The 72,089-nt window shown below is 44.9% G+C and overlaps 1 long non-coding RNA gene across 1 annotated transcript; it reads right to left on the bottom strand.

Annotated features, from left to right (window-relative positions):
- Positions 1-31,368: 31,368 nt before the first annotated feature.
- On the bottom strand, positions 31,369-61,007 carry LOC120402957. Its single transcript, XR_005597383.1, has 5 exons — positions 60,848-61,007; positions 60,622-60,743; positions 41,405-41,539; positions 32,272-32,408; positions 31,369-31,554 (listed from the first exon to the last, which is right to left on the bottom strand). It is a non-coding gene; the product is annotated as an uncharacterized LOC120402957 (long non-coding RNA).
- Between the last annotated feature and the right edge of the window lie 11,082 nt (positions 61,008-72,089).

Genomic DNA, 72,089 nt, shown 5'->3' with positions numbered 1-72,089 from the left:
CCAGGATATAACTTTGACTTTGACTTTAGCAATTGCTAAAAAGGGGGAAATTCCAATTAACAACAATTTCAGCTAATGCTGAAATTCATTTCAAGGATTGTATTGAACATAAAAAGCCACCGATAAGAAAAGGATTGGACATGTGTTAAACGCCAGCACCGGCTACTGGATACCAGCTGAAGCAGCAGAGAAACTGAGAGCTGAAATCTGACACACAAGCTTTTGAGTTTACACAGAAGAGAAAAACTGTGTACGCTCAAAAGCTTGTCTCTCTCACCAACAGAAGTTGGTCCAATAAAAGATATTGCCTCACCCACCTCGTCTGTCTAATATCCTGGCACCAACACAGCTACAACTGCTGCAATCTGAGGCACTCAGCTGGCAAATGGTTCATAGAAATCAGATGGTGGTCCCTCCAATGAGTCAGGATAGATAAAACTGAGGTCACCATGTGGGTACCTAGAATTGACTAAACCAGGGATCGGCAACTTTTCAGAAGTGATGTGCCGAGTCTTCATTTATTCACTCTAATTTAAGGTTCCGCGTGCCGGTCATACATTTTAACGTTTTTAGAAGGTCTCTTTCTATAAGTCTATAACATATAACTAAACTTTTGTTGTATGTAAAGTAAATAAGGTTTTTAAAATGTTTAAGCAGCTTCATTTAAAATTAAATTAAAATGCAGAGCCCCCTGGACCGGTGGCCAGGACCCACCAGTGTGAGTGCCACTGAAAATCAGCTCGCGTGCTGCCTTTGGCACACGTGCCATAGTTTGCCTACCCCTGGACTAAACCCACATAGAAGCTGCAGAATCCCCTGTGCACCCAGGCCAGCTGTATGTACAAAGTACCCACAACCCACCATTAAGATAAGTGGTGAGATCTCATTTCAAAAAAATTATATTTCTCCTTCTATTCTTTATTATGGAATCATGGGGTTATATGGGACCTCCGGGGTCTTCTAGTCTAACCCTCTGCAAAGATGCAGGATTTGTTGTGCCTAAACCATTGAAGACAGATGGCTACCCAGCCTCTTTTTCAAAATCTCCAGTGAAGGAGCTTCCACAACCTCGCTAGGCGTCTGTTCCATTGTTCTACCATTCCTACAGTTAGGAAGTTTTTCCTGAGATTTAATCTAAATCTGCCTTGCTGTAGTTTGACACCATCGCCTCTTGTTCTGCCCTCTGTGGCAAGAAAGAACAACTTTTCTCCATCTTTTTAATGGCACGTTCTTGTGGTGCCCAATTGGCAAGGGGAGTGCTCAAACGTATAGTGACTGAACAGCACATCTATGAATGAAGTGGGCTGGTCAGCTACCAAGATTACCCTGGAAAATACACCGTTCCCCAAAATGTGACTCCCTATCTGGAGTTCCTGCTTCAGGAAAAGTTGGCAGCTGTCATACCCAGGACTGGGTCAGAATTCATGAGGGAATCAATAGGGTGTTGAGTTAGCTTCCATATGGCTTATCCCCTGTTACGGCTGCATGTAAACACTCAGAACTCCATAGCCTTCCTCCTTCTCCTCCCCTACACATTTTTGGACAAAAATTCAAATCCCAGTCATACTTGGTGTGACAGAGTGTACCTCGCTTGGGCACCCTGCTGCAGGCATCACAGTCCCACCATACCCCACCCCAGGAAAGAGCCAACGAGGTGAGTCCTCCAGCCTGCCTAGAGAGGCTGCGGGAAAGCAGCCAATCAGAGAGAGGCTGCAGGGAGCAGCCAATCAGTGCATAGCGGGTCCAGCTAAAAAAAGCTGCAGGGCCTGAGCAGATTCAGTTTGCTGGCTGGAGCCAGAGGAACAAAAATGGTGCCCCAACAGGCTGCAGGAGCTGCAGGACTAGACAGATCAGTGCTGGGCAGAGCCAGGCTGCAAGGAAGGGAAGGGCTCAGAAGCAAATTGTTAAAGGGAAGCAACAGGCAGCTGCTAATTTTGGGTCACTGGGTTAGTACCCAGAATAGCGGGCAGGCCGAGGACCCCACACACACCAGCCCCAGATGGAGTGGTTAAAGCCCTGAGCAAGGGAGTAGCCCAGGGAAGGGGCTGGAGACCCAGAAGAGGGTCAGCATTTGTTGGACTTTAATACCCTCAGAAGAGGAGTCGACTGAGCTGAAAGGATTGAGACAGCTGGGCGTCACTGAGGACTGACAGTTGAAAAGTCTCCAGGGAGGATACATTGAGGCCACTGCTCAGAGCAGGGACTGTGGTGAGATAGCTCAGACGGGGCCTGTCGGACAGATTATGGAGGTTTGAGCCCAGAGACAGGGCTGCAGATAGAAATACCAACAGAGGGCACTGGGCCCTGTTGAACTGTTTGCCCCAGAAGGCATCAGTTTGTTGTTTAACACATGGATTGTGTATGACTTGGCTAGAGGCCTGAGTCACCGAAAACCCACCAGAGAAAAGTGGCTGCCGGCGGGGCCCTGGGATGGGAAGGCAGAGAGAGAGTGCAAGCACATGCACTGCAGCAAGGAGGTGCTCCCAAGAGGTTTCGTCATACAGGGGGAAATGATTTTGTCCCCTATGGATGGCATGGGCCACCTCTAATGGAAATGGACTAGATTTGTAAATGAAACACATTTCCCCAAATGCACACACCGTTTACTGTTTCCATGCAGCTCCACAGACTGTTGTGTGATTACAGAGCAGCAAACTTCAATGCATGGCAATGTAACGTTATTACTTACTTTTTAGAAACAGGAATGGCCCTAGAAAAAATTCTGTGTCTTTCCACTAAAAAATACCCTTTAAAGGTGTTCTTTACTGTTGTCATTTTGGTGGCAGGGTGGCAAGGATGCGGGGGAGAGACACACCAACATGCTGGGATACAATGTGCCATTAGCAGATACATGCTGCCCGCCTGGAGTTCTCATAATTTTTGCATGGGTTCTTAGGGCAGAAATTCCTCCATTATTTGTAGCAATAAACATTAAATTGGAGCCAGAAACTTACCAGGCTCAGAGGCAGCTTCTGTCCCTTCCATTTCTGCTGCAGGCTGTTCCTCCGGGGGGCATCAAACAGCTCCTCCAAATACCAACCCAGAATTTGCTGCTGATCGTTTTCCAAACCATGCCCTGAGCAGGGCCGGCTCCAACCTTTTTTCCCACCCCAAGCATCGAAGAGAAGGAAAAAAAAAGCCGCGATCAGTGGCACTTCGGCGGCTGCTCTCCTGCGCCGCTTCATTCTTCGGTGGCTGGTCCTTTTTTCCAAGAAGGACTGAGGGACCCACCGCTTAATTGCCACCAAAGACCCGGACATGCCACCCCCTTCCATGGGCCACCTAAAGCAGCAGCTTGCTGCGCTGGTGCCTGGAGCCGGCCCTGGCCCTGAGACCACTTTTGAAATAGAGTGACTTCATGGTCCTCACTCGGTGCCTGCTGCAGGCTCCCAACAGTCCCCAGGCTGGGTTCTGGGGCCAGCAGGGCACCAACCTTGCTGACTAGGTCATTGTGCACCATGGTTGGCTCCACATGAGGCGCAGTGCCCAGCACCCAGGCAAACACCTCATAAAACAGGCAGGATGTCAGCTAGGAGTGGTTCTGGTCCCTGGTTTTCCAGTACTCATTCTTGAGCCACTTAATCTGCTTCCATGATGGGGGATACTCACCTCTCGTGAGTGCTTCCTGTCTGTTGGGTGCAAACCTGCATGCTCACCGTCTCTGCTCCCAGTGTTGCCCTGCCAGCTGTGACCCTTGTCAGGTCTTCAGTGGCCCAGTCCTCTGGCCATGTCACACACAGTCAATGTGCATGAACAATCCCCTTCCAGATAAAAAGGTCCAACAGGGCCTGTCTTTAACCCTGTCTCTGGGCTCAGTCCTCAGCCCCTTCTGGGCAAGTTTTACGTCTGTACCTGCCCTGGTACAGAGCAGTGCCCCCAGAGCTCCCCCCCCCCCGAGACTTTTCACCTTATTAGTTCTGTGGTGTCCCAGCTCTCCAGCCGGGTCACTCCTTAACTTCAGTCCCCTCCCGAGGTAACAAAATCCAACTAATGGGTGGCCCTCTCTAGGGTCTCCAGTCCCGTTTAAATTCCAGCCCCGTGCTTAGGCTCCAAAATGAAACTTGTGCCCTTCTCAGGGCTTTGGCCACTTCACCAGTGGCTGGTGGGGGGACCTGGGCTCACCCACTACTCTGGGTCCCAACCCACAGAGATGTTGCTTCCTTTAATAGCTGCTGCTGCATTCCCTGGGTTGCTTCCCACTCTGTCTCATCACCTTCCCCCATTAACTTAGAGTTACAGTCCTAGGATTCTCTGTCTGTTCCCTGCTTGAGCAGGGTCTTTCCCAGGCCTCCTTGCCTGGACAGTTTCACAGCCTTCCAAGTCCTTCCTCCCCTCCTGGTCCCAGCCAGCAACTGACCTCCTCAGCACCTGGAGCTCCTTTTATCTGCTGTGCTGTGATTGGCTGCTTCCCTGCAACCTTTCTAGGCAGGCCTGGAGGACCCACCTTTACTGCTTCTTTTCTGGGGCAGGATGTGGTAGGACTGTGAGGCCTCCAGCAAAGGGGCCTCAAAGGCCTGGTACATCCTGTCACAGCTCCCTGGACTGGTCACTGGTCCGGTAAATTTGCAAAGCTGCCAACTTTTTCACTATCTGCTGGTATGCATGGTCATTCCTGGTACTTTTATTAAAGTCTGCAGTTTTGCTGGTCTCACACCAGAAATTCATCAAAATCTGTCTGTGCTCCCATGGCCATGAAGCAGCAGGCTGTGCAAAAGGATTTTTCTGTTCAGTTTCTACTGCAAACACAGAAGGCTCTGATGGGGTGTTTGCAGCTCAGTGTTCAGAAGACAATGGTGTTCAGAAGACAACTGACCCACTGAGCTGCTGCACAACACCAACTGGGGTTGCTTCCATTTCCTTGGAGTTGACTGGAGATTCTTGGGATAGAGACAACAAAGGAAGCTGGCCCATGGGATTGCTGGATACTTTTGGCAGACTCCCAGGACCTTAGTCACAAAGCAGTCGTGCTTGAAAACTGGGTCCCAGTTTAACTTGAAATTGAATCTTCCAGCCCTCCATGATCCTAGGACACTAGGTCCAAGCCTGAGTCTGACAGATTTGTGTGTAGATGGAAGGGGGGGTTGGGCTGAAGCCAGAGTCTGAGCCTGGGTGTACATTGCTGTGTAGACATACCCATAGCGGCCGACTTTAACATGTGAAGTATCAAAGATAAATGACTGAGCAGCAGTTTACTTCAGGATATTTAGTAATGAGAAATATATATTTGTATTTTATGGAGGGAGAAGAAGGGAGAGGTCCTTGGCAGACAGTGAATAATAGTCACATATATGTTATCTAAACAGTGCATTTTCACAGCATCCTTGTGAGATGCTAACTAGGCAGCATCATAGCACACACTGAAATGGGGCGGCGGGTCAAACAACACTTCCTGAATAGCACTTTCCGAGCTATTTAACTCATCTTTCACATCAAAGGGAACTTGCACTGGAAAACTGTAACATGTATCCTGTGCAGACCTTACTGTGCGCACCCACTGGAGCTCCAACAGGAAAAAGTGATTGTATGTGCATAGTGGCTGCCTTTCTCAACTGAAAAAGCAGCAAAGAGTCCTGTGGCACCTTATAGACTAACAGACGTATTGGAGCATGAGCTTTCATGGGTGAATACCCACTTCGTCAGATGCATGCATTCACTCACAAAAGCTCATGCTCTAATATGTCTGTTAGTCTATAAGGTGCCACAGGACTCTTTGCTGCTTTTACAGATCCAGACTAACATGGCTACCCCTCTGATACTTTTCACAACTGAATATTCTAAATGTTCTAAGGATTTTTGTGTTTAAATTGCCATGTAATGGCACAAGGCACTAAGTATTTGTGGCCTACAAATTCACGGTGGGCAAGGGAGATGTTAAACTGAAGTAGTTTTTGAGCACAGAATTAGTACCTGAACCACTGAAACTATTCCTTTTATCACAGCTCTTACTTTGAAAATTAGAACCTTTCATTTTTCAAGATTCAGGCTGCAGCAAATTTTTATCACTAAGTTATAAACCCTGAAACATGTTTTACTGCGAAAATGCAGCTAGCTAAGATCCTTGCCTGGAGAAGCATTACCAATGTTGTTAAGGGATCAAGGAGGGGACTGAGAAGAAAAGCTTGTGGGACTGCAATCTTGATTCTGATTAGTGACAGATGGAATAATTTATGGTTTTGCATTCAAGATCACATTAGCCCTTTTGCGACGCTGTGACCAAAAGGGATAATGTGATCCTTGGACACTTAAACAGGAGAATCTGGAGTAGAAGCAGAGAGATTATTTCACCTCTATATTTGGCACTGGAATCCTGTGTCCAGTTCTGATGTCCCCAATTCAAGAAGGATGTTGATAAATTGGAGAGGGTTCAGAGAAGAGTCATGAGAATGATTAAAGGGATTGGAAAAATGCCTTCTAGAGATAGATTCAGGATCTCAATCTATTTAGCTTAACAAAGAGAAGGTTAAGGGGTGAGTTGATTACAATCTATAGCTATCTACATGGGGACCAAATATTTAATAGGCTCTCCAGTCTAGCAGAGAAAGGTGTGACACAATCCAACGGCTGCAAATTGAAGCGAGACAAATTTAGACTGGAAAGGAGGTGTACATTTTTAATGGTGGGAGAAATTAACCATTGGAACCATTTACAAAGGGTCATGGAGGAGTCTCCACCACTGACAATTTTTAAATCAAGGTTGGATGTTTTTTCTAAAAGATCTGCTCTAGGAATTATTTCAGGGAAATTCTGAGGCCAGTGTTGAATGGGAAGTTACACTAGATAATCACAGTAACCCCATCTGGCCTTGAAATCTATGAAACTGGAGTCAGGACCCCATTTACATAGTATGGAAAGAACAAGTGCTTTGGTGGTTGGAGTTCCATGTAACTCACTGTTTCCTTAAGGTTTGCATGAGGCAGAAGGGGAAAGTATCTTCATTCCCTCTCAAGGCAATCAAATTGTAGCCCTGAACTTGGCTGAGAAGTGGAGTAATCACTATTACTGAGACTTTACCACCCAATAGATGTAGATGCATCCAAGGGCAGAATTTGGCCATAAGAAAACCCCCAAATATTTCAAAGGCCAATATTTCCAAAATATAAACTAGAAATACCATAAACCTGTGTCATCGGACAAGTGTGAGACAACATTCTATGATACAGCAGGTGTCTTTGAGTTATAGGCTCAGTGGCTGCTTTGTGGACTGCTCCAGCTGACAGTCTTGATGTGTTCCACAGCTTGTGTCCTTTGGCCTTCAGTGGGAAAAAAATATTGCTGGTCATCCCAAGATGAGGAAAACATGATGATGTGAATTTGGAAAGGGCGGGGAGGGGAAGATGGAGTGAAATACCTTCGCTGCCCTGAAAGCTTCCAGATTTCTTTCCAGAGTCTTCACCTCAGTGATGCTCATTTATTTTGGAGGTACCCACAACTGCAGAGGCTGTTTGCAGTGCTATTTTCAAATGTGCCACTTCACAGGTCCAGTGTGAGCAGACAGAGGTAGGCAGCTGCTGTCCAGATAAGAGTGAATACAGTACAATCCACTTAACCAGGAAATGCACTTAATTGGGATGTCTCCAAGGGGACGGATTTAGTCTTCTGATAGTAAATGGGAATGACCGTTTCTGAACCAGGATAGCAAAAACTCCACTTAATCGAGACATACTCAGCCAGTGTAAAAGATGGTTTAAGTATTCTTTAGGTTCCACACAGGCGGGAATGCTAAGCTCTGCTCTTTAATATGGAAATTGCCGCACAAACAAGATGAAACTCAGCAAATATTTTTATTGCTGTGTTCTTTTTTTTTTATTCAGTGTAGTTTTAAGTTATTTTTTAAAATCTTTTCAGGATCTTTTTTCACAGCCTTTTCTCTTAGGCTCCAGTTCAGAAAAACATCCCTCTTCAGGGGAATATTTAAGTATGTACTTAACTTTAAGCATCTGCTTAAGTCCCATTGAAGTCAAACACATGCTTGAAGTTAAAGTTAAGCATGTGCGTAAGTGCCTTCCTAAACTGGTGCCTTAATCTGAAAAGTTATTTAGGCCCCAATCAAGCAGAGAAGTAAAGCATGTGTCTGACTTTAAGCATGTGGAAGGCTGAGATTCTTTTCAAGTGAACTGAAGGGCATTCCCTCTGCTGAAAGAGAAATCCTTGCATAGAGTCCAGAAGGAGGCCTGAATTCAAATTTGAGTCTCATATTAAGAGGGCAGCACCAAAAAATAGAGTGATATCTAAATTTATCAATATTTTAATGAGTTGTAAATTGTCTTTTCTTCCAAAATATGCCTAGTGAGTTAAATCCAAATGGCGACAATTCCAGTTACATGACTGCAAATAAGACTTCAAAGACTTGTCTAGCGTGGGAAAATGAGTAATGTTTAGCCAGCACGTGAGCTTAATGTGGTGATGTTTAGAAACATGTTATTGGTCATAGTTGAATTAAAAACATTCCCAGTCTAGACAAGCCTCAAATAATCTTTATAGGGTCACTCTAGTCTAGCACAAAACCCAAACCAAACCCTTACTCTTATCTGAATCGACTTGTGTAAGTGTTGCAGGGTTTTAGACATATATATATATATATATATATATATATATATATATCAATCACTGTCTAGGTTCCTACCTGGTCCTCAACAGAGCACATAGACCCTGAGTTGGTGGCCAAACTCTCTCCCTTCCTGGGGCCTAGCTTTACTGGTAATTTTACTGGTTTCCCTCCAGGCCTCCTGTGTCCTAGCTCTTTACTTGCCTCTCTAGAGGCACACCACCACCTCTCTCATGTCCTGGGTGGAGCTAACAAGCTGAAGCTGCCACATGGCATCTGCTAACCTTGAGCCAGGTTCTAACACCTATGAAGAAGGTCAGTCAACAGAAGAACCGTGGTACCCTATTGCAGTCACCAGCTTAGTAAAAGGAGGGAAGCGAGAGAGAAGAGGTGGTACAAAGCTGGTTGGGTTCCTTAGCAGACGCTGCATTGCTTCACAGTAAGAAAGACTTTGGTTTAATTTTTCCAGGTTTTTACTAATAATTCTCTGTACTGTTATTTGTCTTGCTGAGCCACAGGATAGAACGGCACCAGTTGCTCGTATGACTAATTTAGTCCAACTCCAGAAGTTACAAGAACACTAACACTAAGCTAGTCTTCTTGGAAGGAAACTGGGCAGGAGGAAATAATGTCAATAAATTAATGAGATTAATGAAAATGGAAATACCACAATCTGTTACATTTTCCACTTGTATTTACAGCTGGTATCTTTCGATGATTGCAATATTCCACCCATTTAGTTCTCACAGAAGATATAATGGAACTGTACACCTCCATACATACATAAGTCATACTAAATATACTTCCAGCATCTCAAAAAGAAAATTGTCTGCATCACTTGCCTTTGTCTATTCCTACCAACACTCTCACAAGTTGAGCACACACCGTTTTTAAATAATTAAAGAGAAATATTCTTGTCCGCCACAGTAACAGACCTTGTATTTGTGGATCCATGTTTAAAACCAAAGCAGAGCTGTTTTCCCTTTTAGAGTTTGAGAAGAAACACATAACAGATTGGTGGTGAACTATCCTGTGGAATTCTTTTATGATTATACTCCCACTGAAAAGAGCTAACACAGTTAAGAGACTACAAGACGAGGCAGATTCTGCATTTGATTGAAACTCCAGTGCTATTTCTTTTTGACGTTTTAACTGCTAAACCTGGGTTGAGATGATTGTTAAAGAAGAAAAAAAAACCCTTCAATATTCCTGTGTTTGTTTCAGTATATTTTTCTGAGAGCAATGCTGGAGCTCAACATAATCAGAGTGTATTTTAATTAAAGAGGGACTGTAACGGGGTTGCACTCACCTCTTGCGAGTGCCCGCTGGCCGAGTGCGTGGGCCTTCATTCTTTGTTTGTGGTGGATCTTTGGTGACTCAGCCCTCTGGCCAAGTCATACACAGTCTGACTATTGACTCCTGGCCTGTGACTATGGACTCTGGCTCTGACTACTCGGTCGGCTGGCCCATGACCCAGCCATGATAGCCCTAGGGTTAGAGGAAAGGAGGAGTATGTGTGCCTGGTTTCTCTGAGTTCCTTCCATAGGTGAATGATTCATTTGGGGGTGGGAGATTATAGCCCAAAACAAAGCACTTTTATGACAAACTCAAGTGGCAGTGATGTATTTTTGGACTACATCCAACATCTATTGGAGTTATTAACAATGTTGGATAAAATTGGAGGCTTTTAGTTGTCTTCTTAGCAATGGGTATATTTAATTATAGCATCAGGAATTCCTAACGATGCCATTGGTACTATCAGTAAATCATAAATTAAGCTTTCTTTGTCATGACAGTCTTCACCCAGCATGCTGATTATCTCCAGAGCTGTCACTTACGTTTTTCTTTGTTTAGAAACACGCAGATAGCAGCTGGGGCACCTATCCATGCATGCCAGGCCCCACTGGAAATAGTTAATACATTAGTAATTTGAGTTACCGCCTGAGTCTGCACGCACACATTGCCCAGGAGTTTAATGGAACAGCTCAAGTGTGTGCGCGCACATGGTCAGCCACTAAGCATCAGACTAGCACCCAACCCTGTAAGTGCTCGGGGCCTTCACAGATTGCAAGGCCAGAAGACGTCAGTGACTGGCATGTGGGCGGTCAGGCCCAGAGGCCAGAGCAGGAGTCAGGGCCAAGGGCCGAAGCTCAAGACTGGGCTTGGAGCCGAAGGTCAGCACTGGGTTACCTGGAGTGAGGAAAGGCAGAAGCAGGACTGGAGACAAGGTAGGGACAGGAACTGTCACAGCCATAAGCAAACACTTTGAGCAGCCAGGGAACTGCTGCTGCTGCTGAGCTTAGCAGCCGGTCTGCTGCCTCTTCCCACCAGTCAGGTGCTGCACTCAGTCAGGCAGCCTGCTACAAGCCACCTGTGCTCGTTAGGTTGCCAGGAAACTGCTGCAGGCCATGATACCTGACAGAAGGGACCGTTCTGATCCTCTAGCCCAGAGGTGGCCAACCTGAGCCTGAGAAGGAGCCAGAATTTGCCAATGTACATTGCCAAAGAGCCACAGTAATACGCCAGCAGCCCCCCCATCAGCTCCCAGCGCCTCTCGCCCACCGGCAGCCCCGCCGATCAGCACCTCTCGCTCCCTCCCCGCACCTCCCGATCAGCTGTTTCGTGGCGCGCAGGAGGCTCGGTGGGGAGGGGGAGAGCGAGGGCACATCAGCCTCAGGGAAGGGGCGGGAAGGGGGCAGGGCCTGTGGCAGAGCCAGGGGTTGAGCAGTGAGCACCCCCCGCCCTGGCACATCGGAAAGTTGGCACCTGTAGCTCCTGCCCCGGAGTCGGTGCCTGTACAAGGAGCCGCATATTAACTTCTGAAAGGCCACATGTGGCTCCGGAGCCGCAGGTTGGCCACCCCTGATCTCACCTGATCTCCTCCATAACACAGGCCAGAGAACTTCCCTGGATTAATTCCTGTTTGAACCAGAGCAGAGCTCTTAGAAAAACAACTAATCTTAACTAAAGATTTGCAGTGATGCAGAATCCAGCACAACCTTTGGTAAGTTGTTCTAATGCTTAATTACAGTTCAAATCAGGTCTTATTGTGCATGGGGGAGGGGGGGGGGAAGCAGAGCATTATGCAAGAAAAACTGAGACATTCCATCACATGCTGATGCAATAACTCATCAGTAGGGGTGGTAACCTGAACCTGGCTTTCACCATTTGACCTAATATAAAATATCTGATCAACCCAGAGGTAGGAAAATTCACCCTTTTCCCTTCAGAAATATTTTGTTGCAAGCCCCGTGGTTTTATCAGGTTTGCACAGGAGTCGTACAAAATTCAGTGTGGTGAACAATTCACATTTAATTTTTGTGAAATAAAAAAGACGTTGACATTTTGCACCTGCAAACTTTCCATCCCCGTGTCAAGCAGAGATCCTGCTGAGACCAGAAGTTCAAAGTAACTTGTCTTGTGTGACATGTAAACACAAATCTAGGGGCGGCAGGCTGGGCTGCGCTGCCTGGGGCAGCCTATTTTCTAGAGCCGCCCCTGCATGTAAAGGTGCTAGACACAGAAAACAAAGGATTCCGTTTCACAGCTACACCCACCACAAAGAGAAGACACAAAAGCTTCTATCTGTTTAACCACGCTGGTTAACACAGAGTGCAATTGCACAAACTTATCACTCCATCTGGGAAGGTAGCATAGGTCACACTGGTGCCGCCTGGTCATTTTAAATTGCAGAGCTGTTCAAAAATCGCTACTTTTAGAAATTGCACGTATTTGCCTCAAATTGTCCCTATCTGACCCTGGATTAGACACCAAAATGGTGAAAGTACTAACCAGACTTCAAAACAGTTACAGAACCGTACTTGATATTCAGGCTGGATCCTTGGACTAGGAGGGCTTGTCTACACGGTGTGTCACTGCACATGAGCTGGGCTGTAACTCCTGGTGTGCACTAGCACAGGGGTGAGCAAACTTTTTGGAAATTGTATGGCGGGCCATGAATGCTCACGAAATCGGGGGGTGGGGTGCAGGCTCTGGCTGGGGGTGCAGGCTCTGGGGTGTGGACAGAAATGAGGAGTTCAGGGTGCGGGAGGGGGCTCCGGGCTGGGGGAGGGGGTTGGGATGCGGGGCGGGGGAGGGATGAGGGCACCAGCTGGAGGTGCTTGCTCTGGGGTGGGGCTGGGGCTGAGGGGTTGGTGGTGCAGGAGGGTGCTTCGGGCTGGGACCAAGGGGTTTGGAGGTTGCGGGGGGGATCAGGGCTGGGGCAGAGATTAGGGCACGGGCGGGGGTCAGGGTGCAGGCTCCAGGCGGTGCTTACCTCAAGCAATTCCTGGAAGCAGCGGCATGTTCCCTCTTCGGCTCCTACGCAGAAGCATGGCCAGGTGGCTCTGCACACTGCTGTCCGCAGGCACCGCCCCTGCAGCTCCCATTGGCTGTGGTTCCCACTCCCCAGCTGGAGCGAGACAAGCTCCAGACCCCGCTCCCCGGCAGGAGCTCAAGGGCCGGATTAAAACATCTGGAGGGCCGGATGCGGCCACCGGGCCATAGTTTGCCCACCCCTGCACTAGCATGTCCTGCGCTACCTGGCCCATGGATACCCTGCCGGCACACACTAAAAGTCCCCCAGTCAGGGCCAGCTCCAGGCACCAGCGAAGGAAGCAGGTGCATGAGGTGGCCAATGGAAAGGGGCGGCACGTCTGGGTCTTCGGCGGCGGGTCCCTCGGTCCCTCTCTTCCTCTTTGAGCTGTTGCCGAAGAGGAAAAGAGGAAGCGAAGGACCCGCTGCCAAATTGCCACAGAAGAATGAAGCGACGCGGTAGAGCTGCTGCCAAAGTGCTGCCAATCGGCTTTATCTTTTCTTTTCTTTTTTTCCTTTTTCCAGTTCACCGCTTGGGGAGGCAAAAAAGCTGGAGCCGGCCCTGCCCAGTGTGAATTAATGGAGTGCCATTTGAAACAGGACTACATCAACGTGCACTAGGCTTTTAGTGAGCACAAGCAGGGTACACATGAGCCAGTTAGTGCACGGCACGTGGGTGCACACTAGCATTTACACCCCAGCTGGTGCACACTAACACGCTGTGGAGATAAGCCCTAATTTATCCCCAGACTTCCCTCACCAAGGCTTGAAAAGCGAAAGCCTATCAGAATCTGGTGACAATTGAGCTCAGTGGCTGCAGTGCTCCATAGATGAATGCCACCTCTTGGAACAGTGGGGATTTGATCCAAGCCTTCCAATTTGTAACTCGTTTTCAAATGTCACTGGGTAGCTTATCAAATATCACCCAGCTTTGACTTAGCAGAGGGCCGCCTGCCCGCTTTGTGCATCATTGGATGGATACAAACAGTAATTCAAGCTGAGTCAGTGGCTTTCACACTTTAAACCCCAGTTAATACACCTGTCCTACATACATGTGCTGTTAGGCTCCACATGGTTCCGATCCACTCCAGGCCAATGGCAATAATCTAGAACAGTGGGTCTCAACCTTTTTTTTTTTTCATGGATCACTTGAAAATTGCTGGGGGTCTCGGTGGACCACTTAATGATCTTTCCAAATGTTGTTTGTACCATTAGCTCACTTTTATAAAGTGCTTTGGATAAAAGCGCTATATAAAAAAACAATAATTAACTTTTTTTTGTTCTACACATAAAAGCACACAACTCATATTTTAATATCAGTCGTCTTACCTTTCTAATGTGATGGATGTGACCTCCCTCCCCTGCTGCAGCAGGTCCCGAGCTGGGGCTGGGAAAGAGTGGGGGTCTCTCCCTGGCAGCTGCAGCCCTGGAGCTGGGGAAAGACATCTCTTTCCCTGGCTGCCGCAGCCCTGCACGTCCCAAATTCCCCCCATCTTCTCACCCCACTGCCCCCTCCTGCCTATCCCTTAGACCCCCAAGGCCACCGCCTCACCTTACATGTGTGTCTTCTCCAGGGTCCAGGCACCTAATTAGTGGAGCCACACCTGCATGGCTCCACTAATTAGGTGAGTGGGCCCTTCATTCTCTCATGTGCAGCCACCCAGATGCGCACCTTAGAGGGAACTATCCGCAGACCACCTGAATGGAGCTCACGGACCACTGGTGGTCTGCAGACCACAGTTTGAGAACCTCTGATCTAGAAGTTCTTTGGTGCCCTTTGGTTGATGAACTGGAGATTTCGCTGATGTTATCTGCACAGTTGGTGTCTTTGCTGCAGCGAAGCAAAGGACCCTATCAAGGAATAACAGCCACATTAAACATCAAACATTTCATGGTAAATGCCTGTCTCATCTCTCCTCCCTACTGACAACAGTTTCTGTGCCCCTTCTTCTTCCTGTCTTCCCCCCGCCTTCTGTATGTACACCAAGAGAAGATACATGTGATGCCAGACTCCATAATGAGTGACATCTTTAAGGGGTTCGAGAGAAATGGCCAAGAAGAGTTTACTATAAAGCAAGTCCACCACCAGGAGATTGGTTATTATTCACTTAGTAATTCTAAGCAGACAGCTACCATTCACTCCTACTTTACGCTGAGGCAGAAAGGAACAGTGGGTGTAGTACAGTCAGTAGCAACCAATCCCAACCCTAAAACCTGCTGCTAAGGCTGACTGCAAACAGCTAGCAACAGAGCTTAAATCCTTAATTCAGACATGCTGGCCTCATTCAAAGATTTAAAAGAAGGATATAGACGAGGATTTATCCAGCAGCCCCAGAGGTGGGGTCATGCCTTCATGCAAACAGCAATGAAAGAGTGGAACTGGAAAGAAAATAAAAGAGACGGAAGAGAAAATTCAAAGGATTGCAGGGAAGAGCAGACAAGGCAAATGTAGAAGTTTTATGGAGTCCAGTGTTAGAGAGCTGGAAGAGACACTAACAGATCCAGAGAACATCAAATACTGCTTCCTTCTGAAACAGGATCAAGTCCAAGAGACTTGAGGACAATTACAATGAATGATTCTAAGGACAATAAGGGGTGTGAATATCAACTCCCCCCTCCATTCAAGCACAATCTTTTGCCATTTGCCAAGATTCTCTACCCTCATTTGGAGGGAAATGAAGAATTTCAGGGTGAAATACCACTGAGCTTCCCACTCAAAGTGACTTTCCATCATTCAGTCTCCATAAGAACATAAGAACATAAGAAAGGCCGTACTGGGTCAGACCAAAGGTCCATCTAGCCCAGTATCTGTCTACCGACAGTGGCCAATGCCAGGTGCCCCAGAGGGAGTGAACCTAACAGGCAATGATCAAGTGATCTCTCTCCTGCCATCCATCTCCATCCTCTGACGAACAGAGACTAGGGACACCATTCTTACCCATCCTGGCTAATAGCCATTTATGGACTTAGCCGCCATGAATTTATCCAGTCCCCTTTTAAACATTGTTATAGTCCTAGCCTTCACAACCTCCTCAGGTAAGGAGTTCCACAAGTTGACTGTGCGCTGCATGAAGAAGAACTTCCTTTTATTTGTTTTAAACCTGCTGCCTATTAAAAAGCTCCAGAAGTTGGTGAGCCGGTATTACAAGGAACTAAAACATAAATCATAATATGTAATATTTGTTTTAGTGAGTTAATTTGTTCTTTGTCGGATGTTTGGGGTTTTTTAATACTGCTGGGTGTATTATGCTGTTGGAAGATTAATTGTCAGGTCACCGAGAGCTCTCGCAAAGTCATTTGTCTATTAGTTATATACCTAAATAAATACATACTACATTGTTCTGTCTCTCTGTATTCCCTTGGATTTTATTTACTTTCCATCTGAAAAGTTCTGCAATTAAAAAGAAAGGTGTGTGTGTGTGTGTGTGTGTGTGTGTGTGTGTGTGTGTGTGTGTAACACTCACATACATTTTTAATTGCACAACTTTTCAGATGCAAAATAAATGCATGCAGACATATATACATACACATAATAGGATATTTAATCTTCACTTCTAAGTAGTGTATAGGTTTCTTGACTTACGGTTCAAATGCATAATTAACACTCCCTACTCCATCTTGCTTTGCTATTAGAAAAGATTTTACAAGTGATCAGAAAAGAAAACACTTCCTCTAATTTTAGTATGCTAAACTCTAACTACAGTATGAATTTTTTATTTCTTAATTCTTTACCATTTTTATTCACCCTCTGGGTTCTGAAATATAATTAATTCTGCTTTACTTTCTCTAATAGATTTATGTGTATTATCATATATATTAAATTTTCAGTTCTGTAACTTTTTTCATTTTTATTGCTTCCCACTCTGACAATGTGCACTTCATTAAAAACATGTAATCCCTTCGCTGCGATCAAGACATAATTGCACATTTTTGTATTATAATAACATGCATGTTCTTCATATTTTATTAATGGAATTCTCGGTTCTGTTTGTCTTACAGCAACCTTCCAAATTGCAATTGGATTCAAAACTGGTTTAATCTTTAAGAGAACTAATATTAATATCCATTTACATGTATTGAAGTATGCTAGTGACAAATTTGAGAAAATGCTGTTTTAAACATTTTGCCAAAAAAAAATTAGATTATAATGGGTGAATCAAAACCAAGCAACAGGAGAGAACTTCTCTGTAGCTCTGACCTGCCAAATTATTAGCTGCCTTGGAGTCAAAACAGCTTTAAAAAAACACAACTGAGAATGGCTGAGGGTGGCCTGTATGTGGAATGAGCTATCAAGCAGTGGTGAGACTGTCACTATACTAATGTCTGGATTGGCTTTTGAGAATGATCCACCAGATTTTCTTATTTTGAAACATACATTCCCATGTAGACCCAAACAAAGCTTCCCTTGAACATGATAAGAACAAAGAGCAGAATCCTTTATAAAGTCTACTATGGACAATATCATGCAGATCTATATTAGCTGTCCAGTGCATCGGTACTACAAGGATGGATGCAACAGAGAAATTATAGATATGACTATCCTTAAGTGTAACATTAGAACAGAAATTTCATAGTTGGGCCTCATGCTCTGAAGAGAACTTCTTTAGTGAAAGCTTTTTTTCCCTTTAAATTAGGGGTAGTAGGAAGTGAACACACGGCTTCCTCTTCCATGTATTACTGGGTAGGAACTATTGGGATTCCCACCGAGACCTTTTCCAGTCAGCTTATCCAGAACACCTTGTCCACTGCTGGGAAAACACTTTATGCAGTTCTCTGGAATCCAAGAAATCAGTACAATGTCACACACGTCACAGTAGTTTCTTTATTGGCATACAATCAAACTACACTTGAATTGATCTGGCTCAAGTGTTGGTGGTAGGTATGGGGTATACCACATAGTCAATATACGTAATCATGAATCGTGGATCATGGTTAATACATCATATCCTGTGCTTTATGACTGGTCTACTAACTTTTGGAGCCAATTCCTATACTGATCATAAACAATCCACAAGCTGCAAACTATGCTAGTAAGCAAAGATGTCTTTATCTTCTTACTATGTTTTTATCTATCAACTACATGTTATTTAAAAAACCACTTGTGAGTTTATGCTTTGTCCATCTTTAACCTCAGTTTCCTTCTTCTCACATTGTTCGTGCAAGATCTACAGGCACATGCCACTAACTGCTACTGCCTCAAGCCCTTGAACCTTCCAGGCAGTTCTTACCTGACCACAGTATGGAAGATCCTGTCAACAGTCACTGAATCAGTCTAAGCACCAGACACCTCCAAACAAAATCCTCTGGAGCAGTGTTTGGAAAGGAGGTTCGAGGAGTCTTGATGGCAGAATAGTGCATGACTACCAACTATTCACATCCTTCAGGTGCTTAACTGTAATCACCTCAACGACAACAATGATGTCTTCAGTGTAGCCCATAGGGCTGGCTTGCCTTTATTATATTCATTGCCATGCCTTCATTTTATTCATCAGTAATGCAAGGAACCTACAGGCCTGTAGCCTGCAAGACATTAGCTTCACTAGTTAGCATAAGGCTTGAGGCCTAAGAACTTTGGCACAGATAAATGACCTAACGGTCACCCCTACGTTTTGGGGAACTGAAAATAGAATGTGCAAGGGGCAATTTTCACCATAATGACTCCTACCAACCACAGGAACATGAGTCGACATCCTCAGAAGAGTACCACAAGAGTGCCATGGTAGCGAATTGATATATATGATAATAAGCTGAGATCATGATCTACCAACCTATAGGAGAAGGACACCCCAACATTAGTAAGGTGAGGAAATAAAAATAAGGAAGAGGGGAGAAACGCCTACTGAATATGCATCAGACATAACGGTGTCAGCATAACATTTTATAAAAGTTGCATCCCAGCCTAGGGGTGGTGGGAAAGAGAATGTAGCCCTTGGGAGGTGCCAGAATGATGGCCACCGGTGATGAAGGGATGGTGATGGTGATGAGGAAGATGATGGCTAACATTTCAGGTTGTTCTACAGGAGATGGTGTTAGTATATGGATGTTCAAATGTACATTCTGTAGTACCTCTACCTTACTGAGTTGGAGTGTTTGTGACTGTGCTAAATGAATTAATAAACTACTTGTAAATATAGAAGAGTTCTTACAGTGTGAATGTTGCAGATGTGCACACTGGGGTTCCCAACTATATAATAATTTGAATAATACTGGGCCTGATTTTGGGACAAGAACCCTTCAACCCTCCAAGTGATAACTGGGAATTCTTAAGTAATCAATATAATTGATACATAATCTATAGATCGGGCTACATCAGGTACCATTCAGCAGACCTACGATTAGAGCTGCCCCACTCCATAACCTGTATCCAGTTCGCAGTTATTCTTAGAACTTTTTTCACTCAGCCTCATGCACTGACGAGGGCTGGGGATGAGCCAATGATGACTTGACCAGCACTGATATCGGCTGTGCTAAGACTTTTGACATGAGTGGATCTGTTTTAGGTGACAAATTCACCCTTTGGGATGTGAAGAAATTGATGTCTGTGCAAAGAGCACTTCCATCGTGCCAAGTGGGTAGGTAGGCTGGGATCCTGTGTAGAGCTGGCTGGGAAATAATTTTCTCGTCCTGTGGAAAATTTGAGATAGCAAAAAATGTCCCCATCCTGAACTGGGACAAAGTGTCACTATCTTAAATCCAAAAGCCAAAAAGAATTTGGTTCAATTCGATCTAACTGTTTTGTTCCAATAATCTTGAAACATTTTGTACTGATTTTGACCTGCCTTTTAGCCCTGCTTCACACTGGTTTTGCCTCACTCAAGCAAACATAAAAAGCTTATGCTACGAAACCCCTTTAAACTGCCATGTACAGCACTTATGCATTCTTTATGCCTAAACAGATGCATGCTGACGGAGAATCCTCTGCTCTTACTTGGTGTCTGGAGAACTCTGAGCAGAAATGTTTGTTTATCAATTTTTTTCCTAGTGTTGTTCATTAATACAAATGCTTTCCTGACAGTGACTTCTATTGGCATCAACACTCTATCCTGGCATTGTTCTGAGATGAATCAGGCAGGGGGAACAGCCTAAATGTAAGGAAGAGCTGCTTTGTGGGCACTAGAATTGTTGTGAAACACTGAAATGCAGTTTTCTAAAATGTGACCTGACTGTTCTCTGTGTGTGTGTGTGTGTGTGTGTGCGTGTGCGCAGTAAGAAAAATGAAGCCATTTAAAGAGGTTTTGTAGTGTATGCTTTGTACTTTCCTTCAGCAAAGCAAACCAATGTGCACAAGAGCTAAAGGACTGGTTTTCCTATACAAGAGGATCGCTTGGATAACTGGACAGGTGCTTCAGCCCGTGGTTACTTGATCTTAGCACGTGTATTACTTATTTTTTATTTTTTACTTCTAGCTGCTTTTTGTTGGTAGATCTCAAAGCACGTTAGAAACATTCCGTTATTTCCACAGGGCAAAAAAAGTTATATCCATTTTACAGGTGGAAAAACCAAGGCAAAGATAGTTTTAGCAACTAACCCAAGGCCTTACAGCAAGTCAATAATAAAAATGGACCAGTAATGCAGAAGACCTGACTCCAAAATACCTATTCTAACCACTAAACACTTCAGCCATCTGGAATGCAAATAAGGTTTTCATCTGGGTGGGCGACTCAACAAACTAAGCTAGTCCTCATCCATACACAGGAAAACCAAACCATTGTATATGAACAAACCAAGTTCTGTTGAAATCATTGAACCATTTCCCCCACTTTAACGAGGATGTCGCTCAGTCAGCTTTACGTCTAGTTGGAACATCACCACAATAAGAGATCAACTCAGTGTTATGCTATATTTTAATCTACTGTTTTAACATTACTCACTATAAATTTGATTGTCACCTTAAAAATATCAGGTTCCTGCCCGGCTTTTTAATATTCTGCTTCACTGGAATGATGTACGACAAAAATTGTGTTTCGTAATTACCTCCTAACTGTCAGAATTAAGAAAGAACCTGGAAAAAGTCATTTCAAGCCCAGGAGCAAGATGTCAGCTCTCATAAAAAGTCGTACTTAGATCAAATTAGAGATACATCTCTGCTGACAGCAGCAGCAAAACCCACAGCCCAAAGATAGGAGGGTAACTGCTGGCTTTGGGAAAGGAATGGGGTTTCTAATTAAGCCATGCTATGTAAGGCAGCCAGACAAATCTGGTTTCTCTCACATGACGTAACTGACACATGGATGCAATTAATTCAGCGACTTAAAGAAATCTTTGGAAAAGAAGGGAAAGCAGAGATAAGCACAAACTAAACACCATCTCCAATCCAAAGTAGTGATATAAACTTTGTCATGGTTCTACTAATTTTTTTTAAAATCCTTGTTAAAATGATTATTCATATTCCTGCGGCATCTAGCAGGGCTTCTACTTTACACTCACACAGACTGATGCAAAGACCCCTAAACTCCATGGAAGGTCCTGAGGACCCGCTAGGGTGACCAGATGTCCCGATTTTATAGGGACAGTCCTGATTTGTGGGTCTTTTCCCCACATAGGCACCTATTAAACCCCACCTCCTGTCCCGATTCTTGACATTTGCTTTCTGGTCAGCCTAGGATCCGCCCTCTGAAAACACTGGTCTACAATTTTTGAGAAGTCGTCTGCTTCAGAGATAAAATGTGCTATTTATTATGTATTTTGATGTGCTGAATTCAAATATGACAATTAAAACAACTGATTGGCTACTGTTTCTAAGTTATTTAAGTTTTTACATTTATGTCTATGTTTATTGTGTAGATAGTAGAGTTTTAATCATAAATTGTAAACCTAGGTCTTTTCATGTGTTTATAGTTGCTTTACATGATAATATTTGACCTGTCCTGTTTATGTAACACTTTAAAAATCAGCAAAAGGGTTATATAAATAAAATTTATTATGAAACAAAAAACTATTATGTACATTTATTATGAAACAAAAAACTATTATGTACATAGTTTAGTCCTATTCAGTGTCTACTCAGCGCTTCTTGGCTTGTCTCTTGTATTCATTAAATGGAGCATCTCTTGTCACTGTCCAGCAATAGTCTGCAAGCATTGATGGGCTCCATTTGCCCTGATAGCGTTTCTCCATTGTTGCAATGTAAAATCTAGATGAGAGTGCAAAAAATGTATCTTTAGTGACATGTTGCAACCAAGGCTTTGGTATGCCTTGAGGAGGTTTTCCACCAACAACCTGTAGTTGTCTGCCTTGTTGTTTCCGAGAAAATTTATTGCCACTAACTGGAAGGCTTTGGTCAAATGCATCATCTCGAAGAAGTTCACGAATCTGAGGACCAACAAAGACACCTTCCTTTATCTTAGCTTCACTTAACCTTGGAAATTTTCCACAGAGGTACTTGAAAGCTGCTTGTGTTTTGTCAATGGCCTTGACAAAGTTCTTCATCAGACCCAGCTTGATGTGTAAATCTTCCTTGATTCAACAAGTGGTGGATGCTGAACACTTTTCCTCCCAGGCTCCAATGACTGTCGGAGTGGCCAATCTTTCTTGATGTAGTGGGAATCTCAGAAAACAGCAGTACTTTGTGTATCCAGTCTGCAGACCAAGCAAGAGAGCAACAACCTTCAAATCGCCACAAAGCTGCCACTGATGTTGGTCATAGTTTATGCACCTCAAAAGTTGTTTCATGTCATAGGTTTCCTTCATATGGACTGCATGACCAACTGGAATTGATGGCAAAACATTGCCATTATGCAGTAAAACAGCTTTAAGACTCGTCTTCGATGAATCAATGAACAGTCTCCACTCATCTGGATCGTGAACGATGGTGAGGGGTGCCATCACACCATCGATGTTGTTGCAGGCTACAAGATCACCTTCCATGAAGAAGAATGGGACAAGATCCACATGGAAACCCTAACATCACCTGCCAGGAGATTCTACTGCTGTAGTCTGGAGCCCAACAGCTCTGCCTTACTCTTCTGACAAGGTCATTCCGTTCACCTTGTGTTCTGAGGTGTGGTTCAGAGGAGGAGGATGGGAGAAAATGTGGGCCCTGTGACATTGATGGTTCACGACCAGAAGTTTCATCCTCTTCCTCTTCCTCGTCTGACTCAAGTGAGAATGATTCTGGTGCATCAGAAACTGGCAGTCCTTCTCCATAGCTGATGGAATGTTTGGATAATGCACAGTCCACTTTTTCTTCTTTGACACACCTTTCCCAACTGGAGGCACCATGCAGAAGTAACAATTGCTGATATGATCTGTTGGCTCTCTCCAAATCATTGGCACTGCAAAAGGCATAGATTTCCTTTTCCTGTTCAACCACTGGCGAAGATTTGTTGCACAAGTGTTGCAGCATATGTGTGGGGCCCACCTCTTGTCCTGATCTCCAATTTTGCAGCCAAAATAAAGGTGATAGGCTTTCTTAACCATAATGGTTATATGTGATGCAAAAGTCACTTCACCACAAACATAGCAGAAGTTATCTGCACTGTTCACACAAGATCTCTGCTCACTTTGGCTAAATAGAAATGTGTCCCTTTGCAGAATCAAACACTGACAAATAAGAGAGCATGACACTGTATGATTTCTAGAGCTGCTATAGGGCAATTTGTTCAGTAGAGTGATGTATGATTGCATCATCCATGATTTCTAGGAATAACATGATGCAATTCATATAATGTATGACGCAATACCAGCTTCAGATTGCATCATTCATTGTTTTGCCTAAAAAGCAAGTACTGTCCAAACCCAGTCATAGATTTATTCACAGATCCAGTCAAAGATGTATTTTAGTCATTTCTGGTTTAAATTGAGATCCCTTCCTTTATAACTCACTTATCCTCAAACTAGAGCCAATCAACAATTTTAAGCATCATTTTCATTCTCAGTGACCCAGAAATAGTAAAGTTTGACTACATTTATTTCAGAAGCATTTTGGCTGTAGAGCAGTGAAATCAGGTCCCTTTAATGTGTATCAAATTGAGCTCCCAAACGGAGATGCCCAAAGCACTAGCTTGTGTACATCAGGCGCATTTAGCAAGAAGTGTTCCATCCCATTCGTTACAGGTGATGCAATTCGACATCGACTACGCCACTAGACACGGCAATAGCCTCATGCAGTAAGGGCAGGTGTTGACAAAAGCTTGTTTCAGGGCGGGAAGATTGGGTCAGGAGCTGCTGGAAGGATTTCAAATAATGTGGTTTGACATGCTCACCTACAGGGTGATGCTCACACTTTCTGCCTTTCAGGTCTTGAAATATGAGGTGCCATTAGAAAGTGATGAAAGAAATCATCCCCCAAGGGGGTGCTGGGCTCTACTGCAGTACGTACCATGCATGTTTTCCCAGTTTGAGAAATGCCTTGGGCTGACATCAGTGGGATGCTGGACAGGCAGGGCTGGGCTGCCCAGGCACAGTTGATAGTGCAACTTTCCCCTCGCTCACGGGGTGGGACAGCCCTGTAGCCGCTTAGAGGGAATTCTTCTGCAAATGTTCCCTTCGCATTTTTCATCTTGTTCATCTGCCCCTCCCCCCTGGTTCTCATCATGCCCCTCTTCTGCATCATCGCATCCGTCCTCCCGCTCCTTCCATCTCCTTCCCCATCCTTATTATCCTCACCCCTCTACGGGTCCCACCAGCTCTGCCTGCTCCTCTTCTCCACTCCATCCTGATCTCTCCTGATCTCCTCCCACCAGCACAAATCCAGATCCCACATCTACACCCTCTTTTCCCTCCTCCTCCTCTCCTCCACCCTAGTGACAACCAGCCGTGACTCTCCCTCCATCCACACCCATCCCTGCCACTACCTGCGCTTCTCTCACGCCACCATCCCTAACATGCCCTAAAAGATCTCAGCCATCCACAGCCTCTTCATGTCTTGCTGCCTCCAGCTCCTGGCTCTCGCAGAGACCTGGATCCCTTTGTCTGCCTCTGCAGCCACCTTCTCTTACAGCGGTTTCTTCTCCCCGACTCCTCACCCTGGATCAGACCATGATGGGGCACTGGGCTGCCCCTCTCCCCTTCCTGCTGCTTCCAACCACTCCCTCCTCCTCCTTCCCAGCCTTTCCCCCACTCTGCCCTCTATACTGCTGTCACCTACTGTCCACCTGGCTCCTTCCCATCAGCCTTCCTCGCTGACCCCAGCTCCTGACTCCCTGTCCTCACAGTCTCCCACACTCATCCTTGGGGACTTCCACGCTGATGAGCCATCCAACCCCTAATCTGCACGTTTCTTTGCCCCTCCCCCTTCTTCCTTTCACCTGCAGTCCTGGTTCAACTCCCCCACTCTCCAGAAGGGACGTTCTCTTGACTTGGTCTGCACGAAGCCCCCATCTCTGACCACCGCCCAGTCTCTTTCAGCATCGCCCATCAGCCCCATCTGCCATGCCCAGTCACTTGGCCTTTCTGTGATTGCCAGTCCATCAGCACAGATGACTTATTGTCTGCTGGCAGGTCCACATGGTAAAAACAGAGCTCCTGATCTCCCCACCACCACCAAGCATTCCCTGCTACCTCCTTTCTCGATCACAGTGCACATCACCCCATCCTGCCTGTCACTGGGCAAAGATCATTCTCCCACCTACTGGCTTTGACCATGTCACCCCTCGTTGCATCCCTCCACTGGCTCCCCCTTCTCAATCACATCAGCCATACACTACTTGTCCACTTTCCAGGCCCTTCATGGCCTGTCCCCAACTACCTATCATTTCGCATCTACTATCAAGATGTCTCCTGCCTCCAGCTGGCCCATACCAGCCTCCACAGCCCACTTGCTAAATTTTCAAACAAGCTCTGTCATGGTTTCTCCCATGCTGCCCCTCATGCTTGGGAAAAGCTCCCTATAAACATCCGCAAAACTACCTCATTATCCTTCACGTCCCTTTGCTGTCATTCCTATAAAAATCTTGACCGTGGTTAGGCCACTGGTGTGCTGGGACCACAGCTTGTTATGCTATCATATTGTCTCATTGGTTCCCTCTGGCTAGATCCATCTGTTGTCTCTCATTGTATACTTAGATTATCAGCTCTTTGGGGCAGGGACCGTCTTTTTGATCTGGGTGCGTACAGCTTCTAGCACAATGGAGGCCTGGACCATGACTCGGGCTCCTAGATGCCACAGAAATACAAATAAATGATAATAATTCCTACCAGTGCTATTTGGAGCAGGAAAGTTCTAAGGTACTTGGCAGTGACTCAACATTCATCTTGTCTTACATTTCAGGCCAAGCACTTCCCACTGAACATCATTCTGCTTTGCACTGCACAGCCACTATCAATCTGCACAATACTTCGGCAAATTCCACTGAGATTTTCCAAGCTGATCGGCGGAATTCGGCAGCACACAATCTTACAAACCAAGCTTCAACAAGGCTCCTAGAGGCCTGATTCTCAGCTAGTGCAAATTTGTGTAGCACCATTGACTTATAAAGTGTCTAGTTCACAGGAGTTATTTCCTGCGCATTTCACAAGGCAGGAAAGTTATTGTAAACATAACTACTGTGGAAAATGAGCAGGTAATCTCAGAGCAAGCCTAAACTACAAAATTAGCTCAACCCAAGCTACATCAACATATATCCACCACAGTAATTAAATAGCTTGTGCATGTAAGCTGCCTTCCATCAACCTAACTCCGTAGTGTACACCAGGCCTTAGTCTTCTTTACAAAAAAGAAAAAGAGAGGGAAACACACAGTAGGTCCGTCAATGTCTATTAGCCAGGATGGGTAGGGATGCTGTCCCTAGCCTTTGTTTGCCAGAAGCTGAGAATGGGCGACAGGGGATGGATCACTTGATGATCATTCCTGTTCATTCCCTCTGGGGCATCTGGCACTGGCCACTGTTGGAAGACAGGATACTGGGCAAGATGGACCTTTGGTCTGACCCAGTGTGGCCATTCTTATGTTTCCTCTGGCTAGAAATAGAGCATTCTGAAACCAGGCTGTGATGCTTTAGATTCTGAAAAAAAATTATCTAGCGGATGATGAAAAGGGCTTTGTGTAACCTGCTGAACTTTAAAGATATGATGAAAACCCCGAGAAAACATGGTATTTGCACCTTCATCTCATTAGAGATTCACCATCTCTACCTAACCAATAGGCACTGGGGGCAGAACAGCACCTGCACAAAAGACGGCTGGCTGCACAAGGAAACAGGGTGAGCAGGGGAGCGGTACCAAGTGCGAGCAGGAGATGGGGAGGGAGAGAGAGAGAGAGAAGGATTTTGGCTGCTACAGCAGGGGCTACCTAAGCAGCAGACCTGGCTAAGGTGCTGTCTCCAGGAGAGGGTTTGCCACTGAGGATCCCAAGTGGAGGGAATCACCTGACTCTGGCCCATCAGATCAGTTGATTACACCAGATCAGCTGCTTACCATCAAAGCCCCTCTCCCCGCCCATTTCCTCAGCATTTTCTATTTCCCCATTCAGCTTGCTGGCTTCTGAGGATCCCTTAATAGGTCCCTAACTCTCCCCACATATTGCCTGGGGAGCCTGGGTGGCTAAATCGGGCTGACCGGGATGCCTAGGGGCTAGGCATTGCAACACAGAGCAAAGCCACATCTAAGTACCTATGAGGATCTGGACCCTAGTGGCTACAAGGAAACACTAATAGCTTCGTGTTATGATGAGTCAATAATGGTGCCATTAAACACAAGCCACATTTATAACTGGAAGCTCTTTCTTCTGGTTGATTATTTCATATTATTTGTGCTCAGTGATTCTAATCTAGTATTCATAAATGCTTGGCTAAACACCAATGGGCAGTTATGGCACTACTGCTGGTTCCGTTGTTTGCTTAGGAAACCCCTAATATCAGACAGTTATCCTCCTATACACAACCAGCAAACAAGACAACTCTCGTAAGCTAAAGAGAAAAGAACGATCTCCAGAGATGAATGTAGGGTAGTTTGCTTAGTTTCTCTTTGGGTGCTAGAATCTCAGTTGTCCCATAGGATTGTGTCTGTCATTTCCTTTAAAATTCAGAAGGAAACTGTCTGGTTTGTTTATGTGTTGTCAGACATGACAATCAAACCGATGCAGATTGCAACAGATAAACAGAATGAAAATGCATGGGAACCTCAACTATTATCAAGCTGTAACATTGATGTGCAAGCTAGAAATGTCTCCACGTGTACCCCAGCCTCCCTCCTAACCAGAAATTATAGTAGCTGCAACAGATTCACATCATTCCAAAGGGCTATTTGTAATTCCTGGAATAGCTATGGATGCCCGGGTTTATTGTGACAGTTGCAATCTTGCTGAGAAAACAAGTTAAATGGTATTTTCCAGACCTCTTCTTCACCACATCAGATTCCAAAACATCTGCTGCTAATGTCTCTCTCTCTCTCTCTCTCTCTCACACACACACACACACACACACACACACACACACACAGAGCTGTTAGATCCCTTTAACAACACAGACCCTCAATAAACTCCAGGGTGAGATTTTCAAAAGAGCCTAAAGGAGTCAGGCCCCCAAATTCCACTGGCTTTCGACTGTAATTGGGCTCCCAACTCTCCTGTCCAAGCGTTGTAATTAGGATGCCAGCCAAAGAAAAAGAAAAACCCTCCACTGCTGATGCCTCTTTCTATGACTAGCCGCTGCCATTCACTCACTCAAGCCAGTCATACATTGTATTGGATCGGTGCTTGAATGGAAGACACCCCACTTTCCAGTCCATTCAGGGGATTACAATCTCGCTGCAGTACCTAAACCCCAATGGTTCACCTGAAGACAGGATTCTCATATCCTCCAGCATTGGTGCTACTGCCGTGTGCTGTTAAATGGCTGCAGGATTCCACTCCTAGGGTGCAGTGGTGGATTAACGCTGGGGCCGATGGGGCTCGTGCCCATGTGCCCAGGGCCGGCTCCAGACCCCAGCGCGCCAAGTGCATTTTGCCGGCAGGGCGGCAGGCGGCTCCGGCGGACCTTCTGCAGTCATGCCTGTGGGAGGTCCACCGGAGCCGCGGGACAGGTGGACCTGCCGCAGGCAAGACTGCGGAGGGTCCGCTCGTCCCGCGGCTCCGGTGGACCTCCCGCAGACGTGCCTGCGGAGGGTCCGCTGCTGCCGCGGCTCCGGTGGACCTCCCTCAGGCATGACTGCCTGCCGCCCTGCCGGCAAGGTGCTGTAGCATTGTCACTATCCATCACCTCCAGCAGAGCTGTTTTTGTGGCTAGTGCTCATGGGAATGGTGACCCAAGGCTGGACAAACAGCTGAGAGAACCAGTTTAAAGCTGGTCCGTATAAAGCAGGGCTGCACCTTCTGAATGAGACCTGTCCATTCCATTTCATTGACTGGGTTCAAAGCAGATTGCTGAACTGCTCACTCAGACCTTATGAGATGGGTTTTTTTGGGGATACCATGTGGAAGAATTGGCCATTGAAATACCCTGTGTTCCCAGTGACCCTCTCCCCGAAGGGGCTAGATAGGGAAAGCTGTTCAGCCCACTCCATCTCAAACAGCACAATCTCCAATGCTGGGCAGGCAGCTCACATTTCCCTGTTCTCTCTATTGTTCAGGAACAAGACCATGAAACCAGAGGGCTGTAGACAGCAAGTGCCAGGACTGCTGTAAAAGGAGCGCAGCAGAGGGGAAAGCTAAACATGTGTAGCCGGGCTGTGTGAGTGTCAGTGCAGCTGTACCATTTACTCTGATGGAAAAAATCCTGTAAAACGTAATAGGAATTAAACTAATAGGAATTAAACTAAAATGTAACACACAATGATGAACGTGCTATGGAAATCACAACCAACCTATTGGATTCTGCAGCTCGGTTATCATAGAATCATAGAAGATTAGAGTTGGACGAGACCTCAGGAGGTCATCTAGTCTAATCCCCTGCTCAAAGCAGGACCAACACCAACTAAATCATCCCAGCCAGGGCTTTGTCAAGCCGGGCTTTAAAAACCTCTAAGGATGAAGATTCCATCACCTCCATCCTAGTGAAATAGTGTTTCCTAATACCCAACCTAGACCTCCCCCTCTGCAACTTGAGACCATTGCTCCTTGTTCTGTCATCTGCCACCACTGAGAACAGCCGAGCTCCATCCTCTTTGGAACCCCCCCTTCAGGTAGTTGAAGGCTGCTATCAAATCCCCCCTCACTCTTCTCTTCTGCAGACTAAATAACCCCAGTTCCCTCAGCCTCTCCTCATAAGTCATGTGCTCCAGCCCCCAAATCATTTTCGTTGCCCTCCACTGGACTCTCTCCAATTTGTCCACATCCTTTCTGTAGTGGGGGGCCCAAAATTGGACACAATACTCCAGATGTGGCCTCTCCAGTGCCGAATAGAGGGGAATAATCACTTCCCTCGATCTGCTGGCAATGCTCCTACTAATGCAGCCCAATATGCCGTTAGCCTTCTTGGCAACAAGGGCACAGGGCTGACTCATATCCAGCTTCTCGTTCTCTGTAATCCCCAGGTCCTTTTCTGCAGAAAAAGGGTTACAATTCTCTATACTAGAATTCTAAAAGTAAATAATTATTTCTACAGAAAGACTATTGTTCCCTATTAGACCATATAGAGCTTTTCTAGATGAGGTAACTGTATTTTTTATTACAGAAACTGAACATCAATGTAAGGCTGGACCGGCATAGGTGCTCTCCCATTATGCTGTAGAATGTGACTGATCACAAACTCTGGCGGTGCTTCATGGAAGTGGCATGAGATACCTGTGCTCCAGAAACTGCACTGCTTCTGATTCTTTTCAGGATGCAATTCACTGTTTCAATTCTCATCTATGAAGCCTTTTAGGATTTGGGCCCTGCGTATCTCAGAGACCCCAGGTCTCCCAGGGCTATATCCCAGCAGCTGGAGTTAAGAACCTTTACATGCGCTTGTGGGTCGGATCAGGAGTCTTGAGCTACAGCAAATCCACGGTGGAAATTGCCCTGCTGTAACATTTACGTGTTCCTCCCCCTGCCTTTAGAGTTATTTTTGACTACCAAGGTAGATTACAAAGCCTGACAATGGAAACAGGCTTTTTGCAAGGAACAGGTTTCATGAGTTGACAAGGGAGGGGCTTACATATGGTTGATTTGGGATGCCTAGGTGACATTGGGTCAGTTTCCATTTGTGACAAACAGGCTGTGTGGGCACCAAGAGCTGTTGGATAGGCCCATTTTTCTAAATAGAAACCAACCTTGTTCCATGATAGATTCAAGGACTTCTCCAGCCGCAGCAGATTTACACCGCTGCCTCCCAGGTGACGACTGCAACAAACAGATTCAAGTTCCAAGTGGCAACTCCACTGTGGGTAATGCTGAAATCCACAGCCACGCACCCCTCTGAATGTCCTATCAACCTCCATGGCTCAGCAGCAGCAGAACCCTGGTCGAAACACCCCTGCACACACCACCGCACCATCCTGCTGTCACTTTCGGAAGTGTCGGAGGACAGGAACTCTTTTCTTTTAGCACCCGATGGCAACAGCGACAGTTCAAGAGAAGCCTGCCTTTTCCAGCACATGCTGACCCAGCCTGAGCACTGTTCTCAGGGGACGTAACAAAGACAATATGAAAATTAGAACTAGACTTTCCAGTTGGTGAACATACAATAATCAAATTATTCCAAGTGATCCTATTACATCTTCCAGTCTGCACGGGGAGCGGCCCATCACAGGACAGCCACATTAACACTCCCTGGGGTCTCTGGTCTCAATGGATTGCCATTCCATGTGGATTCTTGTTAGCTGCCAATGTGGTTTTTCTAAAACAAAATTCCCAGCACAGGGAAATATTGTGAGTCCCGGTGTTTGGAGCAATTTACAGCCAGTTACATGAACATTTTACACTGGTTTAATATGGATTTATGTTTTTCAGACAAAGTCTGAAAAGAAGTGTGGGGGGGGTGCTCACAGTTTCACTTTTGGCTCCCCTCTTTGGCACAGTGATTGTGTCAGTGGCAAAATATTGTTAGAGGTTGGGTTAAACCTCAGTGAAGCTGGAGTGTTTAACAGCCACTCGTCATGCGGGATACGTGAAAACAGCTACTGAGCTCCTTTATGGACTAGATAGCTGGAAGTGCAACTGCAGCGTTTGCCTTTGGCCCGAAGGACAGGAGAGAAGCAATGGGGAGGAGACGTGGATTTTTGTTTGAATACTCCGTGAATCTGCACATGTGCAGGGCAGGGCAAGAGCTAGCAAGGTCCAGAAGCATCCGGCATGGGGGTGGCAGTGACTGGACACAGTCAGCAGCAGTTTCTGAAGCTGCACAGGGCAGTGGTGGGCAATCTAGCAGGTCACCCTCTGACAGCTGAGCCAATCAGAGCACCAGCGGGGAGGGTATAAGTAGAAGAATTAAAGACAGCCCTGCGGGCTCAGATTATGACTCACAGAGGCCCAAGAGATGTCTCTGCTTTGAGGGCTGGGCCCCAATCCCTGTGCCACTTTGAATACTGGTCAGTGCAATTCCAGCTTTACTTACATGGGAATGTTCAGTCCACTTTGGTGTGCTCTAAGGACCGAGCGGGAGAGCGGGGAGGGAGCATCTGCTACTCCTAGAGACTTCAGAGCCTGTGGCGCTTACACAGTGCTATCAGCTCACTGCTCCCAACTGAGTTTCTGTTTGTGTTAAAGAAAAAACAGGCGCAGAACTGAGTGAGGTAGGGACTTGTAAACTCGAGCCTGATTTAGGAGAAGAAGTTAGTGCCCTAGGGTGAAAGCCTGGTCTTATAAAGATGCAGGGAAAGGATATGTTATATACTGGCCTGTGCCGTTTTGGGTAGAGGCTACTGGTTTCTGTTTCACCAGCAACTGAGGACCAGTCAGTTGGGATGCTGCTAGCTCTGGAGACCCCAGAGTGGCTGTTTGCTGCCAGGGTTCTGAAGTGTTTGAAACGACCGAGATGTTGCCACTTTCCTCAAGCTCTGAAGAGTCCAGGTGACACATACTCCCTAATATGATCACACTAAAGGCTGAGAAATTATCTCTGAGGGGAGACTGGAGGCAAATGTCTCTAGATGTGTGTGCTAAAGCACAGAGTGTAAATGCCATGTTGAAACAGAGATTTAAATATCTATAACTACATAATAACTTTAGCATAAGTTGTTCATAGTGTTCAAAATATTGATGTAGGCCTGGGCATCAGGTCTTGACATAAGTAACTTTCCTCATTTTTTAGTGGACATGCCTGGGAAGGTAAATGGAGTAGTAGAAGCAGGCCATCTATACTAGGTGAGATACTAGATTTGTACTATTTACAAAGGACAAGACAAGATGAGGCTGAAGTAAAGAGTAGGGCATGCAATTCACTGTGTGTTCCCGGAGCATGCTTCCTGCAGAGTAACCCAGCCAATTCGGAAGCATGTAATGCAATGTATAGTTCAGAATGCAGGTGTTACTAGTGTTAGTACAAACGTCTATAAGGGGAAGTTTTGCTGTGTAACTTTGGATGTGTGGCACTCCCTAGGCCCACCCCCTATGCTTGACTTTGATCAACTCAGCACTGCTTTGCTGTGTGACTGTCACGGATCCTCAGGATTGGTACTGTGGCCCCAGGGGGAACCCCTTAACTGGGCCAGACCTCTTCGGGGTCTCGCTCTTCCTCCAGTGCAAGCCACGCGGCTTCACCGCCTCCTTAGACTGGATCTCTGGGCCTGCAGCGCTCCTGCTTCCCGCGGTGAGCTCCATTCAGTGAGTCCAACTGCAAAAGAGCCCGGTGGAGACTTGTCCACTCTTCAGGCATTAATGCACCTTGCCCAGCATTCGCAGTGACATTCAAACAGCGCTGTCAAAACAGTTGGGTTTATTCATTAACTGGAGCACAGCATAGGATAGGCTAGAGAAATGAAGGTTAAAGCCTAGTCCATTCTGGTCAGCCAAGCTGTAGTGAACCCCTTGGTTCAAGCTCTGTCTGTCTCTCCATCTGACCTTTGTTACCTCAAGGGGAATAAGACAACACTTCAAAGGAAAACTTTAGAAATGGTAGGGGAGAAATAGGAAAGGAAAGCCCCTTTTCTCAGAAGATGCAAACTCGACTCCATCCTGTATCTATCACCAGTGGATTTAGCCTCCCTCCTTGTGTGGTGTAAATAAAATAAAGAAGAGATAAGGAGATTTGGCACAAACAAAGGTAAGTGTATTCAGGGTAAAGGTACAGAAAACTGGGAGGTATAGGGGAAAATGCAAACTTAATTAATACAATGGAACAGTGACTGGCTTTGGGAGCTTAAAGCTCAGGCCTATAAACCCTTCCTTGGAAACTGGAAAACAATAAATGATGCCCCAATACAGAAACCTTTTCCTACTGTTCAGGTGCAGTGTGCCGGCGCGATGCCCAGGACCTTCCAGTCTCTGGCTGATTTAGAGCCTTTGAGGAGGAGCACTGGGGAGTCCAGACGACGGGTGGGTTTCGTCACTGGCAAGGAGGCCCTGTGGGATGGTGGACACCAGGAATGCAGGATGGCAGGAATGGTGGTGTCAGGCCGCCTGTTCCTCAGTCTCACGGCGGGACCGATGGTATTCTTCACTCTCCAGCTCGGGAGCACTGTGAAGACCCAACCGTGTACGGGCTGTCGCTGGGGCGGACAGCCCTGCGCAGGCGCTGAACACGTCCTTATATCACTTTTGTGGCGGGAAATGTTCTGAGGAGATGGAATGCTGAGGGCTGGTTTTGGCGGGAAAAACTGATTTTGACTGGCTTGAGCCTGTGTCTTAATGGTAAACAAGTCCACTCTCAGAGATGGAGTCCAAGGGTCAATAGCTCATATACTCCATATTGGATCTTATTTTAAAGCCAGTGATTTACTTAATATTACTTCATAAACACCTTATTAAACAACTAATTGAACAAATTAAACAATTTATACTTCTTACACCTAACACCGCCTTCATCAGACTCCAGCCCTGACTCCTTCCAGCAGCCAACTCTTATCCCCCACTTCACCCTTCTCCAGTCCTTTGATCTCCAGCTGGGGAAATGGTGCTCAGCTTCTTGCAGAGAGGTGGAGCAATCCATGGTCATTGGTTGCTCGGTATCAATGTCCTGTTGATTGGATTAATCATTGTCCTCATGGATTCTCCACTGATATGGGGAATAAGGCCCAGACAGCTAGACGACAGCCACACGTATATGTCTCAGCCTGCTCTGGGAGCAAACAGTCCCCTGGGTTCCATTGCAGCATATGGGGGAAACTGAGACACAAACAGGACTCATAAAAACATGACAAAATATTCCCACTTTGTTACAGTGCCAAATAAAGAAACCTGAGTGACAAGACTGGACTCAAACTGAGTTCTTGGGAAACCAAGTGGAAGACGTCTCGGGAGAACTCCGACAACTAGTCACATATTTTATACCATTTACAATGTTTTGTGTGCATTGTTTACTTCGGCATATCTACTTTATTATACCTTATGTCACTTGGGGGAGGTGAATAATCCACACTCCTGTGCAACGTAAACTACACCGACCTACGCGCCAGTGTGGACAGTGCTATGTTGGCGGGAGAGTTTCTCCCACTGATACAGCTACCTCCTCTCGGGGAGGCAAGAGTTATTAAGCTGACAGGAGAGCTCTCTCCAGTTGACTTAGACCATCCCCACCCCAAGCATTGGTGCAGCTGTGCCACTGTAGCTACTGTAGTGTAGTCACAGCCTAAAGCCTGGTCTACACTGGGGAGGGATCAATCTAAGTTATGCAACTTCAGCTACGTTATTCACTTAGACGTATTTAGATCGACTTACCGTGGTGCCTTCACCGCAGTGAGTCAACTGCTGCCACTCCCCCGTCAACTCCGCCTGCGCCTCTCGCGGTGGTGGAGTAGAGGAGTCAACGGGAGAGCGCTTGGGGGTCGATTTATTGCATCTAGACTAGACTCAATAAATCGACCCCGCTGGATTGATCGCTGCCCACCAATCCGGCAGCTAGTGTAGACATACCCTAAGAAACTGTATGGTACTCTTTCTGTGAAGTTGAATGAGACCTGTTAATGCCTACTTACATACTTCTACATACACTAGACCTGATGTTTAACTGTGTAATGCTTTCTGAAAAGACAGCATTCTAGCCTATGCTCTAAGCAAAGAGATACGCTGAGGTGAAGGAAGAATGGGAGTTGTACACAGAGTTGTAGATAATCTTGCCTTAGCAAGCATTCTCCTGGCCCATTACACAAGGTTGGAAGAAGAATTGAGCCATGCGGCCCAAGGGGATTCCTGTGATCTGATAAATGCAGTGGCAGGGGCCTGATTAGATTGGAGCACGGTGCCTGTGTGAAGCAGCAGAGAATGAGCAGAAAGTCAAAGACAGAGCAGAACAAACACTGGGAATGTGGCCCTGAGAAAAACTCTAGGCAGAGAGCTTTTGGGGCTGTGTGCTGACTGAAAGAGGCTTGGAACTGAGAACAGGGAAACTTCCTCCTGTTTGATTCCTGGTGCATGCAGAGAAACAGGACTTTGGATATTCTTTGTAAATAAACAAGATTGTATCAAACATAAGAACATAAGAGCAGCCATGCTGGGTCAGACCAATGGTCCATCTAGCCCAGTAGCCTGTCTCCGATGTGGCCAATACCAGAGCTTCAGGGGGAGATATCCTTCCTTATTTTGGAGATATCTTTTCCTTCCTGGCTTCTGGCAGTCAGAGGTGTAGGGTCGCCCCAAGCATCAGGTTGCATCCCTGTGGCCATCCTAGCTAATGGATCCTCCACGAACATATCCCCCATGAAGTATCTACTTCTTTTTTGAACCAAGTTATACTTTTGGCCATCACAGCATCCCAATGCAATGAATTCCACAGGATGACAGTGTGTTGTGTGAAAAAGTACTTCCTCTTGTTTGTATTAAGCCTATTAATTTCATTAGGTGACTCCTGGTTTTTGTATTGTGAGAAAGGGTAGATAACACTTCTCTATTCACATTTTCCACGCCATTCATGATCTTATAGACCTCTATCATCTCTTTTCTAAGCTGAATAGCTCTGATGTTTTTAGTTAATGTTATCTTCGCATGGAAGCCAGGTCCACACCCTTGGTCATCTTTGCTGCCCTTTTCTGAACCTTTTCTAGTTCCACTATATCTTTTTCGAGAAGGGGCGACCAGAACTGAACACAGCACAGGATTTGCTAATCTTTTTCTAACTGTTCCTAACATTCTGGTAGCCTTTTTGACCATTGCTGTGCATTGAGCTGAAGTTTTTAGAGAACTATCTACGATGACTCCAAGATCTCTTTCTTGAGATGTAACAGCTAATTTAGACCCCGTTGCTACATAGGTGTAGTTGGGATTATTTTTTTCACAATGTGCATTACTTTGCACTTGTCAATGCTGAATTTCATCTGCCATTTCATTGCCTGGTTTTGTGAGATCCCCCTGTAACTCTTCACAGTCAGCTTTGGACTTAACTAATTCCATCATGAATTTCTCCTCCTAACCAAAACAACACAGAATATCAGGGTTGGAAGAGACCTCAGGAGATCATCTAGTCCAACCCCCTGCTCAAAGCAGGACCAATGCCCAATTAAATCATCCAACAGATTTTTGCCCCATATCCCTAAATGGCCCTCTCAATGATTGAACTCACAACTCTGGATTTAGCAGGCCAATGCTCAAACCACTGAGCTTTCCCTCCCTCCATGGACGGCACTGAATATTAGTTAACTGTTTAAGTCAAAAAGGGGTAACAGTTTTCTAGGGAAAGTGTCCAAAATATACATCTGCATACCCGCATTTTACTAACAATGCACTCGAATTCCAATTGCACTGACAGGGAATAGAGATTCCATTTTACTACTCTTATGTGCAGGACATGGAGCCAATGCAAGCGTAAAGGTATCCTGCTAGCTACACATTACATAGTATTCTGCCATTAAATTGTAGGCTCCTTTGTTGGTGACAGTGGGGAATGGATGACAGAATGGCTTTACCAAAACAATTCATGCTGATGATTACGATGTCATCATGACTAATGTCAAAAAATCTGCCTCTGTTTCAGTGTTGGTTACCAGCAGTGCTGATGCACAATAAAGAAAAAGAGAGAGAGAGAGAGAGAGCACAAAGATATCTAATCTCATGCTTCAGAGCCCAAGCTGATCTGCAGGGACCCGAAATGAATTTTAATTATTCCTTACATCTGCCCTTCTCCTCCACCAACACACTCCATGCAGAGCATTTAGCTTCATGTATGTTGTAGGGGATTTGCCTTCATCTGAATGAGCCAGTTACTGGCTATAGCATGAAGCCGGCTAGCTTGTCCAGTAGTTTCATGGGATATGGCAAGTCCCATGAAACACCTCTGAATTTAACGTACAAAAATAAAATAATCAGATCTCTCTCCCACCAAGAAAAGAAGGAAGCCGGGAGGGGAAAGGAACTACTGTAACAGAGAGAAGAATTCTGAGCAGGAGGCATTTACAATAGAGGAAAATATTTTTGCTGAAAAAATGTGGCAATCAGCCATAATGCTTAAAGGCTCTTTTGTGCCTGATCATGTAGTGTGGAGAACTAGTTCTCGAAAAGTTGACCCTAGAAGGAACATGACCCTTGAAATATTGCCTAGATCATAGAAACATACGGAAACTGATCCAATGCTGATGCACTCCAAGAATAGCAGAGCTGAGAGGACGCTGGAAGTTGTGCATAGAACTCACTGGGGATTAGGATCTGTGTTCCTGATATCACCAATTCCATGGCTGCGTCTCTGCCATTCAGCAGCTTGAGAAGGGATTTTGTGTGACCATCCTAGCTAGGAGGAGGGCATGCCAAAAAACCACAAATGAGTGCAGATCAGAAGTGGTTGCAACTTCTCAAGGAGAGCATAGCTATTCTTCACATCGTTCAACACTGAGGACTTGGATATTGCTGCATCTTCTCACCTGAGACGGGACCTTCAATGTAATAAGATACAGAGGAAACAAGGTGGCAACTGAATGTGTTGAGGAGACATTGAGTTGGACTGGTGGGTTGGGGGAGGAGGGGGTATTTAATAAAGTTTTTATCCTTTACCCAGTTTATCCATAGGAAATAACGTTCCATTCCAGCTGCAATCTGCCTTCACTGACAATTGGAGCTTTTAGTTGAAGCTGTTGGCTGAGGACAGAACAGAGCCATAAATAATCCAGGTCACTTGAATCAGCGGCAGCAGCATCTCTGAAACTCCCGAGTGCCTAAAGCACTGAAAGCACCCTTGGTAAACACTGCAAAATGACAGGTTTGATCCTCATGGCCGAAGCTTGTGAACACCTTAGCAGGCGGGAGAGGAAATAGTCCAGGGGGAGAAAGACGCATGTGAAAAGGCAATAGCAATACAGTGAGAACAGAACCTCTCACTGCTGTGTAAATGCAGTGTGAGCCACAGAACAGAATCGGGACACACGGTTAAACAAGGTGACCTGGGGTTTATTCAAATATCAATTTGTTACAGAGCTGTGGGCAATGGTTCCTCATTAGCTCATTGCAAGGGCAGGGATAGCTGAGTGGTTTGCACACTGGCCTGCTAAACCTCAAGTTGTGAGTTCAATCCTTGAGAGGGCCACTTAGGGAACTGGGGTAAAAATGTGTCAGGGGATTGGTCCTGCTTTGAGCAGGGGGTTGGACTAGATGACCTCCTGAGGTCCCTTCCAACCCTAATATTCTATGATACAAACACACCTTGCAGGCCAAGGGCCTTATGCCAGAAAGGACATAGAATGAGCCCTGCAGGGTTTCAATGCGTCTTCTACAGCAGATGACAACATCACTAAGTTCAGGAGTTGCAGCAAACCCGTGCTGCAGGCCTAGCTCACCATCATGACAGACCAATTGAGCCTAGAAATCCCTCCCATTTGGACCTGAGCAGGCACATAGTGAGCTGAGACTTCTGCTTTCCCATTAAACTCTGTTCATTTGATTGCAGCCTCGTCCTGCCAGATCACCTCCATGCAATTTGCCTGTGATCCACCTAATGCAGCCAGTCTGCCACCTCGCTTGGCAAGTCTCTGGAGCAGGGACTCTGTTACTTTTCTGTACAGCATCTGGAACACTGAGTTCTGCTGCTAGCTAGGGCTTCCTAGGCACTGCTGTAATGATCATCATCATCATCCCCGTTTACAACAGTCCTTGAGGAAACACCTGAAATCTTTTGTAAAACAGGGGGAGGGATGGACTGAATATGCTGGAGCCATTAGGGAGCTCCCTCCTGTAGAGGTTCTAAACGGAGTTGGCAGAAGCTAAGCTCCACAAATCAACAGAGAGGCTCCCCTGACTACCATTCTCCAGCCTGAGTTTCAGGGGGTCTGGATCCTGCAGGTGCTCACTGAGATCAGTGGGAGTCGGGGATGCGCATTGCTTCTGAAAGTCGGCCCAGTGCAGCTCTGGGGGAGCCAGTTATCTCAGGGCAAGAGGGATCAGGATTCCCCGCTGGATGTTTTCCTTTCCAATCTGCACATCTAGCCCATCACTGCCTGAGAGCTGAAATATGATTGTGTTTATTTGTAAAAGCATTTCAATCCCCTTCCCTGAGACTTTCTTCGCTGGCCTGAGCCCAGTGCTACAGACAGACTCGAGTATCCGTGTCATTCATATGAGGATGAAGTAGTCAGCATGGCAGATGTGGAGCACACTCACAGAATGCTAAACTTTACATTTTCTTCCCATTCAATCTGAATTTATCCGGTATGCTGCAGCAAGGCACCCACGCAATCTTATTTCCCCTGCCAACTTTCAGTCCTGTCGCATGGTTTCACCATCCTTCATAAAATCAGGCCAACACCCTGCTTTACAGTAATAGTAAAGTAACCATGGGGGCGACCCAGAGCCAATGCGGGTGAATTTTTCAAGTCCTTCTAAATTACTCAGGAGCCCAAGTCCCATTTTCAAAGGTGACAAACACTTAGGCCCTGAAGTCATTTAGATTCCTTTGAAAACATTGCCCCTAGGCTTACAAAGATCTTCTTTCTCATTCAGCTTGACCACAGGAGAGACTCTTTTGACTTTAGGCAAGGGTCACTTTGTCTGGAGAGAGGTGAGGATCAGGAGTGACAGAAGCTTCCTAAAAGTGGGGAGGCCTCTGGCGCCCGAACCATGGCCCTACTCCCCGCATGCTGCCCCTTCCTCATGAATCCCTACCCCCTGCTTGCTCCTCTCTGCCCCCTCCCCATCCATCGTTCACCTTTATGGACAGTAAAAAGTGATGGGTCCATGGCCCCATGACGCCCCCTGTTCTGGCACCCCTGGTGAGGGTGCCACCCACTGTCAATCTTAAAACTCCACCCCCACTGCCATCAGAGCTGACAATCTAGCGCTAAAAGCCAGGTAGTTCCCATACCTGTTAACATGCCATTTCTTTGTTCTAAAACAGCGCACAGTCGCTACTGAAGCAAGGAGTCACTTTGCTGGAAACCTTTCTTCCAGCAGGAACATAAGTTGTAGGGACAGGATCAATTTTCCAGTTGTTTTATCAAACGCAATCCAGAAGAGCCCACCTTATAAACAATTCATGGCCTTGAAACAGAGAGTCTTATTATCAGCACAGGTTACAATAAGCCCGGACCTCCTTGTTCACCAACTGCCGAGTTTGCACAGCAGTGGAGAGAGCATCTTAAAAGGGAATTTTTTTAAGCAACAGCATGTCTGGCATTTACCTTTACTGAACCCCCTTCAACCTGTTTTTAGATAAGTGTTCCTGCTGAGCTCCTGTACCTCTCCAGCATGATGTACAGTGAATTAAACAGATCGAATCCTGGAAAAGCTGCAAGGACACCGCCTCAGAGAAGAACCTGGTAAATAAACAAGAAGCGGAGTGGAAAATGATTAAAATATAGAAAGGAAGTGGGAATATTTATAGCCCTCTGCTTTGAAGGAAGGCCTCCAATGCCTGGAGAGCAGAGAAGTTTTGCATATGAACTTTCTCATTCCCCGGATCAGATTTTCAAGAAGGGCTTTTGTTTGTTTTATATTTAATTCACTGATTTATTGCTGGAATTCTATCGCCACAGGCAGCAAAGTGTCACTCAAGATAAATATTTAAATATTTGGAATTGTAAACCTATGGTAAATTAAACACGGAGAGCTTCATGTGAGGTGGGGATAGTCATTGTAAAGTTAATTTTGAAACTTTAAATCCAGTGATGGCATTTGACTGTAGAAAGCCCCACAGATGATCCTGTTAGTGTGCTTGGGCAGAACTGGCACATCTGGCATGCAGATCTGGTCACCCCATCTCAAAAAAGACATATTGGAATTGGAAAGGGGTCAGAGAAGGGCAACAAAAATTATTAGAGGTATGGAACGGCTTCTGTATGAGGAGAGATTAATAAGACTGGGACTTGTCAGTTTAGAAAAGAGAGATGATGGGGGGATGGGGGGATGGTTGTGATAGAGGTCTATAGAATCTGGACTGGTGTGGAGAAAGTGAATAAGGAAGCGTTACTTACTCCTTCACGTAACACAAGAACCAGCAGTCACCCAATGAAATTAATAAGCAGCAGGTTTAAAACAAACAAAAGGAAGTTCTACTTCACATAATGCACAGTCAACCTGTGGGACTCTTTTCCAGAGGATGTTTTGAAGGCCAAAATTATAACAGAGTTCAAAAAAGAATTAGATAAGTTCCTGGGGGATAGGCCCGTCAATGGCTAATAGCCAGGATGGATAAGGATTCAACCCCATGCTCTGAGTGTCCCTAGCCTCTGTTTGCCAGAAGCTGGGACAGGATGACAGTGCATGGATCACGTGATGGCTGCCTGTTCTGTTCATTCCCTCTGAAGCCTTATAATTTTCATCCCAATGGTTAGAGCACTTGCTTGGGATGTGGGAGACCCAGGCTCAGTCACCTCCCTCCCCAGAAAGGGAGAAAGGATTTGAACAGGGGTCATACACTTGTCAGGAGAGGTGCTGTCACCACAGAGCTATGGGATAGTCTGATGCCAGGTACTATCAGTTTTTCCTGTCAAAGCTGTTTCACAGTGGCTAAATAAGGTCATTGGAGCAGAAGGACTGGACCCTTGGTCTCGCCTCTCTGAGGTGGGTGCCCCGACCACTAGGCAACAGAGTCAGTCATCGGGCTGGAAAGAGTATGAGAGAATGAGTCTGTGGCCCAGTAGAACCAAAGTATTTTTGCATAGCCCACTCTTCATCTCTAAGCCTCACTTCCCCACCTGGAAAATGAGGAGAATAATGTATCCCAAATACAATGGCACTCACTCTGGTTATGAAGTGGTCTCTATTGTGGTGATGAATGCTATCGAAAAGCAAACAAGCTTTAGCACCAGGCTCTTTAGACAAGTTCTATGTGTGCAGTAAACACGCTAAGCAAAATAACCCAGGGAAAAAACCCAGCACATGCCCAACAAGAGCTGTGAAAGTCTCCTGCAATTGTCTCTCTCCCAAAATGGGGCTTTGATCTACCTGAATTAATACATACAACAGCGGATGTTTCAGGGGGGATTATTATTCAGCTACTTAAATTCATATCAACCCAGCTGTTTTTAAAATGTTCTTTTGAAATATTGCTTTTTTCCTTGTTTGATGCATTTCTGTAGCCATCTAAAGAAGCAGTGAAATGTACAGAAATTTTCCTTTAAAGGGATGAACAAGCATATCATGAGTCGGATTTCCCCCCTCAACACACACACACAGCTGTTTCCATGCGTCTCCGTCCTACCTCCCAATAACCTTGCTATCCCGTTCCAAGTGGTGTCTTGAAACCTCAGTTGCTAGCTTCATTATGTGCACAGATGAGGAAGAAAACCATAGTTCATTTGTAACTGTGACTTATGATTGGAATTTGAACCTGGGTCCCAGAAGCAACTTACACTACCATCCAGCATCTGTCCATTTCTCAAAATTAGTAGACTAGCAATTAAAGGCATTATATAGACACGACAGGATTGATTCTTATCTCAGTCTTGAGACTGGGGTAAAGCCAGTTGACACATTGGAATTACACCTGTAATTACACCTGGCTACACATATAGTGGAATTACCCCTGTAGACTAGATGACCCTTACAGTGCCTTCTAGCCCATGCTTCTATGATTCTGTGTAAAACTATCAGGGGTAGCCCTGTTAGTCTGGATCTGTAAAAGCAGCAAAGAGTCTTGTGGCACCTTATAGACTAACAGACGTTTGGGAGCATGAGCTTTTGTGGGTGAATACCCACTTCGTCGGATGTGCATGCATCCGACGAAGTGGGTATTCACCCACGAAAGCTCATGCTCCCAAACATCTGTTAGTCTATAAGGTGCCACAAGACTCTTTGCTGCTTGTGTAAAACTAGTGTGACAGATTAAAACACACTGAGCTTGATTCTTGCAGACTCAAATGATGCTTATTTTGTTTGTAGTTTTCAGAAAATGTGTATTAGAAATATTTTGCCTGCAGTAGTCTATTGAAAGATTGATAGTCCAAACTCCAGCCAATACAGGAATGTGCTCCAAATAACAATTTAAAGAAGGTTGTCCTTTAGCTGCAAGCAGTGTATCTGTTGCTTCAGCAGTTGAAATATTGAAGAATAGCAGAGGTATTTCAAATATAAAGTGTGTTGGGATCATGTATTACATAGTACAGTTTAGCAATATTTCATTTGCTGTGTAAGAAGCAACTGTCCTGAATAGCAGGATGGTGAATAGGCTACATCAGAGAATTTCACATGATCAGTGCAGCCTTCCATCACTTTCAAGAAATGCCTAAAAACGGCTTTGGAAGACTATGTCAGGCTCTTTCTAATGGCCCTTGTCCATCACAAACTTGATACTGCTGCAGCCGAATGTAGTCAGACACTCGATTTCAGGCTGGCATAAGAGTCCATCTGGGATTTCACAAGACTGTCTAGGTGGAAAGTGTCAGCTAACAAATGAGCAAGTTCTCCAAATCAATATGTGATGTGTTGTGTATGTGCAAGTCACGGCACGTCATCAAGATTAGATTATACCCCAACCAACCTGAAAAGGAAGCAAGCCTTTGAGACTTCTCTGTCCACCTGATGTGGGTTTTAAATAGATTGCTGAATACTTTAGTTACAACCTTCTTTTTAAAAAGCACGACACTTCTAAAGTATTGATGTAGAACCTAATTGATTTAGATCTACATCTTTTTATTTATCTGTCTAAGTCAGAATACCTTGGCACCATAAAAGTGAATGTCCCAACAACATTTTTCTTTATTTTCGTATTACTGCTCTGATCTTTATTCAGACTTTGCCAGACCCTCTTGGGGTAAGAGGTCTATTTCACAAAGACTTTCCGATACGTATTTCCTTTTATCCAAATGGTGCTTTAGCTCTTCTGAGATAATATTTCTCAGGAAAAAATTTTACCTACATTTAAAAATCTGGAAGCAACTTAAATGCATAAATATATAATTGTGTTTCATTAGCAAATTGGGCTAGGAATAGTTTTCAGCTAATATTGGGCTATTTTCCCAGGTGTTGAGTAGCTGCAATTCCCATTGACTTCACTAAGAGCGGTGAGTGCTTAGTATCTCTTAATAGGCCTGTGGGGAGATCCTCTTTCCTTTACTGGCTTCTGGTCAGGCATCTGCCTTAGTTTCCCTACACTACTCAACACACTGTCTCCTCCCACTGGTGGTCCTTCGGTTCTCAGCATGATTGGGTCATTGATGTGATTTTCCCCGCAACTACGTCACATAAAGTCCAACCCTTCCTCACTTACCAGAACAAATACAATCTTCCAGCCTTCCTCAGACTCTATAGCTCTTCCTCTGTTCACTCAGGGTGAGCCCTCACAGGTGCCCACTGTCTCTTCATCTGCCCTAGGCTATAATTCCTCATCTGACTCCCTCCTGGGCTCAGCAGTCCATTTGCCTTGTTGACACAGGAACAGGGACTTTCTCCTATCCTTGCTACAAGTCTCAGCCTGGACCCTAAGCGAGCACAAGTACCTACTCCCTTCAGCACCTCTCCACCACCCTGTCCAAGCTTCTCAAAGTACCTCTCCTTTCTCCATCCTGTTCCTGCTTTCTCCCAGCTCTCTTCCACCAGTCCTCCCGCCTCCTACCAGGACAAGCCCCACCCTAGTTCATATCTTCAGTGCCCTCCCTCTCTCACTGAGCCGCAGGTGCCTTCTCCAGAATTGCTAGTCATATGATTCCTCAGTCAATATGACCTCAACAGCCCCTCCTGGAAGCTACATGTCCCATGGTTCTCCGCTCTTAAAGGCCCAAATGCTCCAGTTATGCCTGGGCTCATGGACATCAGTTCTTAAATGGCCCAGCACAGACTGATACAAGGTCATAAGTTTTTACAAGAGACTGGAAAATTCATTACACTAGTTTAGTATAGAAGTCTTAGCAGGAAACTATGTCCAGGAGCTGTGAAAAAGCATGCATGCAGAGAGTAGCAAAAGCCTACCGGTATTTCACATAAAACCTGATTAGTGATGACAGCCAACTGTCAAGGAAAAAAAACTTGATGAATGCATAAATTATAAATAACAGAGTTTGACAGTGTTTCAGTATTGGTTAAAGTAACACAAGATCTTATAGCAAACCAAGATTAGGATTACTTTTGCTAGTGAGATTCAAGAAAAAACACAGGAGTCATTTTGAAGCATTGAGTGCATACCTGTGGTTAGTGTGGGTGGATGGGTATGAGAGAGAGGCTTGATAGATCATCATTTCCTGGAAAGGCCTGTTTGTAATAAATTGATATTTATGTAGGTACAAGAGTAACTGTTTAAATTTCTACTCTTAAAATTACTTTTAGATGAACCATCCCTTAACTCTTAAGCAGCACATTGACTAGGAGCTGTAAGAAGGGTACATGGGTTTTTGTAGGTTCATGGGTCTATAAAATGTCTTCTTCAGAGAAGCAGAGAATTAGAATAAGTTCATGATAAAACGTTGATTTGTGATTTATTGCTGCTGGATGACTTCTGCCAGAAAGAGCTTTGAGGAGCTGAAGTTTGGCCTGTCATTCAAAGTTGATACCTTGGCTAAGTATTTTTCACAATGGCTACTTAAACTTAACAGTAAAGAAAGTGTCATCTTGTTTCCACCTAACCAACTGGTTAGTTCATTGACAGCTGCAGGTCCTACTGAACAATCAGCCAGTCATTTTTGAGCTGTACCCTATTTATTTGGAGATAAAACTTGACCCCTTTCTGTCCTTTTGACAACACATCATGAAGACACACACCAAAATCCAGTCAAGAGTAGCATTCCTCTGCAGGTTTGCTGGAAATTCATGGGGCTCTAGTGTTTCTACCTTATGGACATCGACCAATGTCCTAATGACTGCACCTGTCAAATACACTGCAGCAGCATGGGGCTCCAGTTGTCACTCTGGCAAGTTGGACTCAACAAACAATTCTGTCCTTCAATATCATCATTGGTGCTACTCGGACAGCTCCAACCTCCTAATCCTGGCTGGCCTTGCTCCTCTGGCAATTAGGCATACTGGCCGCATTACAGCATGCAGCCAACTATCAAGACAGCTTCCTTCACAATTGCATCTCAAAGCCACATCAAAAATGCCAGTGAAAGTCAAGACACGCCTTTTTTGAAATAGTTGTGTGTCTCAGACAATCCATCACAACCTTTCTAAGGAACAGCAGCAACAGGTGGTGCAGGACTATATTTTGGATCAATGGTGCATTTCTTGGCAGACAACTCAGAGCTGTCCTGCCAGATTAGATCTCACATGCCCCTCAGAATGAACCAAAAGGTCCTCCTTCATTACAAGATATATTGTGGTCACAGGCGGTTTAACATACATCTTTACCAGTGGGGCTTCTTTAACTCCCCATCCTGCTCTGTGGAGCACAAGAAAAAGCAGTGTGCCATCTGGTTATGGATTGCCCTCTTCATCATCTTGGTGATGGATGGACGCACTTGATGACTCCAGATGGTGCTGCCATGATAGAGTGGCTACACCACTTACCCAACATCTAATTCATTGTTTGTTCTGTTGAAAGCCATATGCCAGAAGAAGACTTCTGGATACATTTTAATATCCTATGTTAAAGTCATTCAATTAAAAACTTTGCAAGCACTGTTACATTCCCATCTCAGATTTACCAGCTGTCATTTAATAATAACTGGAGATATACCTATCTCCTAGAACTAGAAGGGACCTTGAAAGGTCATGGAGTCCAGCCTCCTGCCTTCACTAGCAGGACCAAGTACTGATTTTTGCCCCAGATCCCTATGTGGCCCCCTCAAGGATTGCACCCACAACCTTTGGTTTAGCAGGCCAATGCTCAAACCACTGAGCTATCCCTTGGCAAGGCTGATAGCACAGCCTACGATTAAGGTTGCCCAACACTTCCCATTATAAGCCCCTGTTTTCAGTTGCTTTTAATTGCCAAATTTTAGTTATTTGGACTGAAATTTTCCATGCTAGTTGTCTGCCTCAGACTGAATTTTTGGGGGAAAACTTTAGCCAAAACAATTAAACTCTTAAGGAGAAGGAAGCTAGGGGAAAATCCCATTATTTTTCACATGTTAAAAAATTCTGGCAACTTATTTTGAACAGCTCTGGTGCCACTGGGCTTTGGAGCATGGACTTGAAATTTAGCAGGGGTGGGTCTTTGTGTCAGAGAAGTGCCTTTTGCCATCCACATGAAATGCTCAAATTTAGCCTAGTTATAAACCAGGACTCGGCAACCTTCAGCATGCGGCCCATCAGGGTAATCCACTGGCAGGCCACGAGACATTTTGTTTGCAATTACCATCCATAGGCATGTCCCCCCACCACCCCCGAAGCTCCCAGTGCCAGCAGTTCACCATTCCCAGCCAATGGGAGCTGCAGGAAGCGGCAGCCAGCACATCCCTGCAGCCTGCCGCATCCCACAGCTCCCATTGGCCGGGAACGGCGAACCACAGCCACAAAATGTCTCACAGCCTACCAGCAGATTACCCTGATGGGCCGAGTGCCAAAGGTTGTCAACCCCTGCTATAAGCCTTTGAAAAACTGCAATTTGCACATGCTCAGTAGAGACTTTTTAGATTTTACTAGCTCAGTTCCCAGAAGATTCCAGCTTCACTGAGCATGCTCCTAGTGCTGACCAGAATCACACAGTGACTGAGCATGCTCCATCCACTCACAGCTCTGACTGTGACCACACCATGCCGATAAGTTAATTAATGTTTGTGAAGCACATAGATACTATAGAGGTGAGCACCATAGAAAAGCCCAGGAGAAATTAATTATTGTGTCTTCAGACCAGGGTTGTACACTGAGGAGAAAACTAAATATCGAATAGCTGCTCATTAAGTGAGTTCCAGCCATCCTGTGCACTGAATGATGCAGGGGCCCGTGGGGGGGACGGACAATATTTCATCATATAATTAAAGGCTGTCCCATAATGTATAGGACCTGGGGGGGGAGCAAATTAAGGTTGTACAAGGAACCTTAACTCTGACATTTCCTAACTTTTGAGGGCTTGACTTTGCAACCTTAATGTTCATTTAACATTTTTTCTGTATGTAATATAACTTTCATTTCTAATTCTGATTAAAAAAAAACCACTTATAAATGTCTGCATATTCTCACCTCTGTACGTCAGCTTTAGCAACTCAAAATCCAGTGGACTCATGAAAAATATGGTCTGGGTAACTGGTTAATTAAAACTGTGCAGCAGGCTGTTGGCAACTGGAAAACAAGCTGCTGCGCTGAGGATATCAATGGAGTAAGGAGGGAGAAATCCATAAGAGCTGATTGACATTTGAAGGTACACCTTATTTATTTATAGAATCTACACTGAAATACAGGCCAGTACGCTGACGAAGAACTTCATTGATAAAGAGTGTCAGTCCCACATTATCTAAATTACACTTAGATCCATGTTAATTACACTGGATTAACCAAACAGAAATCCCTTTCTAGAAAATAATGACTTTCATACACAATGTCGGAAGAGATGGGGCTGAATTCAAGAGTGCTTGAACTCAAGCAGGAAATTACATTTTCTTCCAGTTGCTCAAGTCATTAAAAAAAAGGAAAAGAGCTACAGCATCAAGAAACTTTTACAATAAAAATAGATTAATGGTCACTTGAAAAAATGCAGATTGTTCCTTTTCGGTACAAGACCTTCTGTCGCCAGCAAAAACCAGTTACTAACCAACTATTCCAACTGCATTTACAGGAGTTTTCCTCTTCAGCTCTGTTACTGAATTATGGGAACTCCCAAAGTAGCTGCAGACTTTCCTTCTGGCCATTGGGATGCTGGCAACAACACAGCTGAAATATGAACATTAGGATAGTTTTGGCTTGTTTCCCAGTAGAATGAAATAAGAACCTTTGTCCCCTCCTAACCTCAGCATAACAATTCAAAGCCACAAGTGCACCAAACTCAAAGCCTAGATACAAAATCTCCTAGTTTGGGGATGTTTAGAATCTGGATATTAATTTGGCCTCCTGAGTCCATCTCTATTCAAAACAAACCTCTACAACTGAGAAATAGTTCTGGATAATCTGCACCACTTCTCTCTCGTGACTGCAAAAGTCTTCAGGAAATCAAAACCTGAAGTGCAGAAAAAGCTGCGGGAGATGGAGGACACTTGGTGGAGAAATAAAGCAACAGAACAACATGATCTTGCTGATACTAATAACACTTGAGGTTTTCTTTTCAGGAGTTAAAGTCCATTTATGGACTACAAAGAGCCAATAACTGTCCAATCCTATCCACTGAAGGCAGCACCCTCCTGACTGAGCACAGCATGATACTAGAAAGATGGAAAGAACATTTTGCAACTCTCTTCAATTGTGAGTCGAGCACAAATGATCAAATTCTAGACTCAATCAAGCAAAGACCAGATCAATTTGAACTCGAAGATCCACCAACTTTGGAGGAGACTACAAATGCATTTATGGAAATGGCAAACAGAAAGGCATCTGGAGCTGACAAAAACCCAGTGTGACAAAGTTCCTCCTCTATCTTGGTGGGTCCTGCACTTATTGGCAGATTTGCTCACCTCAGTGATCTTCCCCTCTGGCGGAACCCACAGTCTGAGTCACTTCCTCCTGTGTCTGATCAGGAGTTGGGAGGTTTGGGGAGAACCTGGGCCCACCCTCTACTCTGGATTCCAGCCCAGGGCCCTGTGGATCGCAGCTGTCTAGAGTGCCTCCTGTAACAGCTGCATGACACCTACACCTCCCTGGGCTACTTCCCCATGGCCTCCTCCCAACACCTTCTGTATCCTCACCACAGGACCTTCCTCCTGGTGTCTGATAACGCTTGTACTCCTCAGTCCTCCAGCAGCGCAGCCTCTCACTCTCAGCTCCTTGCACCTCTTGCTCCCAGCTCCTCACACGCGCACCACAAACTGAAGTGAGCTCCTTTTTAAACCCAGGTACACTGATTAGCCTGCCTTAATTGATTCTAGCAGCTTCTTGATTGGCTGCAGGTGTTCTAATCCGCCTGTCTGCCTTAATTGTTTCCAGAAAGATCCTGATTGTTCTGGAACCTTCCCTGTTACCTTACCCAGGGAAAGGGGACCTACTTAACCTGGAGCTAATATATCTGCCTTCTATCACTTTCCTGTAGCCATCTGGCCTGACCCTGTCACACCAGCTAAAGTGCTGAAACACGGTGGTCCTGCACTTCACAAAGCTTTGTTAGACCTATTTACGGTACTTTCTGCTGGGAAAATGAGAAAGTAAATACGAAAGTGTTATTTACTCCTCATAACATAAGAACTAGGGGTCACCAAATGAAATTAATAGGTAGCAGGTTTAAAATTAAAAAAAGGAAGTATTTCTTCACACAACGCACAGTGAACCTGTGGAACTCCTTGCCAGAGGATGTTGTGAAGGCCAAGACTATAACAGGGTTCAAAAAAGAACTAGATAAGTTCATGGTGGATAGGTCCATCAATGGCTATTAGCCAGGATGGGCAGGGATGGTGTCCCTAGCCTCTGTTTGCCAGAAGCTGGGAATGGGTGATAGGGGATGGATCACTTGATGATTCCTGTTCTGTTCATTCTCTCTGGGGCATCTGGCATTGACCACTGTCGGAAGACACGATACTGGCTAGATGGACCTTTGGTCTGACCCAGTGTGGCTGTTCTTATGTTCTTACCCCAGGATTTCAAAAATGTCAAAATTGTAACTATCTACAAGTGCAAAGGGGACAGACACGACTGCAGCAATTGTCATGGCATTTTGCTCCTGTCTGGTAAGACACTGGGTAAGCTGTTGCTGAAAAGACTTCACGTTATTACAGATGATGTACTCTCTGAATCCAAGTGTGTTACAGGAGAAAGCTGCTGAACAACAAATGCCCCTATACATTACCTTTGTCGACCTTAGTAACGCAATTCAATGGCAGACATCTAAACCTCCACCAATTCAAGGCCAAAAGCAAATCCCAGCAGAGTGAAGTAAAGGATCTACTGTATGCTGACAAACCTTTCAGAGAATGAGCTGCAACATTTGCTGAATTCCTTTGCCCATGCTGTATTCCTTTTTGGCCTCTGCATTAATGTAAAGAAAACAGAAATCCTGTACCAACCGTTGAGCAGAAACTCATCACCACCAGAAATAAAATGGAATGGCTGCCAATTAAACAACATCAAGTCTTTCTGCTACCTTGGTAGCACAGTTTCCGACAACGCCAGCATTGACAAAGAACTTTCAGCACACTTAAAGTCGGCTGCTTCAGCTTTCAGTCATCTACAAAAAGACTATGGACAAGATGGGAGGTCAAAGTGTCCACAAAATGCCATGTTTACAGAGCCGTTGTGCTCCCTATACTGGTTAGAGACCTGCCCCTTTAAAAACTTAACTGCCTGCAACAATGCCACCTACGCAGCATAATGGGACTCAAACGGTCTGACAAAATCACCGGCAATAAATTACTATGGCTGGAAGCCATGCTAGCGCGGAGGCAAATGGCGTAGGTCTGCCACATTATACATATGTGTAACAATTGACTGCCTAAGAGAATTCTGTACAGTGAACTTGAAAAGGCAGTAGGAATGTTGGCCATCCCAAACTCCGCTACAAGGATTGCATCAAGTGGTACATATAATCTGCCGGGCTGGACTTAATGACCTGGGAGGATATGGCCCATGACAGGCAAGCTTGGCACTCCGCTACGATGAAAGCAGAACGAGCATCAGAATATTGTTGTGCCACCTTGGCCAACAGGAGGAGGGAACATAGACACCAATTTGCCCTGGCGTGTCTCCTGAACCCTATGTGTGGAAACTGATTTCCAGTTGTATGCGTGACAGTCATTATTCTGCACTTATTCTTCCTCCCCTTTCACACAGACTTTCGTGTCTTACTAGAAGCACCAGCAACTTTACCAGAAAGTCTGTTCCTGATGATTTCCAGCTTGATTTTTCAGGCTCATGTCATGAGGTTCAGATAAACACCCTGGGTGAAATCCTGGCTCCATCAAATCAATGGCAAAACTCCCACTCATGTCAATGGAGTCAGGATGTCACCCCTGGACCTTTTGGGTGTTGTCTCAATTTTTTTGAGGCTGGCATATTGCTAGCAATATGCACAAGCCACTTTTCCAGCAATTGAAAATATTGCTTAAGAATAAGATAATTCAGTGAGATGACTATGTTTGATTTTCACTCATCTCTGCCCTATTGAAGAATTCATAAATCAAAATAATGTAACTATAACTAAGGACTAAGTTGTGAAATAGTCCCATCACTATATCAAAGCTAGAAGTCACTTGTTTACTCCTCCTTGTATGCCATAAGTGATGGTGATCCCATAGCAAGGGATGTTTTAGAAAAGCACTGATTGATCAGCGGGAGTTTAGTCTTGCTTTTGTTTTGTTATGAAGACCCAAGTAACTTTGCTCATTGATTCAGTGGCAAGTCCACCAGGTAGGTAATAGACACTGTGTATTTGCTAATCCTTTCTGCATGTGCACTTCGTGAATAGCTTCCCAAATCCACAGCAACAAAGTGAGGTAAATGTAGGATAAAAGTAACTTTTTCCTCAGTGGATAGCCCTCAGCTAGCATGATGCTGAGCCCCCTTGACCTGCCTTAAACACTATGAGAGAATTCTCAGTAAAGGCTAACCCTCCTCTCTACTTACATTTCACCAATTGCTTTCATTAGGAAACATAAGAGCTCTACCGTTTATTTACCCGATGCTCGTAGGTGCTCCGATTTCTACAACATGGTCATTGACATGCGAGCTATGTAGTTGTGAGTTCTTCAGAATGGGGCTCTAATGAAGATGCTTTGCTTCTTCTTTAAATAACGACACTTTCCTCACTGAGGACTTTTGATTCTCCAGATTGCAGGCTGTGTGTTACGTGCACCTGTGCAGAATGAGTGCGATCTCACTACCCTGCCAGAATGACAGCCTTCGGAAAGAATCCAGATCTGCACATGCTCAAACAAACTTTCTTTAGAGCTAAGAGGCCAAGCAGGAGAAAGAATTTTGCCTAGCCTCTTTTGGGTCTGCAGACATGTGGCACATATCGAACATAACAGCACCCGCTTTACTGAGCGTGGGTGCAAAGAAAATCGTGTTAAGGAAAGGCATGGCCCAGCATGAGCGTTACCCTTTCGACACAGAGATTTTTTAAAACAAAGCTCCATAAACCTGTGGGAAGGGGTGGAGGGAAGTGTATGTCTTCCCTATCCATCCCAAAATGTCTATGTTGCATGTAGTGCTATTTGCTGCGTGGAAAATATGCTGGCCTGGCTTCATGGTGTCATGGGGGGAAAAGGGTGTCAGCGTGCTCCATTGTTTGCTGATGAACTTTAGTTCTCGATCCCAGAGCCACATGAAGTGCTAAAGGGCCAGAACATTTCAACCACACAATGAGGTTTTGTTCTCCCTCCTCTCCCCCTGATAAAATGTTAAAATTAAAAGGTCCCATTTCAGAAGTAAACAAAGGAAGCCATTAAAAATTATTGCCATCACTGTTTTCTGAACTAGTTTGGTACAAGGGTTGGGGAAGAGACGACACAGCAGTAATAAATCATTACTTTACTAAAGGCCAGTGCTAAATAACGAGACAATGAAGACAAGTGAACTAAGTAAGTCAGTGGCTCAGAATCAGAAGCAATGGTTTTGCAACTGAGTTACCATCAAAGCCGAGGAACCTGGTAAAAGATGCATTTTCCACCCTATCTTTTTATGGAGCTGCGGGACTCGATTGCTTTGATGTAGTGAACATATAGGCTGTGTGTAGGAGGCTAGGGAACCACGGAAGATTCTGTTACGGCTTAGCTTAGGCAGTTCCGCTTTCTCAGCCTCCGGTTATTGTAGGACACGGCATGCTAGTTTTAACCTGCCGTAACCGGCTGGAATTGCTGCGTGGCAAGCCCCTGCTGTGGCCCAGCAGGGCAGGAGAGGTGGAGGAGAGTATTGCATTATGTTATGAGCTGGTTTGCTGCTGTTTGTATAAAATGAGCATGCTTTGTGTTTGTATTCGACTTCACCCCAGGCCGAGCTACAGGCGCTGGGTCCCCGTCAAGTGACAGCAACGCAGGGTCCCCCCTGCAGATGTGTCACTTTACCTTAAGTTAAAAAGCCAACTCACACAGTGTGTGTCGGCCTCGTTCTTACAGAGCACCTTGGGAGGGCCCCCCGGCCTCCCTGGTACGTAACATTGTGCAATGTTATTGAAGTCACAATGCAGCCAGTTTACAATTATTACGGTTTCAGATTTTTCTGATAATTAGCTACATAACAAGAATTTTCTGTACAACTTGAGGGTAAAAGTAAAAGCATGACCCGAGAGAGGAGCTGAAAGAGAGTTGTTCGGCAGCCAATCGCATTCACCAGCTGAGCATCCATTCATTTGCATATGTAGAGTATAAAGTATCCAGGTCTGGAACCATCAAGCACTATAAGCTTCCTGAACTGGAAGGCAAGGTTCCGGAATCTGAAGATTTTGACGATTCTTCTAAACACAGGCCTGGAACAACTCCAGCTCAGCAGTCAGTGCTCGGCAATTAGTGTAGCTGCTCCAGTGCTGACTCCAAAGCGCAGACAAGGGTATGCCCCCACTGAGCTAACAGACATTTACCCCTGCTTGGGGTATGTGGTAGTGCAGTTTGACGCATGCAGATTGTAGTAAGATGAGGCCCTGAAACATAAACTCTTGTATCAAGGGCCCAGTCTGAGGCCTGAAGCCTGAACCAAAGTACTTCCAGGCACTGCTAAGCAAAAGCTGGGCTGTGAGCCAGAAGCAGGTCCCACTCACAGAAGTTGGCTAAAAGAGGGCTGCTAGAAGCAGGTGCATCCACATATAAGTGCTAATAAGAGGAACTTGTGCCGAGATGGCACCTGGACAGCCCGATACGAGGACACTCCACAGAGATAACCAGGAACAGGCAGGTGCATCTTAAAGACAGGGTCAAAAGGACAGCATGATGGATAGATCTGTTTGTTTGAGACAACATGATCAAGGGGAGACAGCACCCTAATGAGCCAAGGGGCTGTACCTCAATACGTCAGTAGGGATGAGTGATCTGTCCTGTAACTGTATAAAAGTAGGTCCCGGAGTGCACATCTTTGTCTGGCCTAGGGGGCAATGGAAAGTCCCACCACTGACTGAGCCGGTCCATTGCCAGGGGGCACAAATTCATAGTACATCTTGTAGAGTCTACGGGAAACTATTACTGTGCTTCGTTTGACAATAAACCTGGCTCGGGTTCCTTCGTACCTTACTAGGGTCTGTGGTCACTGTGGGTTCTCTCGGGGTTTGCCGTGTCAGCTATCTGCGCAGAGCTGGGGCAGCACACAGAGGGAACACGCACACAACTGACTGTTATAATCACTGAACAAGAGCAGAGCACCACACCGGTAGCTACTGACAACACAGATAATTCCTATTAACCCCATTTGATCTGCTTTGGATGCTCAACTCCCTACAACACAAGCAAATGAGGCACAGAGCAGAAAGGATAAAGCCTAGTTTGCTAGATCCTGGAATTCCCAAGAAGCTAGATGCAGAATCCAGAGCAAACAAATGTTTGCCTTTAATGGCAGATGAGCACACTTGTGAAATCGCGTCTTAATAAATGCATTTAATGCCCATCTTTCTTGATAATGATGGAAGCGAAAACAATAAAGTAAGACATGTAAATGACAAAATGCACTAAGAAAGGGGAGAAAGCACACAGCAATCACAAGAAGACACCAAATCTTCAGTGTGACGGACCAATTTCTCTGCACGTTTCTGATCCACAGACAATCAGCTATCAACACGCTTTAGTAGAGTTCCCATTGCAACTCAAACTATTGCTTTGTGGTCTCTTTTTCCCCTAAGGCAAAATTATAGGGGTGAGAGTTAGATTACAGGTAAACTCTCTAGCATTTCCATCTAATGTAATCAAAAGTATGATTGGTTAATTTTTTTCAGAAGATTGTATAAACTGGTCAGGAAAAGAACAATAGGTTGCCACAAGAAATTTCAAAAAGTTCTGCAAAAAAGTCAAACTGTATTTAAATACTGCAAGTTCCTTCTGAAAAACAAGTGATGCTGCCTCTTAATACACCTACATATTTATATGGATGCCACTACTGTACAACCCACCATTTATTTGTAATAATCCTCGGATCTACTGAGAACACAAGTTCTCTCTAAATGCATGCTAGGATTTAGGGCATTGTCTCACACACTGTTTTCAAACAACAGCTTGCCCTGATGTTATTGGTGTTCAGTGAAAGCTGGAGGCATCGCTGAAAGAGCCTTCTCGGCAGATATTGGTACATTTGCATCCATATTAAAAACCAACCATCATCCACATCCAAGAATTGGTCTTGGAATTCATCCAATTGGATCATCCAATTCCAAGAAGAGAGGCTGAGGGAACTAGGATTATTTAGTCTGCAGAAGAAAAGAATGAGAGGAGGGATTTGATACCTGCTTTCAACTACCTGAAAGGGAGTTCCAAAGAGGATGGATCTAGACTGTTCTCAGTGGTAGAAGATGACAGAACAAGGAGTAATGGTCTCAAGTTGCAGAGGGGGAGGTCTAGGTTGGATATTAAGAAAAACTTTTTCACCAGGAGGGTGGTGAAGCACTGGAATGGGTTACCTAGGCAGGTGGTGGAATCTCCTTCCTTAGAGGTTTTTAAGGTCAGGCTTGACAAAGCCCTGGCTGGGATGATTTAGTTGGTGATTGGTCCTGCTTTGAGCAGGGGGGTGGACTAGATGACCTCCTGAGGTCCCTTCAAACCCTGATATTCTACGATTCTAAGTGCAAAAACACAATGGATGAATCTACATCAGGACTATCTCCCATTTGAAACCCAGCCTTTAGAACAGATCTAGACTATGGAATTGGAGTGTCTTGCTACGCTCTTTTTTTTAAAAGGCCAACCAATGGATATTATGATTTATGTTAACTTGCTGCATTTATTTTTGCTCTCGGTATCCCATGTTTTTACTCTCTGCCATTTGGTACTTGGATACTCTTGTGCTGAATCCAGTATAGATTAGATTAGAGTCCAAATACAAGCTAGAGAGTCTAAAAGGAGAGGCTAGCGTGTGTCTGCCAAACAACAACACTGTCAAGTAGTGGAGGGGGGAGAAAATATTACTACAAACCGCCACCTTTCACCAAGTGTAATAGGCAGATCACATGCTCCCATTCTCATCAGAGCCTGTAATGGAAAAGAAAATGCCACAAAATTAATCATTTCTCCTGACAAAAAGTGTGATAGGAAAGGGGGGAATATTACATCTTTAAATCACACTCATTACCTGCTTAGCACTGTAATCTGGCAGGCTTCATTAAATGGCATTCCTGCTGGGCTTTCTTTGCTGTATCAGTGGCTGGGCTGCCAGAGCTCTTCGCTGCCCTGCTAAATAGCACTGCTGTTTATATTCGAGTACACCGACTTCAAGGCAGAGCTAACCCGTTCTGCCACTTGAAGAGGCACAGGCTCTCAAGTCGCCATGAGACTAAGGGGATATGTCTCTATAGCAATCCCGGTCTGGGATTGCTGCTCACATGAACAGCCCTGGACTAGTTTTCATTTCACTAGCTCAGGTCCCAGAGCAGGAAATCGGTGGCAGCTCCTGCTTCAGAGCAGCTTGTACGATCCATGGCTCCACTGCTCCGGGACTCAAGCTAGAGAGATTGAAGCTACACTGGGTATGTCTACTTGAGCTGCAGGTATACCCACTGAATGCAGTGCAGCCCTACCCTTAGAAAGAAACTGGCGATTTCTCAGAAACGCGCTTCCTAGTTCTTGTATCTTCGGTGGTTTTTATAGGTGGACTTATTTTGCGGCTGGTTGACTGTTTTCTTGTCATTACCGACCCTTTCCATTGTATTTGCTCTATAAAATTAATTAAGTACTGGATGGAGTGGAGGAAGCAGGGGATCCACATTTCCAGATGTTACAAAGGACCTGATCCGGCAGTCCTTAGAATCATAGAATATCAGGGTTGGAAGGGACCTCGGGAGGTATCTAGTCCAACCCCCTGCTCAAAGCAAGATCAATTCCCAACTAAATCATCCCAGCCAGGGCTTTGTCAAGCCTGACCTTAAAAACCTCTAAGGATGGAGATTCCACCACATCCCTAGGTAACCCATTCCAGTGCTTCACCACCCTCTGAGTGAAATCTAATATCCAACCTAAACCTCCCCCACTGCAACTTGAGATCATTATTCGTTGTTCTGCCTTCTGGTACTACAGAGAACAGTCTAGATCCATCCTCTTTGGAACCCTCTTTCAGGTAGTTGAAAGCAGCTATCAAATCCCTCCTCATTCTTCTCTTCTGCAGACTAAACAATCTCAGTTCCCCAGCCTCTTCTCATAAGTCATGTGCTCCAGCCCCCTAATCATTTTTGTTGCCCTCCGCTGGACTCTTTCCAATTTTTCCACATCCTTCTTGTAGTGTGGGGCCCAAAACTGGACACAGTACTCCAGATGAGGCCTCAACAATGCCAAATAGAGGGGAATGATCATGTCCCTCGATCTGCTGGCAATGCTCCCACTTATACAGCCCAAAATGCCGTTAGCCTTCTTGGCAACAAGGGCACACTGTTGACTCATATCCAGCTTCTCATCCACTGTAACCCCTAGATCCTTTTCTGCAGAACTGTTGCCTAGCCACTCAGTCCCTAGTCTGTAGCAGTGCATGGGATTCTTCCATCCTAAGTGCAGGACTCTGCATTTGTCCTTGTTGAACCTCATAAGATTTCTTTCGGCCCAATCCTCTAATTTCTCTTTGTCCCTCTGTATCCTATCCCAACCCTCCAGTGTATCTACCACCCCTTCCAGTTTCATGTCATCTGCAAACTTGCTGAGGGTGCAGTCCACGCCATCCTCCAGATAATTAATGAAGATATTGATCAAAACCAGCCCCAGGACCGACCGTTGGGGCACTCCAGTTGAAACCGGCTGCCAACTAGACATGGAGCCATTGATCACTACCCATTGAGCCCAAAGATCTACCCAGCTTTCTATCCACCTTATAGTCCATTCATCCAATCCATACTTCTTTAACTTGCCGGCAAGAATACTGTTGGAGACTGTATCAAAAGCTTTGCTAAAGTCAAGGAATAACACATCCACTGCTTTCCCCTCATCCACAGACCCAGTTATCTCATCTGGCAATTACGTTAGTCAGGCATGACTTGCCCTTGGTGAATCCATGCTGACTGTTCCTGATCACTTTCCTCTCCTCTAAGTGCTTCAAAATGGATTCCTTGAGGACCTGCTCCATGATTTTTCCAGGGACTGAGGTGAGGCTGACTGGCCTGTAGTTTGCTGGATCCTCCTTCTTCCCTTTTTTAAATATGGGCACTACATTAGCCTTTTTCCAGTCATCCGGGTCCTCCCCTGATCACCATGAATTTTCAAAGATAATTCATTGCGGACAACAATTTCACTGCAAACAACAATTTCCTTTAGCCTCAATGCTACTCATGGAGACTGCACAACCTTACCACACGTGGAGATGTCCGTGTCACTCATGGCCCAGCATGCTGTGACTGTTCTTCCCTGATGTAGCTCTTCCTACACCATCCATGCTGTCAAGTATCAGAGGGGTAGCCGTGTTAGTCTCGATCTGTAAAAAGCAACAAAGAGTCCTGTATCACTTCCAGATTCAATTAGTGCAATGGGATCTGCTACCCCTGCAGTCCACTTGGATAACTCAACACAGCAGCGTACCTTCGAAGTAGCATAGCCTTCAAAGAGCAAGCCCCCCTGGTGCTCTGGGATCAGCCCTGGCTGGCAGAGTAAAGTCTAAAGGGGTTGGCTAAGACCAATACAATTCTAACATTATTATTTCCATTGTGCTACGCATTGTACAAACATAGCAAAGATGTTCCCTGCCCCACACAGAGCTTATGAGCAAAGTACAAGACAAGAGACATAGCTGGATAAATGTGACAGACAAGGAAACAAAGGGGACAATTATGACCTAGTATCTGCCTATCTAAGAGACCACTTCACTGTCTATGGCATAGTGTCGTAGTGGCAACCAGCTACGGCTCTTAGTTTGAAAGGGAGAGGGAATTCCCTCTAAAACCTTTGGTCCAAATTACCCTGAATCTGTTTACTTTGGTGTCTTGCGACACAGCCCATGTGTTTGCCCAAGCCTTTGGAGAAGATCATCATCCGGGGTAGGTGTGTAGTAGGTGACATGGTATTTCTGTTCCTTTCTTTGGTAGGCTATTTTTTGTTACCTGGGCTGAGATGGATTGCAGGATTCATAATTTAGTGCAGATTATGTTTATTGTTACATTCAATTACTGTCCCATCTCAGACACCACAGTGTGGCACTGCCTGGCAAGTGTTTGAAATGGCAGCCACTTTTTCCGTCTCCTTTCAAAATGCTGAAAGTCACTGGCATAGAATAAAAATATTCATAAGAATATTTATCTTCCAGCAGCATTTACGGCTTAGTCGGAAGAATTTAAGTGGATAATAGCCATTCTGAGCTACATTAATTAGGGGAAATTAGATTGTTTTCCACTCTTAGGTTTGTTGAAATATATTTATGAAAATATTTTGACAGCTGCCGGCAAATGAAAAAATAGAACATGGAAAAATATCGAGGTTCTCCCAGGAATACACCATTGTTTGGTCCCTTAACAAATCATCTTCTATCCTCTCTGGAGGCTCCATTCAGGAGTGAAAATATTATAGAATGTTTACATGTTTAATTTTGGGAACAGTGTTATATTAATGTGCAGAGCAAACCTGGTTTATACTCAACTAACAGATCCATAGATAACAGCAATAGAGAGGAAAATGAGAGAAAGGGGACAGGGAGATGAAGGAGCAGAAGTTTCATAGCTAGACATTTGCTGGGCCCGGGCCTTGCATTCCACAGAGTGATGTTGTTTGCTGTGACGCTCAGGGATTATGCACCGCTACTGAAAGACTGCCGTAAATTATAAATCAGCATATATGCAAGGGAAAAAGACAACCCATTAGTAAACCTTTCAGATATAGATAGCCTCTCAGGAGATTACTTTGTACATTATTCACAGAAATAACTTTGACGGCATAAAGATTTGTAGAGCATTTCAATTGCCCTGAGATAATTAAGAATTTGTTCAGTGAACATAACTGGAAACCTAAAAGTCACAGTAGCTGAACAAATTATTCCAAAATCTGCATCATTTATTTGATGGCAGTCCAGTTTTGGAGAAAATTAACATAAGATGCAACTGCAGTAGCTTACACTGAGTTGAGAACTAGAATAAGAATTGAAGCTGTTTTACAAGACTGCTGGAGTCTCTTTTCATAGGAAGCCACAGTCCTTGCTAGTAATAATTTATGCTGTAAACCACTCTTGAATAAAACTAAATGCAATTTTTGGCCCATATCTTGCAAAGCTGCCCGTATTTGATTCACTATAATTACAGCATAGACATTGAATGCTTCAGTAGATAAGGCAGTTGTACCTGGTGCATATGCAGCCAGCGATTTTCATTTCCAGATTTCTCTGTGACAGACTAGTTTAACTTCACTGAAACCCACTTGGTTAAAATGTGGCTTTGAATAATGAACTGACTCTCTTTTAAAGCAGACCTACCAATAGCATGACGTGAATAATGGTTTTCATTGACATCTAGCTCCACTATATTAACATACCTAAGGTTTATTATTCCTGGGCCAGAAAGGGAAATAGTCTGGCTGGATCACTGAAAGATAAACCTACTTTCATCCCTGTACTTAATGAGGACACATCAAACACAAGTAGCTTATTCCATCATACAAAGGATTGGTTATAGGAAAGAAGACATTTTGCAAAACAGAATTTAAAGGAGAAAAAGATACGACTGCAGTGGTGAGTAAATGGGATCGGGGGCAAGAGAGCTCAATGTGGGACAGAAAAGATAACTAGTTTAGATTTATTTTTTTAATGTCCTTAATACACACCTCTCAGTCTCCTGCCTGCTTCAGTCTAGAATAGCGGTTCTCAAACGTCATTGCACCGTGACCTCCTTCTGACAAGAAGAATTACTATACGACCCCAGAAGGGGGAACCGAAGAGGGAGCCCACCTGAGCCCTGCCGCCATGGGCAGCGGGGCCAAAGCTGAAGCCCCAGGGCTTCTGCCATGGGTGGGGGGCATGTGACCTTAGCCCTGGGCAGGGGGGATTGGGCGTGGGCTTCAGACTTGCTGGGGCCCAGGGCCAACACCAGCTTTGGCAACCCCATGAAAATGGAGTGGTGACTCACTTTGGGGTCCTCCCCACAGTTGGAGATGGTGTAGTTAAAGACTGCTGTCAAATCCTTCCTCACGCTTCTCTTCTGCAGACTAAATAAGTCCAGTTCCCTCAGCTTCTCCTCATACGTCATGTGCCCCAGGCCCCTAATTATTTTCCTTGCCCTCTGCTGGACTCTCTCCAATTTGTCCACATCCTTTCTCTAGAGTGTGTGGGGGGGCAAAACAGGACACCATACTCCAGATGTGGCCTCACCAGAGCCAAATAGAGGGGAATAATCACTTCCCTCGATCTGCTGGCAATGCTCCTACTAATGCAGCCCGATATGCCGTTAGCCTTCTTGGCAACAAGGGCACAGGGCTGGCTCATATCCAGTTCTCATCCATTGTAATCCCCAGGTCCTTTTCTGCAGATCTGCTGCTTAGCCAGTCGGTCCCCAGCCTGTAGCAGTGCACGGGATTCTTCCATCCTAAGTGCAGGACTCTGCACTTGACCTTGTTGAACTTCATCAGATTTCTTTTGGCCCAATCCTCCGTTTTGTCTAGGTCACTCTGGACCCTATCCCTACCCTCCAGTATATCTATGTCTCCACCCAACTTAGTGTCATCTGTGAATTTGCTGGGGGTGCAATCCATCCCATGATCCAAATCATTAATGAAAATGTTGAACAAAACCGGCCCCAGGACCGACCTCTGGAGCACTCCGCTTGATACCGGCTGCCAACTAGACACTGAGCTGTTGATCACTACCTGTTGATCCTGATTATCTAACCAGCAGAGAATCTCAAGGAGACAACCACTGGATCGGGATTCAGTATTAGTCGTGTTTACTCTGCTACGCCATGCAATTGGATATATTTTTCACCATAAGACCATTTTCAGCCTCCCCGTACTGATTTGACATACTGTGCTGTTTTACTATGGCATTAAATCAACAGCAGTATGACTTTTCTGGATAGGAATTGTAAATAAAAGTGTTTCCATTTCTAAGTGAGCAAAAGTCATTCATTGCCATGATGTACATTTGGAAAGACAATACAAAAAAGATTCCATCTTTGAATTTTGGTGGCAAAATTCATCTACGGAATTACATCAGTGTATCACAGTTTGTAACTATTTTGGACAACCAAAACATGCTTTGGTTTGCTGTATGTTTTAATCATTAGAATCAAATTTTTATAGGCTGTGAATATACTGTTCTTCCAGTGCACTTTACTTTGTCATACCAAACCCCTGCTCTTCACGTCCTGAGCCTCCACTAAGCAGAGGTTCCCAGCTGCACCCAGTTGTGCGTAGTGCAAGCAAGGAAGGCACCACCTAACTTATAACCGTGAGCTAAGAGAGAAGCTCTCTACATGCTGCAGCTCCCTCTAACCCCTGCTACAGCCCTGCTGCTGGAAGTCTGTCAACCTTTTCCATAGGCATTAATATTATTGCTGTGTTGACCTTTGATGCTCCTGCCATTTTGGAATTTACGGATCAGCAAGCACCAGTAAATCTTGTGAGAATTAATGCAAATATAAGGCATAGTCACTACCATCCTCCCTCAATAAAGAATAGCTTGCTACAGAGCTATTACAGAGACAATTTATCCTGATTGCTGGAGAGATGAAAAGCCCAAACTTTAAGCAATAAGCTGGCGTGGAGAAATCAATCCTGTTTTACACTGCCCACGCAGAAATGGGTCACACTGCTGCATGCTGTCAGCAGCAAAGGTGTGATTGAGCCAGCAGTGCAATGCTGCTAAAAATAGCACACACACACACTGCACCCAATAATCCATCCTGGCATCACTTGCTCTCACCAGATCTCACATCCACCACATCTCACCAGGCCCTGCCTGTGCCTGGAATATTAACATACTGGTCACATTTGACAGAACTTTTCTTCTCTTTTATTTATTAAAAAGACAGATCACTGGAAGAGTTCAGAAAGTATCAGAGTTTGCTGCCGTCTCATTACAACTCCATCCTGCAGCTCCAAGCATTTTTTAATGCTCTAGTCATTACGATAATCACTATATGGCACATTATAATTAAGGTCATGACACAGGAAATTTTCTCTCCAATAATGGTTGTAACTACAGACACTCCCCGGGTTCCACAAACCCGACTTACGCAAACCCGCACTTACAGGAAAAGTTCCATAAGCAAGTGGGTTTTTTTAATTATTTTTTGTGTAATTGTTGGGTATACGTCCCCGATTTACGCAAAATTCGACTTACGGAAGGTGTTCCAGAACAGAACGCATGCGTAAGTCAGGGAGAGTCTGTATCAGCCCTCGAAGCCTCCCCAGGTTAGGTTCCAATCACACACCCCCAAAGCGCAGAGCCTTTCACAGAAAATCTTCCCTCCCCAAGGTTTGGCTTCAGTTTCAGACACAAGCGTGGTGGGATTTCTCTGTCTGCACTGGAACAGTTCACTCCTCTTCGCTAAGACATGGCCTAAGTGAGCTGAGCTCAGTTCCTGGCTCTTCTGTGTGATCTCGGGCCACTCAGCTCATCTGTCGGTGCCTCTTTTTCCTATCTATAAAGTGGGGATGATGCTTATTTACCCCCTGGGAGTTGTGAGGCTCAAACCATAACTACCAGGAAGCATTCAGACACTATTGTTACGGGACATACAGGTACCCAGCTAGGTAGGTAACAGCTCTGCGGAGGATGGCGAAATGCAAGTCTGTGCTGCTGTCTGATAGGCTACCTGCTAACCTTCATCATCCCAAGGTTTTGCCGCAAGAAAACCAGCAGCTTCCGACTCGTGTACCCACGTGGTTTCGATCAAATTAATTAAACTGGCTTGGACTATGCTGAGTGGGGAGGTTTGGGGGGTTTGAAACCTTTCAAGGCTCCATAGAGAAGCTGAATAAAGATATGAAGCAGAAGGGTGTCTCCTTTCCCCCACGCTCCCCACCCACCTTCCAACACACAAAACCTCATGGGGGCTTGCATGGGCATTCATGTGGACAGTCCCTCAGGACCAGCAGAGTGGGACAGCTCCTAAAGCAATGTCTCTCTGCTTTTAAGGAACAGTGCTGTGGACATGGTTTCACTGGGTTTATAGCATACAGCACTCGAACTAAAAGGGGCCGAGTGCGAGAAAGAGGGGGCAAAAAGGGGAGGCCATTGCTGGAGGACAGGAAAAGACACATTGGCTGCAGCTTCTGGAGGGCTCAACACATTGCAAATATTTGACTGAGTAAATAAAGGAATCTGCAGCATAGGTAGCTGGCTGCTGTGGAGGGAGACAAGCCATTTAAGAGGAGCAGGTTTTTTTCAATCTAGCTACAGCGAGGCTGGTGGGCTCTCTGAAGGACTGACATAGAGGCAGGCAGCTGGAGAGGGGAAGAGAAAGGGGCTAGAGGAGAGAGGAAAGCAGGCAAGACGTCTTCGGCTAGAGAGGCAAGAATAAAGCTGAGCTGTGGGCATGGAAGGACCATGCAGGAGCTGGGAAATATGGCAGTAGGCCACAAGTCAAAAAGGGATTAGACATTGACACAGATAACAAGAATATTCAGAGTTAAAATAGTTAATAACAAATAACAGGAGAGATATTAAGGCCCGTGCTTCGCGGTTCAAGTCAATTCCTTGTGATGAGGGAGGAGGAGGAGAGCTAAAGAAGAGGGCAGATTACACCTCGTCTGTGTAACGTGAGGTAGCGCACAGCTTCCTCTGAAGTATATGGTCCTGGCTACTTTAAGGATTCTGGTAGAGGTGGACCATGGGTCTGATGCAGTCTGGCAATTCCTGTGTTCCTAGGTGAAGAGGAGAGCATGCTGGTTTCATGCCTATATGGGAGAAAGAGGAACAGAGGCCTTTGCTGCGGGCAGCTTTGGGAAGGAGAAGACAGGACACTAGGCTGCAGGACAAGGAGCGGCGTGTAGCCAGCTGCAGGTAAAGTTGGGTGGGAGCAGAGAGAACATACTGTCTCATGAGACAGTGATGTAAACTGTAGATGGAGAGCCTCGTAGGCTGTCTTTGAAGGGATGTGGCAGCTGGCCACGCTTTCACTGGAGACATCTCAGGTGGAAAGCAGGGTGGATTGTAGCTGTCGTAGGATCGGGTCTCCCGAAGCAAAGAGAAGGTGCAGTTCACTCTACAAGGGAGACCACAGGGGGAGCATGTAACATCCCCAGCCACCCTGATGCGACTGCATGCTGAGCTCGTGCAGCTCAAGACCAACAAGCCTGGGCAAAACAGTTGTAGCTGGCTGCCCATGTGTTTTTAACACAATGGGCCAGCTCTGAAAGGGTTCATTTCATTTGACTGAAGCCATCTGCTGGTTCCCCAAGAACTGGCTCGCTAAATCATGTACCTAAATTACAGCCCTCAGTCTAATCACATGTATGTGTTGTATACAACAAAGGCTGTGTTCATTTTGCATATGATAATCACACGTGAAGTTCTATCAAATGGACGACTTCGTATTTCACCCCTGTATTTTCATTACGATGGGGGGTACACGGTTGGGAGTGCAGAGGATCTGCATAATTTCTACTGGATGAAAACTAGATAATCTAGTCTGACAAAGTGAACGAGGTGCTGAAGCTTACCCTGGAAAAGCTTGTTCTGTGAAGTAATCACTTTACAAACACACTGACCCAATTAAAGAAGAGAAATGTATGTGGTTTTAGCACAATAAACCTGAAATTGTTGCTGACTGAATTGTAAAACCTCATTATGGCTGAATAATGTTTATCCTCAGCCTGTAATGTCAGCTCTATAGGTCAGCACTGAATGACTTAAATCATTAACCAATTTTTAGCTAATTGTGGTCAGAAACATGAGCTGTTACTTGTGACAGTGGAGTGCAGGGCCGTGCTTTCATAATGAAAGGAGACAGGGTAATGGTAAAAAGGCTTTTGTCTTCACTGTGAAGAAGGTGTGTTTTTACATCCAGACAGCTGTCTCCAGATAGCTCTCACAACATAAAAAAATCCCTTTTTGCAGTTACGGTGATCAGATGTCCCAATTTTATAGGGACAGTCCCGATTTTTGGGTCTTTTTCTTATATAGGCTCCTATTACCCCCCACCCCCTGTGCCGATTTTTCACACTAGCTGTCTGGTCACCCTATCTGCAGTAAAGATATACCTTAATCTCCTCTGGCAAAAGCTGGTGTTATAAACTCTTACCACGTAGAGATCATTAGCAGGAGATCTGGGAATTTGGTATAAGATACGTTGTTTTATCAACCTGCAAAATGTTTAGCCACAATATGTTTTTGACCCTTCTCCCTCCAGAATTTGCAAAGTTACATCTGCAAAATTGTCATTGGAACTTAATTTTTTAAAATTATCTCACTACAGAAGAATGCGCAAGCAACTGAAAGCAAGGTGCGGGGTTGGCGGGGAGTGGCACTATATGCGAAAGAAAATGTAGAATCAAATGAAGTAAAAATCTTAAATGAATCCACATGTTCCATAGAATCTCTATGGATAGTAATTCCATGCTCTAATAAGAATATAACAGTAGGGATCTATTATCGACCACCTGACCAGGACAGTGATAATGACAATGAAATGCTAAGGGAGATTAGAGAGGCTATCAAAATAAAGAACTCAATAATAGTGTGGGGGTTTTAGTTATCCCCATATTGACTGGGAATATGTCACCTCAGGACGAAATGCACAGACAAAATTTCTCCATACTTTATATGACTGCTTCTTGGAGCAGCTGGTACAGGAACCCACAAGGGGAGAGGCAATTCTCAATTTAGTCCTGAGTGGAGCGCAGGAGCTGGTCCAAGAGGTAACTATAACAGGACCGCTTGGAAATAGTAACCATAATATAATAACATTTAACATTCCTGTGGTGGGAAGAACACCTCAACAGCCCAACACTGTGGCATTTAATTTCAGAAAGGGGAACTATGCAAAAATGAGGAGGCTAGTTAAACAGAAATTAAAAGATACAGTGACTAGAGTGAAATCCCTGCAAGCTGCATGGACACTTTTCAAAGACACCATAATAGAGGCCCAACTTAAATGTATACTCCAAATTAAAAAACACAGTAAAAGAACTAAAAAAGAGCCACTGTGGCTTAACAATCATGTAAAAGTAGCAGTGAGAGATAAAAAGGCATCTTTTAAAAAGTGGAAGTCAAATCCCAGTGAGGTAAATAGAAAGGAACATAAACACTGCCTAATTAAGCGTAAAAATGTAATAAGAAAAGCCAAAAAGGAGTTTGAAGAACGGCTAGCCAAAAACTCAAAAGGTCATAAAAAATGTTCTTTAAGTACATCAGAAACAGAAAGCCTGCTAAACAACCAGTGGGGCCCCTGGACGATGGAGATACAAAAGGAGCGCTTAAAGACAATAAAGTCATTGCGGAGAAACTACATGAATGTTTTGCTTCAGTCTTCACAGCTGAGGATGTTAGAGGGATTCCCAAACCTGAACCGTCCTTTGTAGGTGACAAATCTGAGGAATTGTCACAGATTGAGGTGTCACTAGAGGAGGTTTTGGAATTAAGTTTATCAATTAACAGTAACAAGTCACCAGGACCAGATGGCATTAACCCAAGAGTTCTGAAAGAACTCAAATGTGAAATTGCGGAACTATTAACTATGGTTTGTAACCTGTCCTTTAAATCAGCTTCTGTACCCAATGACTGGAAGTTAGCTAATGTAACACCAATATTTAAAAAGGGCTCTAGAGGTGATCCCGGCAATTACAGACCAGTAAGTCTAACATCAGTACTAGGCAAATTAGTTGAAACAATAGTAAAGAATAAAATTGTCAGACACATAGAAGAACATAAATTGTTGGGCAAAAGCCAACATGGTTTCTGTAAAGGGAAATGGTGTCTTACTAATCTATTAGAGTTCTTTGAAGGGTTCAACAAACATGTGGACAAGGGGGATCCAGTGGACATAGTGTATTGAGATTTCCAGAAAGCCTTTGACAAGGTCCCTCACCAAAGGCTCTTACGTAAATTAAGTTGTCATGGGATAAGAGGGAAGATCCTTTCCTGGACTGAGAACTGGTTAAAAGACAGGGAACAAAGGGTAGGAATAAATGGTAAATTTTCAGAATGGAGAGGGGTAACTAGTGGTGTTCCCCAAGGGTCAGTCCTAGGACCAATCCTATTCAACTTATTCATAAATGATCTGGAGAAAGGGGTAAACAGTGAGGTGGCAACATTTGCAGATGATACTAAACTGCTCAAAAAGAACAGGAGTACTTGTGGCACTTTAGAGACTAACAAATTTATTTGAGCATAAGCTTTCATGGGCTACAGGCTATTTCATCGGACACATAGAATGGAAGATATAATGAGGAGATATATATACATACAAAGAACATGAAAAGATGGGAGTTGCCCAACCAACTCTAAGAGGCTAATTAATTAAGATGAACTGTTGTCAGCAGGAGAAAAAAAACGTTTGTAGTATTAATCAAGATAGCCGATTTAAGACAGTTTGACAAGAAGCTGTGAGGATACTTAAACTGCTCAAGATAGTTAAGACCAAAGCAGACTGTGAAGAACTTCAAAAAGATCTCACAAAACTAAGTGATTGGGCAACAAAATGGCAAATGAAATTTAATGTGGATAAATGTAAAGTAATGCACATTGGAAAAAATAACCCCAACTATACATACAATATGATGGGGGCTAATTTAGCTACAACGAGTCAGGAAAGAGATCTTGGAGTCATCATGGATAGTTCTCTGAAGACGTCAACGCAGTGTGCAGAGGCGGTCAAAAAAAGCAAATAGGATGTTAGAAATCATTACAAAAGGGATAGAGAATAAGACAGAGAATATTTTATTGCCCTTATATAAATCCATGGTATGCCCACATCTTGAATACTGCGTACAGATGTGGTCTCCTCATCTCTAAAAAGATATACTGGCATTAGAAAAGGTTCAGAGAAGGGCAACTAAAATGATTAGGGGTTTGGAACGGGTCCCATATGAGGAGAGATTAAAGAGGCTAGGACTTTTCAGCTTGGAAAAGAGGAGACTAAGGGGGGATATGATAGAGGTATATAAAATCATGAGTGATGTTGAGAAAATAGATAAGGAAAAGTTATTTTCTTGTTCCCATAATATAAGAACTAGGGGCCACCAAATGAAATTAATAGGCAGCAGGTTTAAAACAAACAAAAGGAAGTTCTTCACACAGCGCACAGTCAACCTGTGGAACTCCTTGCCTGAGGAGGTTGTGAAGGCTAGGACTATAACAGGGTTTAAAAGAGAACTAGATAAATTCATGGAGGTTAAGTCCATAAATGGCTATTAGCCAGGTGGTGATGGACGGCAGGAAAGAGATCACTTGATCATTAACTGTTAGGTTCATTCCCTCTGGGACACCTGGCATTGGCCACTGTTGGAAGACAGGATACTGGGCTGGATGGACCTTTGGTCTGACCCAGTACGGCTATTCTCATGTTCTTATGTTATGTTAACTTTGAGGCTGTTGGCTTTGGTGAAGTAAAGTAATCAGCGTGGAGAGATTAGTCAAGGTACATGCTAAGAATGGAAAACTCAAAATCAGACCCACTCTCCAATCGAAGGCCTTCTGCAGCTTCTGAAAAGTTAGCTAAAAGGCACGATTTGTCGTACAGCCTGAATGTCTTCAATATCTAATTTGACCAATTTTTTTTATTCTCTACTGTAAACAGCCAATATAGTTTTTGCACCTCTGGTTTTAAGTCAGGTTAGTGCTTGTTTTCCTTAGGGGAAAACCAGTTCCCACAGAACACAGATGAGTGGAACACAGTGCCTGGTT

This window comes from Mauremys reevesii, linkage group 4 (genome assembly GCF_016161935.1).
Source record: "Mauremys reevesii isolate NIE-2019 linkage group 4, ASM1616193v1, whole genome shotgun sequence".
NCBI classification, from domain to species: domain Eukaryota; kingdom Metazoa; phylum Chordata; order Testudines; family Geoemydidae; genus Mauremys; species Mauremys reevesii.
Note: the sequence above shows the minus strand (reverse complement) of the source record. Positions and strands in the feature narration are given on the sequence as shown.